The following is a 70,827-nucleotide window of genomic DNA, read 5'->3' as shown; positions in this document are numbered from 1 at the left end:
TTTTCTGCTCTGCTTCCAAGTGTGGACAGTAGGATAATGTGCATCAGAAACCAGGACCCGCATAAAATGCAGCTGTGAGCCAGTCTGCACCAGCTCTTTCATGGATCATGGAGGGCTTTCCAGCACAAATAGCAAAGCCAGTGTAAAATGACTGGGCCTCCATCGCTGTGAACGAGCAGAGCGTTGTGACTCTGAGTGAAGCAAAGGTCTGAAAATACCACCAAGTATGTGGTATCCATGTCAAAGGTGGCAGTGCTGTCTGGTGAGAGTCAAGAATCATGCCAGAGCCATAGATGGAGCCTGGCCTGCATTTGTTCTTACTTTTCTCTAAAGTTGAGGAAATGCCAGAATAATATTACAGATTTTTTGTTGTACAAATCAGGAATCGTATAAAGGCTTGAGAAGATGAATAATTGTTCTTTAGTGAAATATTTGACAAGGAAATAAAAATGCTTTCACTGGAGGGCCTGAGAGGTCCCCACTTGAAAGCTCTCCCTATCTTTTGCCATGTGCCTTAAACCTAGAATAAAAGTACCATATCAAAGGGATTGTGAGGAAGCAAAGTAATATTGATCACAATGACTGTCAGCAGCCTCATGCCAGCGGCCTGTCTTCAAGTTTGTGTTGCAGAAAAAAACTGGAAGGACAACTATCAGGCAGCTTTGTAGATGCTTGTAAATACCTCCTCCCAACATCAAGGACAGCACAGGGAAAACACAGTTTTAGCTGCATGAATGATGGAGCTGACAGTAAAAGAGAATGAGGGAAAAAATAGATAAGTTGGAGATGAATCTAGAAAGTAAACAGCAGATGTGATAGAGACATGCTGGAGGAGTGCAGGTAATGGATAAGTTGGTCAGTAGGCTATAGTAAATTAATCTTCTACATGGTTGTAGTGGATCATGATGGAATTTTTCAAGGTGAGAAGATATTATGCTATAGTAAATAAAATGAAGGTGATGGCAGCCTTTATCTGTGTGCTTTATCTGTAGTGCTGAAAGGCTAGAGATAGCTGACCTTCGAGTAGTTCGTAAGTACAGTCAATAAGATGTAGCTCAGATGTGAAGATGTAGAAGGACACTCAAAATAAGAGATCTGCATTGCATACCCAGTGAAGAGACTGCTTCTGTAATTTGTTGCTATAAAGCAAGGTATAGTATAGAACCTAGGACTGGCCAGACTCACCTAGAACTGATATCCAGACTTCTATGCGATATCAAAGCAAGGGAGATACTAGTTTGGACAGAAGGAGGAAGGTCTGAATAAAGTAACTGAAAGATCAGCACAGAATTACCAATAGATTGGATGAAAAGATGGGAATGAGGAAACAGGTCTTTAAAGGAATGAGTATAGGTATGATGACCACCCTCTGCATGTAAAAGTAAAGAAGGTTTTAGTGAGAGGAAAACCAGGAGAGAGATGTAAGGGAAGGGAGAAGATTTCTGGTACATAGCAGAGCTGGCAGAGATAATGGCTGATGTGCAAAGAAGGATAAGGGTGGAATCTGAATTTCATGCTTTTGCTAAGACCAATAGAAGTTTTGTTTAAAGAAATTGCAGAGGATGCAAGGTGAAAGCTGGACTGGAAACAGGTTCAGAGTATAGGTGGACAAGAGAAACTCCCTTCAGGAGTGGGTAGCTATTGCAGCTAGAGTATTTAATGAGTTTAAAGATAAAAGAAGGTGATAGAATTGACTGGGGACCAACACAATCTATGGGAACATCTGGGCAAAATGGCATCACAGCAGAGCAGGAGCAGGGAGGGTTGGATATGGATGCAGGATTTGTGCTGGTGGGAGGCTGAAGAGAGGGAGAAGATCTTGAGGAAGCAGAGGGAGAAAATCTGCATGACAAAGACAGTAGTACAGGAGGCAGCAAGGCATTAAAAAAAGCAAGTGCTGGGAGATGACTGACTGGTCTAGCTTCTGTTTAAACCCTACAGATTTACCTTTGAAACCTATCCCACTGACAGGGTAAAGCTTCAGTGCTTCATTCTCCACTAGACAGTGAAGATCTGCAAGACTGAGCCAGCTTTAACCCAGCAGTGATCGTGCTGTCCTTTCAGCTAGGCCAGGTTAGATGAATGTCCTGTTGCACAGAGGAGGGAAAGCTCTTTTAACTGAAGAACATTAGTGGGAGGGACTTTGTCAAGGTAATTAAAAGGTTTCTACATTGTACCCAACAAATAGATGCAATGTGAAAAGACATTTGGCTTCCCATGAAATTTGTGAAGGCTTCCTAGATGTTTGCAAGAAATCAGGTCCTGTACTGCTGGGCTTCTGGATAGAGAGAGATCCCTCCAGGTGACCTTACCGGTGCTATGGGAAGAACAACCTTTTAAAGGGGAACATGGCAGAGGCTTAAAAAGATGGTGCAGCACAGTTAATTAAGCATTGGCTGGGCAAATTCCATTACTGAGACAATAACTGAAGTGAAAGAATAGAAATATTTAATTTGGCAGAGGAAGAGAATGCATTAATAAAACCACTTTTAACAGATTTAAATAAGGGGGGAAATGCTTTCGGTTAGTCCTTTTGCCTGTCTTTCCTCTAGTGTCTGTTCATGCTGCTTCTTGCTGCTTTGGTGTTTTGAACATCAGAATTATTGCCATATTCTTGAAGCTTGAAAGCAAATGGGAAATCAGCAGTCCCAGCCCTAACCTTATTTCCTGTGCTACAATACAGAGACAACCCAAGGGACCTTTAAGGTCAGTAAGAAAGACATGCCTTTTGAGTATTTTTTTTACTTTCCTTACTTGCTCAGCCTCAATGTTGGCAGCTAGCACTTTATGTATTTTATGATCTTTATCTCTGGCCTTACCCTATGTGAATGGTCAGCTCCATATCTTCTGTCCTCATCCGGTGCACTGAGGTCTGTAGTTAAAGGCAATTTAGCTGTTGTTAAATTTAAAAAAAAAAAAAAAAAAAAATTTAAAAAAAACCCAGAAAATCTTGCCTAGAGTAAAGCATCGGTGTTTCTGCAGGAGTGCCCAGATATAACAGCAGGAGAAACTGCTGAATGGCCTCCTTCCTCCCTCCCTGTCCCATCTTGCTCTCTCCTGAGCCGAATGAATCCCTGCATTGCCCCCCAGTTGTGCTGATGATCCAATGCTGGCAAAGCCTAGCTCAGGACCTTGTGTTTCTCTGGCCCTGTGTCCAGCTACACAGTGTGCATCAGTGACTGTACGCAGAAGGCGTGATGCAGGTGCTATAGCCCCTGTCCTGATGGCAGATGTCCTGGGAACAGCACAAAGGGGAGAAGTTGTCTTTTCCACTATGGCCAAAATGTTTCAAGGAGCCAGAATGAGACAAGTATTGACAGTCATGGAGTTTTTAAATAAACAAATCTCCTTAGCTATGTTTCTGCTGGAAAGAAAAATGTGACACGAAGAGGTCTTTGATTCTGTACCACAGCCACCCTAGAACAGCGTACAGCTGTTGTGTTTACTGCTAGTAAAATCAATTGATGGATGAGGTAGGAAGATGTTATTACTATACGCTTTTCTACTGAACTTCAGATTTAGGCCAGAGGCCTTCAAAGGTGATGGAAAAGTGACTACTGGTTTAATTGAATAAGCTCTTTATTTTCCTCACTGGTACGATTTTGTGCTCTGTTTAAGCAGAACAGGAGATCTTCAGCACATGCTATCTTCACGGAGCGCACGTTTATGATCAGGTCTCTTGAATTCAAACTTTCCAGTTGTAGTTAAGTGGAACTCTAAAATTTGATGAGGGAGCTACCCCTAACTTTTCTATAGGAACTTTTAACTGTAGCAAATGCACGTTATACTGTTTTATTCAGAAAATTATATACTTTCACCAAGTATACCTAATTGATTTCCTATGAGACCTTCTCTGCAAGTCCTCTGAAGCAATTTGTGCAGAACTTAATCATCGTATTTTAAATGTTGCACTGACTTAATTGAATTATTATTTGTAGTTTGGATAATTATCTGAAATATCATCTATCTGGAATGAATAAGTAGCATTAGTAATTTGATAAAGGTTGTATGGCCTCTTTTGAAATGGTAAATCTTTACTATTACTTTCAAAGTATCTCTGGTAACAGTCAAACAAATATACAATTTAGAGCCACTTTTTAAAGCTATGTTAATCTACTGGCCAGCTTCAGACTTTAAAAATGTCTGGTAGCACTGGACAAACATACCTATTTAGCAAATTGTCAACTTTCTTCTGGGTTAATGCTCATAAAAATATTTTTAGTGAAGATTAAACAATAACAGTTTGTGTTCCATTGAGTATCATAAAACAATCATAACATGAAACCTGGTACATTCTGCTAAGAAATATAGGCCCAATTAGTTAATTTGTTTTTGTCAACTCTTTGTCCAGGTCTGCATTTACAGTCTTTGATGGTTTCAGATTTATTTTTATTAATTCAGTTTTAACTATGAAGACTGGAACAACGTAGTATACAATCTATCACTCCAGTAATATTTTTTCAAAGATGAAGTAAGACCAAGTAATCTCTGGTATTATATATCTGTTTCTTTTTAAAGAAATGGCAATTATATATTTGCCTGAATTTGACTAATTGAACATTTCTAGGTTGTTACATTTCTGGACTGAACAAATAGTTCTGCACTGTGGATCCTCAGCTGAACATTGTTTTCTTATAACAAATGATGTTTTAAGCAAGTAGAGTTTCAATGTGATGTTAACCAGAATATTATCTGTTTGGGTTATGGGATTTTCTTACATAATACTCCTTGCTGTTACTTCCAGAGTTCGGCAGCTGTTAAACAAATATTGCCCCAGAGTGCCTGCAGATTTCAGTGTTTAATTTCCCCTGGGCTATTGTTTGTCATTCAACAAAATATAAGTATGTAAGGTTGGTCAATAGGAAAAGAAGACAGCTTCATTAAATGGTGTCCTGGAAAAAGCTGCGCTTTTGTAATTGATGTTTTCTCTAGCTTTTGCTCCAAAAGAGGCAATGTAGGAAGCAATAGTTATTTTTAAGGTAGAAATTACTTTTTTACTTGATGGCATACTAAAAATATCAGGAGGTTCATGGACAGGCCAGCTTGGTAATAGTGTCTGTGCTGCTCTGTGAGGAGCCCAGAATAGACTCTCAGTGATGGCTTTTTCCTAGTGAAAATTTGGAGTTCCTGTGCCCAAGGTATGATTTTCTTTTTTCTTAATACTATTTCCTTAATATTGTTTCCTAGTTAAGTAATTACTTTTGCGTGAATCATATCTACTTTGTCCCAAAGTAATAGAGACCGCTTTGTGCAGTAAGAGTTTAAAAGTGGAATTAGCATATGAAAATTGTAGCAGGAAAAGCCGCTATGAAGTATAGACAAGAGCCATTAGGCAGACTGAGGAGAGTGAATCCTCGCTGCTAGAAATCTTTGATAATTCCTTTTAGTTGGAGAAATGTGTTTACAAGCTCATTACGGACATTTGCCAACTCGAACTTCACCTAAAAGGCAAAACTCCCACTGCCTTTGGGATTTAAACCTTAAACACACAAATGAAGACAGCTGCCTGTGAGCTGTAAGGCAGGTGTCTAACAGTGACTGTCAGCATTTTGCAAGTGTGAGGGGAAAAAAGTACAAGGAACAGAAATGTAGAGTAACACTCCCTAAATGTGTAAAAAAAAAAAAAAAAATAAAAAAAAACCCCAAAACCCACTGAAGATGAAACTGTGCTCTGGTCAGAATGAGCCTTGAACACAAGATTGTCAAGCGGTGTTCCTAACCCTACTGCTGCACATGGCTTTTATTGAACACATAAACAAATAGGTATATTTTAATAGAAGTTCTAATACAAACTATGCCTTGAAATAATTAGAAAAATTTTCCAAGTATTTTTTCTTTTTTTTTTTTCCTCATAACTCCACAGTGAGAGATGCTATGGAAGGGAGAGGAAATGAGACTGTTGAATCAAGGATTTTAGAAAGAGTATAAATAAAATGTGCAGGCTGTTAGTTAAACTGCTTTCCAAATGAACAATCTAATCTCTTGTCTGTGTAATTTCATTATTGGCAATTTGAAAGGGCTCAAATATTTTTCCTGTAGTGTTTTAAGAGCAGATGTGGACTAGACTAAGTGTATTAATTGAGAGAGATTGTTGTTCTGGTTGCCAAGAAACAGTTTTCTTAGGACACAGTGTTGTGCTTACCGTCGCAGTGTTCCCCTGTTCTCCTGGAGGGTTTAGGAAGTAGATGTTCGGGTAACTAAGTTACCCTTGACAGCAGTGGCATGAGCTCAGCTCCACTGATGGATGGAGAGTACCAGTAGGCAATAGGTGGTGTTCAAACATGTTGGACATTAAAAGAGAAGCTTTTTTGTTCTGCCAATGACTTTATACCTTCAGGAAAGGGAATTAGATTCTTCATGATGAAGAGAAGATGTATATTTAAGTGAAGATTGTTTTTTTTAAAAAAAAAAGGTTTAATAGACTAATAATAAACCCATTCCAAGCTGGCTGCCAGCTACTGTGAACCAATTATTTGCTCATGTTGTGAGTGTTGTGGTTGCACTCAAACTTTGCTGCCTGATGCCAGTGATCCTGATGTATTGTTCCTGTCCTATTATTGACATCAGAAAGTGGGCCAGGAAATCCTTAATTCATAAGATTAATGAGCCAAGAATTATGATTAGCTTTGAGTTAAGAATGTTTAATGGAATGGGTGATGGATGCTTGATAACCTTTTCTGATGTGGTGTGCTTTTTATGGTATTTTCTTTTTTCCAATTATAATTATTCCACTTCATACCTGAGGTTTATTTCTTAAATTGCAGTCATCATTTTTGTCAATCTTTCATGCCTCCTTGTATTCCCAGCTGCTTGTTTCCATCCCAATCTTCCCACCTTCCCATTTCCAGTGTACCAGCTTGCTGCTTATGACGCTTCCGCTCTGTAAGTCTCTTCCACGTTCTCTCTACCATGGCCTTGAGGGCTGAACAGGGGAATGTTTCTTCTTGAGGTGCCCATTTCTCAGCTTAATGTGGACCCTCTGCTCCCCCAACAGTCTTGGTGTCAGCTGGTGCTAAGGAATGAGAGATCTGCTTGTGTGTGCTGAGCAAGCAACCTTTTCCTGTCTCTTCTTCCTCATCCCAGACCTGCCTCATCCCCAAAGAGGTGCCTGATGCCCTGGGCTGGGGGCTGCCCATGGGCTGACCTGCTCAGGTACAGTGGGACAGGCTCTGCGAGCCATGTTACTGCTCCGGGGGGAGCAGCTGGCCCCTGCAGCAGCTGGTGCTGGTGCCCCCTGGGCTGCATGCCTGGAGAGTGGGAGAGGCTCGGCTTGCCTGCTGGCTTGTGGCACGTCTCTGGGCTCTGTTGCTACCTGGATTTCAGCATCGATGGCACGAGAAGTTTCCATTGGAAGTGTTTAGTTTGAAAAGGTTTACAATCTGCTTTAGCAATCCGTTCTGGTTGGCCTAGTGGAAAATGTGCCAACCTCCTCCTCTCCATGTCCCTTCATGCCTTTTGGAGAGGCTGGGCTTCCTGACTGAATGGTATCTGTGTTTCTTTTTGTGATGTGTACACAGTCATCTGTAGAATTACCCTTAGAACAAGACGATTTGCCTTTCAGTAAACTTTCTTCTGAATGATCTGGAGAATCAGTACAACAGAATTTGTATTAAAGAATATCAGGCCAGTTTCAACAAAGGATCTAGAGGGCTAAAGTGCAAATTAAGGGAGAATGTAGCCACCTACATCTGAGAGCAGCCTCCAAGAGCTCTGTTCAACCACTTACACACCCAGGCATCTGTGGGTATCCATGCTTTTGCCAGACAAGCTATGTAGACTCCTGGAGTTGTGCTCAGCCTGGTCAGAGCCACTGCAATTTCTGCATCTTGTCCCCTCGTAAAGCTACCTGAGATTCCTCACGCAGAGCCAGCCTGTGGTGCTGATTTGCAAAGTGTGATGTGAGCATAAGTAAGATGTGGTGATTAAAGGGAGGTCAGCAAAAAGCACAGAACTTGCAGCCATTGTCATTGAAAATTACAGTAGGTTGCAGGAGGGAGCATCATTATAGAATAGCCTGGACGACTTGCTGGAAGGTGAGAAATGAGCTCAGCACCATTTGCAGCCAAAAGGTAGGTAGGTCATACTTGCCCCTGGACAGGAAACCTTAAACTCTGTAGCTTTTCTGCTGAGGGGGCACCACTTCACCCTTCTGTGTGAAGACCAGCCACAGTGTACCAACAAGATATGCAGGGGACCAGGAGTGAGCCTGGCACTGTGGTCTCACCATAAGAGATGTTTCCTCCAGGGGGCACATGAAGATCTTGTTTCTGGCTGCTCAGGCAGAAGCTGCTTCTACACTTTGCATGAATGCTGAGAAAGCAGGCATTCACCCCAGTGTTTGTGCAAAGTAAGACCCAGTGTCCATCTATTGTGCCCTGCGTTGCTGTTGTGTTATCAGGTGTAAGTTTGTTCTTTCTCGAGGAATTATGTAGGCATTTCACTCCAAAACAAATTTGGACTATAGATGTGGTCTATAATTTGGTCTTTGGATGGTGCTAAAATGTGGAGAAGCTTTTCAGGCATTCTTCATGTGGATGTTGTGAATGGTAACCACAGGCATTGAAGCCTTTCACTGCACAGGGAATGTAAGCACTTAGTTCAGGCTTGCAAATTCCATTCCTGTAGCTGAGCATCACCTGTACCATCAAACGGAGCACCCATCCTACAAGCCTCAGCATAATCTAACCAAGGCTGTCATCATAATGCTCAAATAAATTGTGATGAGTTAGGGCTGTAACACAGTAGGCCCTGGAGATGATGTGATTTGCCAGAGATAATGTAGTTACTCGCTATGCAGTGGAAGAGCATTCTTGGCATTCTGTAGAGATAAACATTGCAACTTGGCATTTCTGTGTGCAACAAATTTGTGCCCCCAAGTGTCATTACACCTTTTTATCAATACTTCATTGCAATTTGGGGCTGTCTGTAAGCTGTATCTCTTCTTTCAATTACAAGCTACTGGACAACTCAGCTGAAATTCCTTTCCCTTCTCTGTATCATCAGACCACAAATTCACTCTTCAAAAAGCAAATATTTTTATATTCTGGTTAAACTACAAGGTTAAATTCTCATGTTTTCTGTCCCCCAGAAAATCTGGTAGCCAGAATTAGGTGAAGAGAGAAATATGCCCTTTGTATTGGTAATAGTGCTTGCTGTTTACCATCCAACCAAAGTAATGTTTAAGCAGCCTGCTGTGGGTCTGGGTTCAAAGTATCCATTATTGAGAATCAGAAATATTTGACTTGAATGTACAGTAGCTAAATATAAAATGTGTAATATTCTTTGCTCCTTCACAACTCTGGGAAAAACTCCAAAGGCCTGGGTCGAAGAAAAGAGATGTAATGTCCATACATGGGGGTAAAAATAGCATGAGAGACTGATTGGAAATAATACATTCAGCCTACAGCCATTAAAGGGAAACAGTAAGTTGAAGTGAATGCCTTTTGATGCTTTGCTTATGAGACTTCTCAGAAGTGCTTGTTCTTACTTGGTAACTATCTTGAGGCTGAGGTTATTCTCCCAGGCAAGGGAGCAGTACTTAATGCATCCCTGTCCCTCTTTCTCTTGATGTCTGCCTGCACTTGCCATGAGTACCCCAAAAATGTAGCTTGCTTAGCAAAGCACTGTTTATAAAATTAAAGCATCTTGAAGACCTGTCTTGTTTCTATTAGCTACATAGTACGGAGTTGCACCTTGTTACAACAAAAAACATCAGTCACACCATTCCTGCATGTATCCCTTCTGTCCCTGTTGTTTTCTCTCTCCAGCTGGCACTTGGCTCTAGCAGCTCATTGCTGGCTCCTGTGCATCATCTATGCAGCTGTATCCTGCAGCTACAGCAAAGCCCTTCAGGGGAAGAGCATTAGCATTTTGATCTTCTGAGAAAACTTTTATTATTACTGTCATCTCCCTGGCATTTCTTCCTTTACTGTGCTTAAGATAAGTAAAATTGCATTTTCTTCAAGTTTTAATACATCCATAAACTGAGAGAGTACCAGGCGATGAAACTGTGAAAGATACCCTGCTGTTAGCTTGTTTGGTGGTTTGTTTTTTTTTTTTAAGGCCATAATGTTTCAGTTACTACTTTTCATGCAGCTACCCCTCCTCCAAGGTGTGATACAGGCAGCTGTAATATGTTTGTGGCATGAGTTTTCTCTGCAATCAGCATGCACACAGCAAGCTGGGTTTGGTGGTGGTTCTGCAGTGGGATACAGCTGCAGAGCACACCTCAGCAAGGTGATATGTAGGAAACTTCTCACCTGTTTCATAACAATGCCTGGAATTACAGGATCCTGATCCTTTTCAAACTTTAAACAAATGACCTTGAGCTTCTTAAGAAGGAATTTTTGGGGTTTGTTATTTTTAGTTATGTCTGAAGGGAACCACATGCTGCAATCTCGAGCCTAAATTAACAAGCTGTAAAAAAAGTTGCACAACTGTGTGCGAATAGACAGCTGTTAAAGCCACCCAACCAACAGAGAGCCAAATCTGATAGAAATAAAATAGCAGAAACTATGTTCATACTTACTCAAACTTCAAATGACAAAGGATATTTTTTCACTTATTCCCCTTCTTCCACCCTAGGTTGAACTGATTTAGATGCTTTCTTGGAGGAGGCAGAAAGTCCCGAGAACAGTCTAGTCTATGAAGAGGTAAGAGCTCTGAAAAATAGAAAAGCCAGGCTAGTGCTATTCTGTTCAAGATTTGTTTGCAATTGTCTTTGTGTGCATGTGTGTAAGTGTGTGTCCATGAACCTTTGAGGATTGTTGCTATTTTGAGTCTTAGCTTTGCCCCAGATGGTGATTATTCAGAAACAAGTGTGGGACACTGAGCCTGTCAATGAATTTACCGTATTCCACCATTCTAAGGCTAATGTTGGCCTTGCACAGGATGCATTGGGTACACAACACGCCTTCCTTAGAGTCAATCTCATCATGACACTGGATGAATATTGTGACATCCATTTTAGCTGCCCTTTTCTGAAATGCCTTTATTTGCTTTACAGAGAAAAACCATTAGGAATATTGTCCTTTCATGAGCAAAAAGAGGTTGAAGAAACAATGAGCTCTTGCATTCACTAGCACTATAATTGACTGAAAGGCACAGAGCCACACTGCTCCCTATGGCTCTGCACATTCGCTAGCTCAGAGCACAGTAGCTGGAGTTTGGATCTGCTGGCATCCACCATGTACTTCCATTAACCAAAACTGTGCATGTGACTATATACCTTCACTTTCTGTGCCTGTGATACCTCATCACTTGTTTTACTGAAGTGATATGGAAGAAGAATTGAAACCAGATCTCCTGAAGCCAGGCTGCAGACTGAAGAATAGTTTCACTTGTGGTCTCACTGCTTTTCCTCTCTAACCCATCTCTCAAAATCAGAGGACATTGATCCTCAAGCTTTCACAAGCATTTCTGGAAACCCTGCCTTGGTTTGCCCAAGCACATTGCTTTTTGCAGAAAAAGGAAAACAGTTTCTGGTATTTTAATGCTGATGCTTTCATATAAATATCTACCAATATTTATAACATCTTTGGGGAAGGAAAAAAAATGCATCTACAAGCACCCAAAATTGTGTCTCCAGAACAAAATATTCATCTGAAAAAGTGTCATAGTGGCTTATAGAGACTATAAGGTAGAGCCACTGGTGTTTGCGTGGCTTCCATTGGTGCTGATTTTTTTTCTTCCATGCATGCAAAATATATAGGAGATATTCTATGCCATCTTTTCACAGATATTACTACAGCCATTTTTTTAGGAGTAGCTGAGTTGGATAATTAAAGCACTGAATAGCACAGTTTTTCATGCCTTGCATCCTTCACACTCTGGTCTAAAGCACAGCCACAATCACAGCAGGACTTTGTTGAGAAGAAATTGAAGTGGGAGGGTAACATAGCTGGAATTTCTCCTTCAAGTCTCCCACTACTTTAAATCTTATTCCATTCAAATGCTTACTTCAAGTAACCACAGAATGTTTCACTCAAAATTTTACTGGACACATCAACTGCACATTAATGGCTCTTGCATAGCTGATGTATTTGTAGATCTAGGGGAAGGGAAAGCAAGGCCACTTTGATATCAGTTTATGTAACACAAAATTTGTTTCTTGGAAGGCTCGAGGCCATTAAGAGTAGAAACTACATTGGAATACGTTCCATATGGCAGTTTCTCAGGTACTGTGATAGCTAATCCAAGTTAATAATTAAAATCCATTTCTATCACTCTTTCCTTCTGGATGCAAGAAAGGGCTGGAGTTTTCCTTGTGATACCAGGTCATCTTTTTCTGAGCACGTGATGCTGTCATCATTACTACAGCATACTTAATTTTTTTATTGTGTAATATTTCATCTGCATAAACAATCAAAGGGGAGGAGGGTTGGTTTGTTCTTTAAGACATTTTTGTATAAAATGAGCCCACGGTGATATTAGTGATTGATGGAGCACTAATAGCACTGGCAGCTTTAAGATTCCTTTTCCAGAGTAATACTGGAAAATGTCCTCCGCTCCCTTCCTCCTAGCTGCACGTTTTGATGTGCTGTGATCTTGGTTTGGGCAGCCACAGAGCGTGCTGTCCTTGTGCTCAGCAGCATCAGCAGCCACTGCACTAAGCAGGAGCTATTTTGGGATTTGTACATGTCAGAGGGACTTTCAGAGGTTGAAGGTATAAGAGTAGCACAATAGGGAGATTAAGCTCAAAACTCTGGTTTGATGCTCTTAAGTTCTTGGGGACATTTCATCTCTTCAGTTATAAAACATGAGGTTTTTATCTGTCTGCCTGGCAGGATGCTGTGATCTCATGATCACTGGATGGTGCATCCTCTATATTAAGCCTGTAAAGGAACCATCACCATTACAAATAAACGAACTAAGTGTAAATATTCAGAAATCTGAACTTTAAAAATTAATGTACTTCAGGTTTGTTTGTTGGGGTTTTTCCCCTGCCAAAACAGTTCTGCTGGGAAAAGAAGTCCATGCATAAAATAGAGAATATTCCAGTGTCCTTCCTCAGAATAGCGGGATAGAACCTCGATGTCCTATCACCAAACCAGAGGAAAAGGTTCGGGTGAGTTACATAAAATGTGAAAGAAAATGAAAGCAACTCCCTCCCACTTCAGACTCTCCTCATAGGGTCAGATAGAGCTGTGGAGGTTTGCTTGTGACAGAGCTGCAATTTAGTGACTCCTGGATGTCAACACCAGCTGATGTTCATAGAGACCCTGCAATCTCAACTGTTTGCCTTTGGCGTTCAAATGTCAAACGCTCTTTTTTACTGATTTCCAAAGAGCTCTTGTAGGAGCTGTTGAAAATTCAGGAATCTCTCTGTTTGCAGATGCTTTCACACATCATTGGGAGTGGCGTCCATCCTGCTGTCTGGCATGTCAGCTGATTGTCTTGCCCTGTGCCAAAGATTTTCATGTTCTGTGCTTTTTCTACTGCATGACTGTGAGCTTTAGAGTTCATGGTGGGAGCAATCAGACCTAGTGCAGCTGTGCCTGCTGCTCCAACAGCTACTTTATATCCCAGGCAGGTCACAGCATAGGGCAAAACACAGCTGTGCTGCCAGTCTGTGAGTCAGAAAGCATCTTCCACCTGGGAAGAAAACTTATGCCAATAGATTACATACCTCAATTCTCCAAAGTTACTAGGAAGATGCTGATAAGTTCATTTCCACTTAGTATTGTAAACCGTGTGACTAGAACTACCTCATAATGCTTTTAAAATGGGCAATACCTTTGAATTAATAGCTTTTATTTCTATGTTTTCACTTTTTTACTAACATGAGAATAAGGAGCTAAGTTATTAAATATCTTTGCTAATGAGTGTGCATCTGACTTCAGCTTCAGCAATTTATTCCTGAAGCTTTACCAATGACACAACTTAATAATGAGAATAGCTACTTAAGGAAAAGTGAAAGTTAATGTTTTTTCTAAAATAGTGCTGGTTGCTGACAGTGTTTTGGCTTGTGATAAAAAAAACCCAAATTGCTGAGCTCTGAACATCACTGTCTGGAATTAATTTTCAGATATTAAAACTCAATTGCTTTCACCCTTCAAAGCCTTGAGCGTTTCTGGCCAGGAACCCAGGTTTGCTGACACCTGGGACCAGAGCTACTCCTCCTTGGTGACGATGGGGGGCAGCCAGTGCCAGAACCACTGTCCCAGCCACAGCCCCATGGGTACAAACCAAGGTGAGGGGCACTGGTTTGAGATTTATCTAGCGCCTGGGAGACTTGCCAGATTGCTGCCCATATCCAGTGCCTCTTTGATCAAGGGAGTGGATGCTGCAACATTCTCAAAGGGACTTAAGTTGCTGAATTTTCTCCTTCCTCTTGATTAAATGCTTTATTGGAAAATAGATTCTGAATCTGTACAACTGACAGGTTTGGTAGTCATCAAATAGCTTAAAATTAGCAGAAGCAAGCACACATGTCATTCTTTCTGGGGAACAAATGTATCTACAGGAATTTGGCCCATTGCATTTATTTAGCAGATGTGGATGAAATAACTTACATTTGATTTTTAATTGCTTTAATTCTCATATTTCTTAGAAAAGTAATGGCAGAAATCAAGTCACCTGGTACATTTTACATCTGTTAAAACCAGTCCTAATGAAGTGCTGTCAGGTATGGCAGCTTGCTACTTCTAGTTAGGAACAGCACTGCTGCTCCAGTAGCAGTTCACCATTTTCATGATGTTTGGACTTCTAATAAAGGTTTATCTCTTGTCAGGAGACAGTACTAATATATCAATTTCCTAGAGACACCACACCTTCACCAGGATTCCTATGGCTTTTTTGTAAGCTCCAGGTCATGGGCTAATCTGAATGACTTCAGTGATTTTGCTCTGAAGCTGCCTTATGCTGTGAGGAGTAAGCCCAGAGTCTTTTTGCCCCTGCTTGTTGCAAGAGCGAAGCTCACGCATGCCCAAGGCCAAGTGCTCTTTGCCAAAATCTTTCTGGAGCACTAGCATGCGTAATGTCACTTGGAAGCTGGTAGGGACAGCCCCTGCAGCCGCTGGAGCAGGGCAGAATGCTCTCTCCAGAGCTAACTATTTGGAAATGCTGAATTTCTTAAAATCCCATACATATAGCAAACTCATGCAGTCAAGGAAGAGTAGGAGAGTCAAGAATCTAGCTGTATTTAATATATTCTTGTAAAAATTATTTGATAGTATATTATTTTTGTGATGTTTAGTAGAGCGGCATGCTGTCATTCACCTCCCTCTCTAATCCATTTCCTACGTGTTAGCCAAGGGTGAAAAATACTTGGGTACTGCACTACAGCCATGGTGGCTTTATATGAAGACAAATTCCTGAGGCTGGCATATTGTGACTGGTCAAAAAATGTTGTGCATTCTTTTTTCTTCATTTAAATAGAAGTGGCATGGAAAGTTTGCAAGGATGGGGGTGGAAAAAATGTTTGTTCTCCAGAAGTGGGTGAGAGGTTGGAATACAGTTGAAATCAGATTGTTCAGATGGTCCTTGCTGGTACAGATTAAGCCTGTTTGGATGGAGTTTTTAACTACTTTATTTGAATTGTCTTAATCATAGGTTTTGAAACCTCATACAGTCTACTTAGGGGTGAATAGGAGCTCAGCTGGAAGCCCACACTGTCAAAAGCTCAGTATTTAATTTTCCAGCAAGCAGTAAGCTCAGTTGTTGGATGTGTTCACAGTGTAACTGCTATCAAAGCATTGGGTTTCAAGAACTGATATATTAGGATACACATTCATGTGCAAAAGACTTGTAAGTGGCTGCAGTTTGGATGTTGTGGAAAAGTCCTTTATATTTAGAGCAATTTATTTCCTTTTCTAATTGACTTCTGAAGTGGCAATACTTTATCAGTACTTTGCTAGTGAGAGTACCAGGACCTTTTGTGAAGCAAACCAGCTCTCACCTGGCAGGAGAGGATGAGGAGGGTGGTTTGGGCTCTGGCGCCGCAGCTGTGACTGGCACAGGTCCTCAGCGCTGGGCTGACTCTGCTGCCTTTGAAGTCAGACAGAAAACAGGAGCTGATTCAAAGTGGTTTTTTGGAACCACCCCTCTTTGTCAGAGTGTGCTGATTCCCTAAACACCATCAGCGTGTTGGAAATAAACATGAACTCCTCCACTCTGCTTTTACTAATTGCTAATGTGCTTTGTGAAAACCAGCTACAGGGTGTTACCCGCTTGCGGCTTTGCCAAGGCAGTAAGGTGGAGTTGCATGTGGGAATGAAGCCTTGTTTAATCAGGTTTTATAATTACTTTGATACAATTTTAGCTAAAGCATGTTGGGTCAAGCAGTCCCTGGTTTAATACACTTACTGTTTAGTTTTAAGTTGAAGATTTATGAATTTACCAAATACCTATTCAATAACCATTTTTTACTGTTGCTCATTGATCATCTACAAATATGCATATAGTAACTGTATGTTGTATTTTTATTTGTTTTTACTTAAGTATCTAGCTTTATATGTCACATCTCCCCTGGAGTCTACTACATTTTTGGATAGGTTTTAAAGATGAGAGAAATCAGTCCTCAACTTGAACTCCTAATAAAGGCAGGTGAACACAACAGTAGCAGAGCTTTTCCCTCTCTCGTATCACAGGTGTGGTTTAGTTTTACAGTGTTTTCTGCACTGGCCCATTAGATCTAGAAGAGAGGAATCTCCTCCGCGGTGAGGTGTAGCCTAGCAGATAGGGCTGTTTCGATGCAGAAGCACCTAAGGAGCGCTCGCGGGTGAGCTCTCTGGGGTGGGGAGGACCGGGTATAACACTGCGCAGCAGCCTGGAAACTTCACAGCAGTGATAACTGCTATCGGGATGCACCACACCTACCTGGGTATTCATACAGAAGATATAAAGTGTTTGTAGCAATGAAAGGTTGTTATTTATAGGCAATGGGAAAGTATATGCTTTGTGTTTGCAACTGTAGGTGAGCAAATAATCTGCAAAACTGTATATTCCCTTATCCTCTTTGTTCAGTTGTTAAACCACCAGGTTTCTTCCCCAAGAAGCATACCTGTTACTTTTGATTTCTTGATTTAACATCTCTAACCAAGACATCTGTCAGTTCCTCCAAAAGAGAGTTTAGAGACCTGCTTTTTGGTTTTGTTATAATTTTTTTTTTTAAAAAATAACTCGAAGGTGTTTCTGAGGACAAATAAATCCTCTTTTTTATTTTTCTGAGAAAGGAACATCTTATAATTAGGAATAACAAGAAATTCATGTTTGTAACAAGTGAATTAGAGCCTACAAAGTGGCTTGAACTTTTTCAGCTGAAAGCTGCTTTGGAAGCTTAAAATGGGATTAATATTTGAAGTACGCCTGGACTATCAAGAAGTTAATCGATGGAGCGTGAGCTATACCCACTTAAAAGGCATAGACATGGAAATCAGTGCATTCTCCACAAGAGGCTCTTAATGATTTCCTTTCAGAGGCTGTGCACACTATCTTAATTACACAGGAGCCTACGTAAAGGTACCATTGGACTGGATCCAATGAAAGCTAAAGCAAACAATATGACAATGAAAAGGGCACTTGCGTCATTTCACTTTAGCATTTATAATACAAACAATAACTGGCAAATAAAAAGCTTCTCGCTTATGGTGTGCTCAGTAGTGCCAGGATAATTATGCCTTCACATGTAATCATTAAAACAAAGAATGCCATAACTGAAAATCCTGGGATGGTCTTTCTTCCTTCATTATTTTTCTGCATAAAAGCAAGACCACCTTTCAGCAAGGAAGCACATTTCCAGTGGTGCTCTGCTGGCTTCATGAGGTTAATCACCCCTACATCTCACAGATAAGTCAGTGTGATCTTCTACGTGCGCGAGTGAATGCCTCCACTGAAAAAAATGCATCAGAAAGGATGGGTGATAAAGCTGGCAGTGAGATCAAGGTGCTGGAGCTCTCTGAGATGCCCAGTAATGGTTATTAAAATTATGAGTTTTCCTGCATGGTAAGCCTGGCACTCTGATCAAATCCACCTTGTGAAACTAAAGCTTCTGGATCCATGAGATCCCAAGCTATTGTTCTGGAGACCTCAACTTTAACATGTGATTTTGGCTGTGGCAGTGCACTGTTAACGTGCTTTCTCTAAGGACTGAGGGGAAAAATGTGCAGACCTTTGCACGCTATTCTCTAAAAGGGTACTGACGTGGCTTCAAATGTCAGGCCACTCCGACATTTCGCTGCATCTTTGGTTGTTTTAGGTATATTTTGTTGATAGGCAACACCATTCAAGTGTTTCTCAACATTGCCACAAAAAAGTTATCACAATGTTACTTAGCACCATGGTAGCGCCAAACCATATGGATGGTGTCAGGGGACTACAGAGGGTGGTAGGTAGAGGAAGGGGTTCTCCCTTATCCCTTATCAGCCTTTCTTACCTTCCTCTGACCACTCTGGAGGCAGTTCCTATCCCTTGGGAACTTCAGCCCTTTGTGGAGGCTGCGGAGTGCCATGATGGGCTCCAGAGCTGCCTCCTTCCACTTCTGGGGAAGAAGACCCCAGCACAGCCTCCTACGCCCCATTCAAGGGACACGCAGACCTACACTTGTTGCGCAGGTGGCACTTTGCTGTGCCCCAGTGTGTTCTGAGGAGTGATGAGCGCCATTTTCTGCAGGAAGACGGGAGGATGCACAGCCCTCCTCAAGCTTTGCACAAGTCAAAAGCTCTGAAAGGGGCATGCACAAGACAGGACAGGTACAGAGGACCTCACAGGATTGATAGCTGTCAGCATGGCAGCAGTGACACTCAATACATGTTAGAGATTAGTGTGCAATGCCTCTGGTCCCTACAGCCACCAGAGTGTGGGACAGAGGAAGGAAGGACCACAAATGGCATGTTTCTAAGTACAAAACAACTGCTTCCATTCATGGAAGGGTCAACATAGTTTTAAACATTAATAATGACTTTTTTTTAAACATAGTTCATGTTTTCCAATGCTAGTAAAGCCTAACTGATATATGAGCAGTGTTTGAAAACCAAATTCTTGCTGGTTTTGGGAAGCCCTAATTGAAGGCACACTGACCTATCCTTTCCCACAGTGAGGCTAGACGCCTGTTGAAAAGAGGGACATGCACCAAATACACCATCACAGGCCAGTGCATCCTGCTCTAACAGCAATGATAGAAGCCTTGGTAAAAGTATGTCATGTTATCCTCCAGGTGCTGTGTTCTGTAGTATCTCCCCTAATCAAACTAACTCCTAACTTATTTGCACAAAAGGCAGAGTCCTTATCTTTAGCAGGGCAGTTTTTTCTCACCCTTCCATATCTACTGCTCTCAATTTTCTACCTGTGATAATCGAACTGTTCCTGTAGTAAGTGACTGTGTACTTGGAGAGAGGCATAGATGCCAGGGTAGGTGTGAGAGCGCTGGCTCGCTGCAGGGAAGTGGGGAATAGGAACTGCAGAAAGAGCGAGCTCTGGGGGTTTAACCAGCCTCGTGGGGAACATGCAGACATCGACCCTTCCCGGTGTATGGCAAAAAAGCAAACTTTTCCTCTGGTTGACAGCTAATTTTAAGGAGATTAGTTTGTATTTTTGGACACTGCACTTGATCTTCTAGTTAATATTTTAATCTATTAAATGGATGGGGAAAATCATTGGCAGAGTTCAGGGCTTGGAACCATGGGAGTTTGAATTAATTAATGCTCCCAAAGGCAGTATTAATTTAACATCTAAAGGGAACTGAACAGATAAAGCCCTCTGATAATTTAGCACCAGAAGGCTTGAACTTCCATGTAATGGAATAATTTCTCTGGGCAGCACAGGTTCTGTTCCACTTATTTTTGGCATCACGTTTACCACTACCAGTCCCTGCTATGCTCTTTAAGGAGACTTCTGTGCACAAAGGGTTTGCCAGCCTGGACCATAGACAGCAATGAGGTACCAAATTAGTACAAAAGGTGACACTTTTGTGACTTGGCCTTCTGCCCAGTGGGAGCTACTTCTGTTGAGCACATCAAATGAATTCACATAAGTCACCAAAGAATTGCAGGCCAGGAATGGCTGTTGGTTGCTACTGGATCAGACCAGCTTCTGACCAGTCAGCTAGAGAAATATCCTGTACTCTAAACACTGGAGTATCCATTTATAAACATTTAAAAATACATATGACAAGTTGGAGTTGTTAGACTGGAAAATCCTCTTTAGCATGATACCATCTGACCATTAATGTCTATGGAAAAGGGTTGAAATAGCATAGTGACTCATCAAGAAGCTATTGAACCATGTAAATAAATCTTTCTTTAGAATTTATTGATCAGTGTGGAAGAGCTCATGAAGTCAAATGTGCCTTTTTGTCCTCAAGCAGATTCACGCAGGAAGTCTGGCCTTTACACTATTCTTTGACTACCCCGAAGATCAGAAGTAGTTACGTTATGTATAGTGGAAGAGAAAAATATTATTTTCTTCCTTTTATTCCAGCTTCATTTTAATTGGATTATAAACTGACTTTTTAAACACAGATATAATTTTCTTTTGTTTCCTGCTACAATGTTCTTTAATTGACAGCCTGTTGTTGGCCAAGTGTTAGCTCAAAGGAGCTGTAATGCCTGGATCACCTCCCTCTGTGCAGGCTCTCCCTCCCATTCATCCACCCACCTACCTCCTCTGCTCCCACTGCCAAGGACTGGGTTGATACCAACGCCTTTCTGAGCTGTATTGTTTGAATTGATGTTTCAGCACTGAGTGAATGAGATTTATAGTGAATAACGTGAATATGCCAAGACTGTCTAGCCCATCTTAGCTGTGGTTTTGCTTGAGAACTTTTTACAGTTTTCTCTTTATAATTTTCTCCTGATGTTTTTTGTCCTACTGCTGGTCACGGCTATAGGATAAATTGGTCAACGCCTTAAAGTCAATAGTATTATCAGTCTGGAATTTCTTGTGCTTCCAAAGGAAAGGAAATGCATTAATTTTAGAGCTAAGTCAAGCCCACAAATGAACTGGCATGTTGGGTAAATATCTGACAGCACGTTTTTGTAACTAGCTAGTCACGCACGCTGAGCTGTTCAGTTCCAGATAACAAGTGAGGGACGTGTCTTCTGGGCTTGCTTATACACAGCCTTTGTATGGACTTTGTGATGAGGAATGATTCTCAAGCTCATATTTGGTGTTGGGTTTTTTTAAACTTTATTTCTTAAGAAAGCAGAGGTTATATAGATTATCTTCCTCTACTCTTCTTGTTGTAATTTCTGATTCTAGAGAGGGAAGAGGACTTGATGATATTAGTTTCAGTATGTTTCACAAAATTGATAGCTAGACAGCTGAGTAGCAAAGGCTGCACCGTGAAATTACTTGTTATCGGACAATAGGCAAACCTCAGAAGAGAGACACATTATAAAGCTCTAATGATGGAAGACTTAGTGGAAGCAAAAATATTCAACTACAAAACCTAAATCCACAGGAAACTTGACTGCCTTCATTTTGATGAAATATTATTTCACCTGTTCATTCCAAAAAAATCCATCCAGTGAGTTTTCTAAATGGATTTGGATGGAAATGTATGGTACGTCGGCCAGACCTGGATGTGCTAGGTTCTCTTGTTTTGTCTTCCTGCAGATCACTGTTTGGCAGTGGACAATGTAACAGCTACTCCATACCTTAATGCATGTTAAAAAGCTTAATTACTCTAAATGCACACAGTTTTATCAGCAATCCCAGTGAGAGAAGAAACAGGACCCAAAATATTAGCAGAGTGCTTTCGAATGTGAAGGATAAAATAGAATAGAATATTCTAACTGTAAAAATAGAGCACAGAATCTTGTAGTAAAGTACACAGATGTGTAAACAGACACGGTCCCAGCACCACAGTCTTGTAAGGGTGGTGTTCAGGAAGGGAATGAACACAGTTGCTAAAATTAAAGAAAGACAGCACTGAATGAGAAAATTCACAGAATCAGCTTCAAAATTAAAATGAACCACAACCTTAATTTCCTGCATCTGTGGATTTATTTCCTTAGCCTGCTCTGTTGGCAAAGATATTAACATCTTCAAAAATTACAACTACCCACTGACATAATTCAGTGGCATGAAGTGCATTTACGTCTTGGAAGATTTAAAGCCGCTTTTACTCTCTCTTCTTCTTCATGGTGTTTGTTTTCATACATTTATGTATACTTGGCCTCAGTTCCCTCCATCTGATTCGGTGGTGCAGCTGTAATCCACTTCAGTACAGATATCCGGCTCTTCCTTTAGAAACTTCCTCTTGCTATACTATAGTTCTTGTAAACGCCCTGACGGAAGTGGGTCTTTTCCTCCTTCCTCCTGCTGCAAGAGGTCCCAGAAATACAAGTCACTTTATAAAATGGACCATGTTTGGTTTGAAAAGAGCCTAAAGTGCTCTACTATTACAAAAAGAAGTATTTTTGCATTAATTTTAATGCATTTGTTTCTTACCTTATAGAAACATCATGCATATCACTCATGTATAAACAAAATGACTGGCAAAGCCATAGAGGCTGTCCTAACATTTTAATTTATTAGAGTAAAACTGCCAGGTTATTTTCCATCCTTTCTACTCCATATATTTGAGAGAGAACATCTGTCTGGTAACAGTGATGGTTCCAAGTCAAGTATATGATTTTCTTCTTTATGGAGAAAGATATTTGAATGACACTCCAGATGTGATTACCTTTGACTTGCAATGTTTCACTTCAAATATGTAATTTTAAACAGGAAAACTCAGAAAGAATATGAAATGCATAATATTATTGTTTCATGGCATTATTTTTATTATCTTATGGCATATATATTTCATAGGATACAAGGAGACATTCTGTTCTGCCTTACCAATATAGTATTCCAGTTACTAAATTTGGTTCCTTCAAGCTGTGATGATATGAAACAAGTGAGCCTTCCTTCAAGTATGTTAAGAAAATCTTCAGATGTCTAAAATGGCAGATATTCTTGGCATGGTCAGTTTCAGCACTGAGAGAGACAAGGCTCCAAAAGGCCTTAACAAGAGATAATGGCCTACAAGACCCCTCAAAAAGAAATATGAGGCATTTCCACTAGCAGAGAGGAGAAGCCTACAGATGCTCTGTGGGAGAAAGATGTGCTGGTCAGTCTCCTGCCATCACTAGAACAGAAGGACCAGGGAGGTGAGAGACATTTGGAGAAGCTGGGAAGTTGCCACCGCAACCCGAAGAAGAGCCAGCAACACCTTTCCAACCACCATCACATCGGAGGAGCTCTGCAAAGAGTGACCTCCAGCCTTTTGCTTTTGTTTGCAGATGCAGGATGTGTTATGGAGTCAGGAAACCAAGACACCCATCCCTGCAGTGGGCAATCTGAACTAAAATATCGCAAAAGGCAGCAGCAGGCCCTCTGCCTTGACATGGAATAGATACTACCTGTGTCTGGCCAGGTTGTCTTTTTCATTTATAGTATAACAGAGGCCTCAGTAGACTTTTTTTTTTTTTAAATAATCTTGGCTCAGAAAGAAATTGCTTAATTTAACAAAGTGCATTTACTAAAACAGATCTGTGGAAACTAAAGATGTACATGACACTAGGTTGCGTGTTTCCTCACGCATTCTCCTGCTCTTAAACACAGACCCTGCCAAAGCAAATAACTGCACAGTATTTATCATAGCTTTGTTACTATGCAGGACTATTTTTTGTTAAATGCTTGCTAAGGTGAACTATTTGTTAGCTCCTCCTCTCTTCTGTCTGGAAAAAGCCAACAACATGGAAATCCAGTTGTGGTCGTGAAATGTCACTGACCTGGAGCTGCCTGTCCCAGGATCAGACCTACATTAGGCAGCAGCGTGAAGTTTCTGCTCTTGTCAAGAACCAGTTCTCGCTGCCACATGAAAGTCCAACAGAAGGCTTTTGTCTTACTGCACCGCTTCTGTAAATGCTACAGCCTTTAAAATTACTCCCATTTCTTCTGTCAGAAGAAGGCACTAAGCACATAGAGAATTTTTCTTGTGTTTTTTTTTTCTTTTTTTTTTTTTTATTTCGGGGTGTTAAACCTATTTGTAATTACCCTGTCTAGAAGCTTCTGTATGTTTTATCCACTCGCGTGGTCATAGTGTCCTCTCCATGGCGAGATCTGTGCAGTGGGGCTTTGGCAGCTGGTTGACAGCGTGTTGACCTGCTGCAGATGGTTGTCCTGGCAGGGTGGGCTTAGCCCTCTGCTGAGCTGGAAAACAGAGGAAACAGCTGCCAAATCTGGCCAGCCCAGATCTCACCAGCGCTTCTTAATCCCATTTGCTCCCATCCTCTTCCAGCACTGGATGTCTGTATCTCCTGGGGAGTCTTCTAGTGGAGGCAGCAAAGGAAGAAGTGCAGGCTCTGACCATGCTACTGAGGGCCCAGCTACGCAGCCTGTAAATCATAGAATCATAGAATGTTAGGGGTTGGAAGGGACCTCTGGAGATCATCAAGTCCAACCCCCTGCCAAAGCAGGACCAATCTAGGGCAGGTAACACAAGAACGCATCCAGACTGGTCTTGAAAGTCTCCAGAGAAGGAGACTCCACAACCTCTCTGGGGAGCCTGTTCCAGTGCTCTGTAGCCCTTACAGTAAAGAAGTTCTTCCTCATGTTGAGGTTGAACTTCCTGTGCTCTAGCTTGCATCCATTGCCCCTTGTCCTATCGCAGAGCACAAGTGAAAAGAGGTTGTGCCTTTCCTCTTGACACCCAGCCCTCATATATTTATACACATTAATCAGATCCCCTCTCAGTCTTCTCTTCTCCTGACTAAAAAGCCCCAGGTCTCTCAACCTTTCCTCATAAGGTAGGTGTTCCAGTCCTTTAATCATCCTCGTAGCCCTCCATTGGACTCTCTCCAGTAGATCTCTGTCCCTCTTGGACTGGGGAGCCCAGAACTGAACGCAATACTCCAGGTGAGGTCTCACCAGGGTAGAGATATTTCTTTGGTTCCCAGAGGTTTATCCCTATCCCTCCATACTCTTTGGAGGAGGGATACAGATAAATTGTATAATTCTTCCTGAACAGTGAAGGCTCTCTAGATGAACAGATCTAGCAGGGAAATGATCTGCCCAAAAGCATGGGGAAGGCTAGCCCTAGTGCAGCAGGAAAGTGCTACTCACAGTGCACTCAGACATGGGAACAAGTCCCTAAGGCAATTGGTGGAAGCACCTCATTTATGTCTTTTTGAATTATGTAGGAATGTATTTTTTTAGACAATCCTGTATCTGAAAGAATCCTCTGCAGGCAAAAACTGAAATAAGTCCTCTTCAAAGGACCTTTAAAGGTTTTTGCTCTTTTGAGAACAAAAGACAGTGACTTAGTGGCATTCCCTGAGCTAATTTGTATCTGTGTGTGTCTTTATTTATATGCACATTTATATATTCAAGGCCAACACCCAGATGACAAATGTGAGAGTACTTTCATTATTATTCTTAAAATGCGTGTGTGTGTTTTACTGCGATGCCTGGTAGTAGTGTTAATGGTGCTGTGGTTATAAATCTTCCCTTAGGAATTTATAACGTAGCGTAAATCACAGTTTCTCCCTTATCTGATTACTGCCTATGCATTTTTTATTAGAATAGTTTCAAAAATAATTTGGGAAAAAAGAAGCTGGTCTGATTTAAGTGACAAGATGACTTGATAGGATTTATTTCTTTTAAGTATGACTAACAGATTATATTCTGAAGGAAGAGAAGCTTTTATTACAGAATGAAACCACTTTTTGGTTACAAGTATTAAAAGAAATAACAAGCTAGATATTTTCCTTAGAAAAAAGTTCTACTTAATATAGGAACTGAGTGTGCAATCTTTATTCATATAGAGTCAAAGGGAGCTTGCTGGGATGGTATGAAGGTGCAAGTGAGAGTCCAGTGCTGTACACAGCAGGACTTCATTGCAAAAAGCTACTGGCTGCTGTTTACATTTCAAACATTCTCTGAATAAGTGTTGTCACAACAGACAAGCAATTATAGACAATAATGTCAGTAATTTGTGGATTAAGAACTCCTTAAGGACGTATTGGCACAGGCAGACAGTAGCTGCTTTTAGCTTGCAACTGTTCACCCTTAGCTGTGCCAATGAAACTGTTACTTCCCAGGAGCTATTGTGATCCCTCCAAGGCAGCAAAACAATGGCAGGGGTTAAATTTCTCCCAGTCCTCCCTCCTGCCCCCCAGGCCTCTCCAACAGCTCTCACCCAGACAGCTTAACCTCACAGTCATTTTTAATAGACACATCTATTTATGCATATGCACAAAATAGAAATATTGGCCATTATGTCAAAGTAATGTCGTGCTAGGCTCTTGCCAACAAACCCAGAAAAAACAGATTTTAAGATTGCAGTACTATAAACACACCTGTGAGGAACTTCAGCTGAAGGCCAGGCCCCAGGACTCGGTGGCGGAGGGTGTGGGACACATGCTGACCCTCTGACTCACCCCTCGGGACACCCGTGGCTCAGGACACGCTCTGTGTTAGCTTATGCAAGAACATGTAGTGTGTGAAACACGCCATGCTGAGAAAGTGTTGATCGTTTTGAGGATCAGCAAGAAAGATTCAAGTGTTGTTTGGTCTTTTTTAAAAAATACTGGCATTTCAACATACAATCCCGAAGCATGTATGGCAATGAACACTTCCAGGGACAAATTAAATACAAATACACTTTCTTTGTGCTACTGTTCCTCTGTTTTAATTTCAGTACAATGAATTCAGAAAATTAGAGTGTGTTTAGGAAAATGGCTCATGTGATAAAGTGAAATTAATCTTAGGAAGGCTATATATATGCAAAGTAGCAGATAGGTTGGAGGGGTTAGGAAAAAGAAGAAATGTTTTGTTCTCATTAAGTCAATTTTTTTTTTTGTAGGGGAAAAAGGTCACAAACTCCTTGGAAGGTTTTAACTATAAAACTAGAAAATGAAAGGATATTTATTGAGCACTATTAACCTGGTTCTTTCATAGGCATGTTTGCCTTTGAACAAAAGGTATCTCATGTGCCTCCCTGTCAACGCCAGCTAAACCTCCAGGGGACGCTGGTCCTTTTTGCCGTTTGTGCTCAGTAATTCAGCATCTTTTCCAGAAGATGATGCTGTAAAAGACCTTTTTAAAAACTTACTTTTCCCAGGGGCCACAGCTGCCATCGAGCTCGCTGGGCGTGCAGGGTTCATTCAGCAGCGGCAGGGAGGGGACAGTTGGACCCCACGTGGGGAAGCGGTGGGGTCCTGCTCCCCGGGCAAGCACAGACTGGCCTGTTACACCCGCAGAGGCTGACTTGGCCACTGTCAGGTCAGGTGCAGCCAAGGCAGGGTGCCTGGCCAGGGCTCTCGCTGCAGAGACCTTGGCCAGCATCTCAATGAGCAAGCAGGAGACAGTGGGTGAGAAGCAGCTCTCCGTCTCTGAGAGTCAAAGTGGCCTTTTGTGTGTCACCTCCTTCCCAGGCACAGGGACTCATCTTTTGCTGGGTTTTCAGCTGATTCTAGTTGCTTGAGTACACCCTGAAGCAGATGATAAAAGCTTCAAGTGCATCTAAGATGTTAACTGGCCTTGTCTGGTACTGCTGGTGTCCCTGCAGACGTCTGCCTGTGCCTGAGCAGAGGTTTATCTGATTTCACACCCCTGGAAACGAGACAGAAAGTTGTGTGTGTCCAGCCAAGCTACTTGTCTTCTTGTGCCTTCCCTCTTCCCAGCACTCCCGTTCCCCGAGGAAATGGGGTCACAACTACTCTTCTGGTTTGGAAACACCCTTTGCGCGCCCGCGGCTGGGCGCAGGCCGAGGTGCGCCATCGAGCCGTGCCAGGCCCAGCCTTTACCCCAGCGCGGGTGGCACAGGGTGCCCCCCCTGGGGACCGCAGCCCTCCCGCCCCTTCCCGGGCCGCGCTGCTCCAGCACCGGCCAGCCGCAACCCCGACCCCCGCATGCCGGTCCCGGGGCGGCTCGGCCGCGGGCCAGCCCCGGCGGTGCGGGCGGCCCGGCAGGAGGCGAGCTGCCGCCGGCCCCGTTGCCGTCACGTGGCCGCCGAGTTTTCTCCCCGCAGCGGTATGAGGAAGTCACAGCCGCCGCCGCCGCCGCCGTCCGCAGCCCGGGCGGGTGCAGCTTCCGCAGCCGCCTCCCCGCGGCGCGATATGTGAGTACCCGCGGGCAGCGGCGCCGGGCCGGGCCGACCCCAGCCCAGCCCCCTGCCCTCCCGCTGCGTCCCGAGCGGTGGCGGGAGCCGGGCGGGCCCCGCGGGCTGCCGGCGACGGGGCCAGGGTCGGCACCTGCGGGGCCGCGAGCAGCCGTCCGAGGGAAGCCGGGGGGCGGCGGTGAGTGGGTCTGGGGGCGGGTCGGGGTGTGATGGCGGGTGGGTGCGTGTGTGAGCGTGTGGGGCGGCGGCGCTCCCGCGGGGGCTGCGCGGGCGAAGGCCCCGCGCCCCCCGGCGGCCCGTCCGCGGTGGCGGCCCCCGGACGGACGGCACGGCACGGCTCCGCTTCCCTTCCCTTCCCCCCGCAGGCTGGCTCTCTCCAGCACTCGCCTCCCGGCGTGAAGCCCCCGCCGTCCCGATGGAGGAGCCCCCGGCGGCGGAGGAGTGGCAAGGGGCGACCCAGAAGAGGAAGGCCTGGGCCAAGAGCCGGGACTCCTGGCAGGCGTCGGAAGCGGAGGACTTCTCGGCAGCGGCGGCGGCGCTGACCCGCGGGGAGGAGGAGGAGGAGGAAGAAGAGGAGGAAGAGGAGGAGGAGGATCGCGCCGGCGGAGAGCTGCCACTGGCCGCAGAAGCAGGTCAGTGCCGAGGGGTGGCAGGGCCGGGGCCGCAGCCCGCGGGCCCCTGGGACCGCCAGGACCCCCGCGGGCCGGCAGAGGGGGGGCCGCCCCTGACGGCCGGGCTGTTGCTGACTGTCGGCTTTTCTCTCCCGCTCTGCCCTTAAGGCCACAGCGTTCCCAACGAGAAGATCGCGATATGGCTGAAGGACTGCAGGTGGGTGCTCCCGCCGAGCCTGCCCTGCCGCCCCGCTCCGGCTGCCGCCGGCGGGTCGCTGCGGGTGCGGGGCCGGAGCCCGCGGCCCCCCCGGTGCCCACGCGGGGCGGCGGACCGGGCAGTTTCCGCGCCGCGGAGGGGAGGAAATCTCGGCGGCGTCCCCTCCCGTGGGTTAGCGTGGGCATCTCTGCGCTCTGAGCCGTGTTTGTCGTCGGCACTGCCACGAGCCGCCCTGGAGCATAAGTACCCTTCGGTCTCTTACGGGTTATAGGTTCAGTTGGGGTTACGAGGGGAGCAGTAGTGTACGTACTTACGGCTGGAGAAGAGCTGTCTTTTGGCACCTTTTCTCTCCTTGGTGTCACATGCAGTGAGGCTGAAGACTGTCAGCCACTGGGGAAGAACTCAGTTTAGGGTAGTGAAGGCAGGGTTATTTTGGAAAATGCTCCGTCTCTCACCAAGGGGCTCCAGTTTAAAGCCTCCTGTTGTCTGGCCTGGTTTTTGCTGCAGATTTGAAGAAACAGAGCTTACATGGCAACGGCCTCTCTGCTTAGGGGTCTTAGAGAGGGGTGGCAAGTAGACTAACTTGATTTATCCAAGTCTCTCTCCATGTCTGCCATATGGAGTGACATCTTTAACCTGTGACATATATATTCTATGTTTCTGTTACTACTACAAAATACTCCTTGATGTTTGGAACGGGCTGATGGCATTACTTTTTCTTCATTCTCGATCACATAGAAGTGTAAATGCTACATCCAGCAGCAGCTGCTTTTGTCCCATCTTTTTCTCCATTCAATCCTAGCAGCCCTTGGAGCCAGAGTTGTTGGGGAGAAGCTAACAATTAGCTTTCCAGTAGTTAACAATGACATTTCAAGACCTCCCCTCCTTCATATTTCTGTTTTCCTTCTCCTTTTTGAGAGCAGCTACATTAAGATGAAAATTTACCGCTGAGGTTAGCTGTGCCTTTGCAGTCTTTTGATCCAGTAAGTGGCTGAGCTGAGCTTACGCCTGTAACTGAAGTGCGGGTTGCTTTATAGCTACAGCATCTTCGGTATAGTTTTCTTCGGATATCTGCAGGCTGTGCCTTGGAGGGGGTCTTGGCAGCTAGAGGCTTGAAATCGTACTGTATCCCTAAAATATGGTGTTCAGACCTGACAGGCCATTCTTCTAGAATGCCAGAATGGGAGAAGATTTTTTTGGCTTTACCTGCAGTCTGGTGTCCTGTTGGTCTAGTGAAGTATATCCTTAAAAATAAGTGTTATGAATTCAGTGCCTTATTAGAAGTATTTTTTTGGGCAGGGAGGGCAAAAAATGGAGGAGTGGAGGGGGAAGACGCCCCTGAGGGAGAAATTCTTCCAAATGCTGCAGTGCCACTTCTCTCTGTATCTGCAGGCTTTCTATCTGGAACCTTCCCTAGCTCTGTGATCCTTACTGTTTCCATACAGAATTCAAGGAATAGCACAGAATTGCAAACTGACAACGTGCTCTGGTAACTATCTGTTGTTAAAACTGGCACCAAACGCTTTTATGGAATGTGTTTGCATCTCTGACAGTTGATTCCTAAAATATGGGAATCTTGTTTTACACTGTATTTCCATATTTTACACATAAGGAAATAAAGCACAAGTTTACCCTTTTGCTAATACAGAGATGCAAATTTAGTTAACGCATGTTTGTGAAACCCATTGTGGCCCTTCCACAGAAGTCTTTTAGAGTATAGCTATTTACTGTGGTAAATCTTTTCAGAAGAATCTTGTGTTCTCCTCAGAAAGATAAAATTTGCAGAGTTAGCCTCTGACTTTGTAACGTGCAGAGTGCGTGCATATACAGTTCATATCTGGAAGGTGCGATCCCAGATGCCTGCAGTAGAGCACAGGCTCTCGTGTTTTAAAACTGCAGAATGGTTTCATTTTTTTGTATCTAATATACATGTGAGCGGTAGCTAGCATGTGCAGTAAAATGACTATTCAACTTGCACTGTTATAAAGTGACTGTATGTATAGAAACCCTGACCTGATTGTTTCTTGATAACAATGTATATAGGAAAAGAGGACAGCGTAACAGATGACAGAATAGCTCTACAGATACTATAGTGTGTTGATTAAGAAAGAATACTTAAAAACAACAATTGTTGTGAAATTTACAATTGTCGTCCTTGAAAATTCTTATTTGTTTAATAACACTGTTCTTGCTGTGGAGCTTTGATCGCTACAAAGTGTGGGCAACACTCACAGACTGAGCTTCTGTTTCTGGTCTGTCGCACAACCTAATTCGTACAAGTTAGTTCTGTTGCAAAAATATAACCACTACTACAAGTGAACCTTCAGTTACTAAAATAAAATATTTTCTCTGTTACATATTTTCTAAAAGCAGTCCTTCTGATTTTTTCTGAGTTTCTGTGAGCTTTTGTGAAACGTACATCAGAAGAAAATTGGCACTTTTAAATCTCATTTTCTGGTTTGAGTTGGCAGCAGCACAAAAAAACTTAATATCAACACATTGCATAAATAGATCTGCTTATAAGATTTATTCCTTTGTTTGTTTCTAAAAGCTTTGACAGTGTTATAATATGGCTAAAAAGAATTACTAGCTGTCCCTTGATATTCATGTTGGCGGTTTGGGGCTCTTATTACTTGGCATCTCTGTTTCACATCTGCTTTGGAGGAAAGAGGAGAGTTCCTAATATCCCATGCTATTTAACTTGGTAGACACATGTTTTGTTTTTTTTTTAAAAAAAAAAACAACGAACAGCAAAACCGAAAAAAAAAAAGCAAGTATGTATCACACTGTGATAAGAATTATGGAGGCTTAAGAAATGTCAGATATTACACAAAGTTTCTGGTTCGTTCATGTTTTGGGAATCGCATGCCTTTGAGAAGGGCATCCTTTGCTCTCTCCCTGGGACTTTGAAAAGGCTTTTTGAAGTAATAAGAAAGCTTACAGAGGTTTTTAGTATTAAGTCTTGTAAAGCTAAGACAGGAAACACAAGTGTTTGTATGATACTGATAGAAAAGAAGAAATTTTTGTCAACTCTGTGGTGATGTGTATTGTTTTGATTGAGTATATTTAAACCCTGCCAGTAATACAGGGGATGCGGGAGGTATTCAGGAGCCATCTCCTGTAGATATGCAGGAAGTGAGTTCTTGAAATGCCTCAGAAAGAAGAGATTTTTTGCTTCAAGTTTAAAATAAACATGGCTCCTGTCCAATTAAGGCTTTAAAAGCTGAGGTTTAAACACTTCTACAGCACACTGCAAAACCTCGTCCTGCTCCTGAAGACCATCCTACCACAACTGGCAGCTGAGCAAACCGGCCTCTGGAACGAGAGGAAGCCTTGAGGCTGCATGTGGTCCTTGTACCTGCTCCGTACCCATGTCCCATGGCAAAGTGGGCAGCGAGAGTTCATTCAGGTCTCTGGTAGACCGATACTGAGATAAGTTATTGCTGTATATGTTAAAATACGATAATGAATGAGTAGATGCAAATGGAAAACCATGGGATCCCTTGATGCAGGCACAGGCCCGCTGACTTGCTCTTTGCTCTGGCTGCCCTTCGGTTGCTGTTGGCTTCCCCGCTGCTCCCTGGCCACCACGTGAAGGCTGCCGGGACGTGCTGGGGCCCTGCCGTGATGCACCGCTGGCGGGAGACCTCATCCCAAAGGCCCAGCAAGGGGAAGGGTCCCCCAGCCCTGACCTTCCCGAGTGCATGGAGCTGCTCGGGGACAGCGCCGGCCAAGCTGGCCCGTGGGCCTCGCTGGTGAAAAACAGCCTGGCACTGAGAGGCAGAGCTGTCCGTGCTGTTGTCCAAGAAGATTTTTGTGTGGATACTTGTCCCTTGTTTAAACTTGTGTCTAGTTCTTAAATGCAAGTTTTTTAAAGGCAGGGAGTATAAGGCAGCCGTGCCTGTGTGCAGCAGGGCAGCAGACGGGTGGTTGACAGGGATGCTTTGACAGGGCTGCTTTTCTGGTAGCTGCTAACATGCTGTAGTGGTGACTGACTTAATTTCTGAAAGCAAGTGCCAGCTTCGGTGGTTGCTTTTACCGTTTTCTGCCAGCTGGTGCGTGCAGCACTGACCTTGGCTGTCAAAGTCACTGCCAGCAAGTTTCTGCATCGAGAAGGTAGAGACGTGGAGTAGCTACAGTGGAAGGAGAGGGGGAAGGATGGGAGCGCACCCATCAAAGCCAGAGAGTAAACAGCCAGCATGGTTATTACCTCAGAACGTAAGGCTTGTTGTAGCGTGACAGGTTTAGACAATAGGTCCTAAGTTTTCTCAAACCCTGACAGGACAGACACGCAGAAACCCGCGAGATCTGAGCCTCAGCAGAGTCTGGCTTGTCACCGAAACACGCTGGTGCACCTGGATGCTCTGGCTGTTTGCCTTCATGTCTCACTGCGGCGGGGCTTGGCTTTGCTTTGCAAAAGCCACATTGAAGTGAACTTGCTCCCTATCAGCAGGCCACACGTGGAAAGAGAGAACTCTTGAGAAGAGGCGGGGGGGCGGGAAATAAGGTTGTGAAGTGTAAGGCCTGTTAGAAAGCAGATGCAAACTTTCCTTGCTTAATTTGGCCATGGCACCAAAACAACTGATGTATCAGAGCGCTGTTTACTTTCAGGTCTTTGGGCAGGTTTATCTGTTTGTCTAATTAAAAACCCAAATGAAACATACATAATATAGGCACATAAATCATCTGCTTTCCCCTTCTTTGTAAGTATTACATTTCTGAATTTGTTTTGGGCTTTGAGAGTTAATGCTCTGCTACTTAATAGTGTCAGGCCTTTCGTTAAACATAACTCAGAGACAAGATGTGGAAGCGTCCAGGTAGTGTAAACAACAGTAGCGTGAACCCAGAGAGGGACTGGACCTGCCATTTGTACAGTTGCTGCTGCTCCTTTTGGGCACCATGAGGTTCAGCAAATCCCCTGCCCTTCAGAGAGCAGCAATAGGAGAGATCATTCAAATAAGAGCCAACGTGAAGAGTCTATAAAGTATCAGAACTGGCAAGTGACAGCTAAAATAGCTGTCAAGATTTTTATCTTGTTCCTGATCACCCAATACAGCTTTTCACCCCTCTCTCCAAGAAGTTGTAAATGTGTAGAAAAAAGGCAACAGTTTTTGTCATATAAATGAGATAGAATTAGTCCATTCAAAACCCATGATCATTTTTTCTGGGTGTTTTGCTGAGAAGCCCATGATTTTCTTTGAGAGAGGGCTGTTGACCCTGAAGCTTTGCCACTGACTGGTGTCTTGAGCGTTGCAGTTATTATTAACCTGTTTTGTTGTTTTTCCCTACAAGGCATATTTGTTCAGAGGGCTGGGGATTGTTTAGGAAGTTATTGCCAGTCCTGAGATGTTTGTGCTTTCTGGGGGCGGAGGGAGGGACAACTGCTGCTATCACAAGCTTGTTACACACTGTAAGGAAGGACATGAAGCAGCAAGTTTTTAAAGTAGTATTAATCTCTTCTGTGGTTTCAGAACGCCTCTGGGAGCCTCCCTGGATGAGCAAAGCAATCCTCTGTTGAAGGGTAAGGAAAGGCTTTACCTACTGAAATCTCTTTTCCTGGGAACTGTGCTTCCGTGGATGTTTACCTGAGACCTCAGCTCTTTAGCAGCAGCACAAACCACAGCCTAGTTGGTGTTGCTGAGTTATTCTCACTGTGAAGCAGTTGTGCCAGAGAAACTGGAGAAGGGGGAAAAGATCCTGAATAAGTCTTTCTGGAGCATTTAGTAAGCCCTAAAAAAAAACCCAAAATGTGCAGAACAGGGAGGTTGTAATTTTCTCTCCGAGCTGGCAAGCATTAGGCAGTCTCTGCCTCTAATAACTCTGGTTGCCACACCTGAAAATTTTACTATCTGAGCAGGTCCGAATATTAAAGTTCAAAGTACAGCGAGAATGTGCAGGTAGTGACAGGGTGCAGAGGAATTACTTGCTGTGCCTGGAGTCTTCGCTTCAACTCTTTAATCTGGTACAGGGAGAGAGAGGGGAATGCCTAAGCTGGACTCAGACTCTGGATCCCCCTGGTAAGATATCTGAAGGATAGATAATGTAGCAGCAGAAGTCATGGATGTATTGGGTGGTACCTCCAGGTTCCCACTGGCGATTAATTTGCTTGCAGGTTGACTCAGGGATATTTCTGAGCACAGAACTAAAGCAGTGTTGTAGTCATTCTCTTTCAAAATAATTTTTCTGTGTTCTCAAATGTAACTTCTCACTTCTTAGTGTGTTTTTAGTGTATGAGTAATGCAGGGATTATAAATATAGTCTGGTTATATCCTGTTGTATCAACTGAAGTGTCTTGCTAATATCTTTAGTTAAGCTGTTGGAAAGAAAACACTGCAGCATTCTAGCTGTTGAACTGCTAACTGTACATTTTCAGGCATGCTGGTGAGAAATGGAGGAAGTTTTGAAGATGACTTATCCCTGGGAGCCGAAGGTGGGTGTGGCAGGATTATGACTCTCTTTTTCTAGAAAAAAAAAATTATGTTCAGTCATCTGATTTTTATTTTGAAAGACAGCATTTCCCTTCTGGTCATAGGCAGTTGATAAAGCTAGCTAGAAAACCAGCATGAAGCATATAGAAAAATGCAGGAAGATTTGCTTTTTGAGGTTATTAGACTATCGCTGGTGTTAAACATTCTGGTCTAACCCAAAGGTCAGAGGCAGCCCTGGATTCTGCCTTCTCATTTTAATGCCCACAGTGGCAGCACAGCCTGGAGCGCTCACTGAGGCTGTGAGAAAGTGGTTTCTCCTACTTGCTCTTCTTGTCCATGGGTTACTCTTGGCAGCCATGCATGCCCCACTTCCACTGAATCCCTCGGGGGTGGCGTGTGCAGGCTTTTGAAAGGAGAGATAAAATTCTGTCAGCCAAGAGGCAAACCCATTAAGGGCTAAATGCTTTTAAAAATGAAAAGCACCAAAGCTGAGTAAGTATTTTGGATCAGCCACGATATACACTGTGCTGTCACTAGCTGCTTGCCTTTTCTTTCTCTTCCCTTTTTTAAGGGGAAGGAGATGTGGCTGTTCATGATGGACTTTGTTAAAAAAGACTTTTAGCCTCTCTGTTGATCCTGGGTTAGGGGTGTCCATAACTAACAAACAAAACAAACAACTGTGGATCCTGTTCTAACAGCAGCATCCTGAAATAAAATAGCAAAAACCAGTGTGACAAACCAGGTCCTGGGGTTGTCTGCAGGATAGGGAATGTAAGACAATATCTGTTTTCAGTATGAACAAAAAGGCAAAAACCACTCCCCCCTTTAGCTTTTAATATGTTTGAACTACAGCTTTTGCAAAGTATCAGAACATGTATGATATAAAGCCCTTTTTTTCCACAGCAGTCTTGCCAATGGTGTCACAGTAGTGGGACAGGGCCTGGAGGAAGGAAGTATCTTTAATTTTTAAAGATTCAAGACTTTTAAGGAAAACAGTTGATCTGATAATGACCTTGATCTGATAATGATGGAGAAGCAGTAAATGAGCCCCTTACTGCAATAGATTAAATAGGATTAAATTTCTTTCTGACAGTCTTTTCCGCTTGTTAAAATGCCTGCAGTACAAAGATTACATAGGAAAAGTTTCTGTGTAATGATAATCCAAGCTCTGAGCATATGGCCAATAATACAAGAGTCAGTACATTTTAAAACATCATGTCACTTTTTTCTTTTCAATTTTTTCCCTGTATCATTCCCAAGGATTTCTGTTTTTTATGAGCCTTTAGCATGATTTAGGCAGAAGGTCATTTCCCTCCTTTTCAGATGACAAAGGTCCCAATACTAGAATCGCTGGTTGATTTTCCTGGGTAAGGACGCGGGTGTTTCTGCAGGGCTTTGTTCCCCATCTGAGAACAAGGGGACAACAGAGCTGCTTGGAGCAGCGCTGCGTGCCCTGCCGGACAGACAGCCCCTTTGAGGCTGGTATGAATGGCCTGCCCTTGTGCATCCGTGGCTGCCTGAATCCAGATACAAGCCAGAGCCCTGTGTGAATGGTACAGAGGACATCGGGCAGGGTGCTGTAACCCCAGACCCTTAGTGAGCTGTTAAAACCCATGGTTTAGCTGTTCGCACTAGTCACCAGCTAATCCATATGGATGAGCTTACCTTCATGTTATAGGCAAGAATATTAAAAAAAAAAAAAAAGAAATATGGCATCTGCGTTTTGTATACATTTAAGTTTCTTTGTGATGCCTCTGAAAAGAAGAGAAAGGCAGTGCGGTTTCCATGTTTGCTCTCTGTTGCTGACTGTACCCCACTGGCACAGCAAGCCGAGGTGCAGGGTTTTCCTGGCAGCGTGTCTGGCATCACTTTGCTCTTTTCGTAGCTGATTCTGAGGGCTGCTATGGCATATGTATGCTCTGCCTCTGTCTCCTGAGGCAAGTTTGTTAATGTTGAGTTTCTTCTTTGGGGAACCCATAACTGAAGGCTGGCGCTCAACTCTTTGGCTTGACAGGGTGTTGATTTTCTGAAAGAATAATGCTGCCCGGGATGTTCCCGTGTGGAGCTGGGCTGATCCGGGTGCAGAAAGTGCCGACTTCCTTGTTGGAGGCTGGTGACCAGGTGCTTGGTGCCTGTCAGCCAGCCTCCCTCCAGAGCCCTCTTGACTCTGACTGTGGCCACTGGTCCCATCAGCAGCCCTTGCCCCATTTCGAGAGCTGACCGTGCTGCTGTAATGACTAATGAATATAGTCTCAGTACCTGGCTGTGGGGCCAGCTGCCTTCCTTACGTTCTGTACTTTCTCTACCGGAGCAATCCTCGCGTGCCCGCTTCTCTTCGTCCCCTGCCCGCCTGGGAACAGCCCTGCAGCTGGTAATCGCATCTTCAGTTGCAAAGCAATAAATGGCTTATATAACAATTACTAGCGTACCACACATAAAATTTCAAGTTGATACGATTAATGACAGTATGTAAACATTTGTCCATGTGAGTTTTTATTTTAAACAGAACTTGAATAAACCAGGTTCATCTTTATATCAGCCATATAATAGGAACACTTGACGATCACATTTATATGGGAAGAGAAAAACTTGGCTTACGTTGGAATATTGGTAAATGTGCTCGCTGCCTGCTTCTTCATTCTGGTTGTGGAAGTGTAATTCTGAAAGGCCTGTGTGTAACTTCTTCTTGTTTCTCTACAGCTAATCATCTACGGAGTGATACCAATGGAAACATGGTAAACATCTTTTTTTTTGTTGTTGTTGTTTACTTCAGAGAAATATTTATACTGGAGGACAGGAGGGAGAGGGGGCAGTGGAAGTCGTGGAGGCTACCTCAGAGCTAAAGCTCTTCTGGTCATGTCAGCTTACGTGACAGGGAAAGAGAAGATCCAGATAGCACAGAAATGGTCATTATGAAATGCGGGAAAAAAAAGCAGATTTTTATTCTTCCAGCAGAAGGGTAGCAGGGGGGTTAGCGGAAGGAAAACAGAAAAATGCTGGATCTTCTAAGTAACTTAGTATGATTTACCTTCTTTGTCTCACTGATCCCTTGCCATTCAGAAATTTCAAGTGAAAAATTAGTTTTACCTTCAGAGCAGATATCCTTTGAGTGTGGGGAAAAAAAGACTTTGAGAGAGCCTGCTTGATAGGGAGAGCTTCTAAATAAAATGTGCTGTGACTAAAACCCCTGTTGAGCTGCAGCAAATACGTGCACAGCCTGTGTGGGCAGCATCCTCACTACTCCTCCTGAGCTGGGCTCCATAAATGCGCTCTTAGGTGAATCCTTTGTCTTCTTTGGTTTCTCAGTGGTTGTTCTGTGTTGTGTGTGTTAGGATTTGTACAGTAAAATCACCTTCGGAAGGTTTGTCCCCTAGAGAGACTGTCAGTAACAGTACGTTTGAGACTGAGGTACCACCTAATGCTGAGGCGGCTTCTCCAGATGCAGGGAGGAAATAGTTTGGGATTGGGAAAGAAACTGGACAGCAGTCTTGGTTGGAGCTCATCTTGCTCCATTTCCTCCAGCCTGGAGCCTCTTCAGCTTCCCCGGCTGCTGCCCGGGTGGCTCACAGCCTTGCGTGAGTGGCAGCCAAGGGTGAGGGGGAGCCAGGTGCCCAAGGTATGGGGAGGTGGCCCTGCCATGGAGAGGTGGTCCTGCTGGAGGAGGCAGCCGCACAGGGAAGGGCATGGAAAGGCAGGACAGGGCAGCTCACCCAAGGCCGGGCTTCCTTGCGGAGGAGGGTGGGATCAGGGAGGGTGGGGCAGCAAGGGGAGATCAGGGATTTGTTTATTCAGCTTGCATTTGCCTTCAAACTCTTACCGTCTATGTACATTTTTACTGAGGCGTCCCAGGGTTCGCTTTTGTTATTGTATTTCAATAATGACATGGCTAATATTAAACCAGATAACACTGAAGGGGGAAAAGAGAAATTCAGCAGCGCCAGAGGCTTAGCTCTCCTCCGAGACAGAGAATCAAGTCCCTGAACGAAAGGGATTTATCACAGGGGTCTTCTCCGTTTGTGTTGACAGCAATGGTGTGCTGGCGAAGGAGAGGAGGCTGCAGTTCCACCAGAAGGGGAGAAGTATGAACTCCACAGGTCTGGAAAAAAGCAGTGCGACTGTTTCAAGGTAAAAGAGTACTATGCTTTGAAGGGTCATGGCACAGTTCAGTGGAATTTGGCTGCGTTTTGCTGGCAAACTACTACTTCTGTTCCTCAGTTAAATGGACTTGGCTTGATTATGTGCATTGTTGCATTTAGTAGCCGAGAAGGGAATTTCATTGGTTGCTTGAAAAACTGCTATTTGGTTTTAGTTGTGGTTTGCAGTAAATACTAACAAATGGGCCCAAACGTTAGGAACATCTGAAATTTTTAATGACATCTTAAAATCTGAGCTCTGCAGAATAAGGTCTGACTTTATAAATTACAGATTGATCTGAGATGTGTCTGGGCCGATGTCTCTGGTGATGCGAACCAAAACTTCAGATGCCAAGATCTCCACAATTATTTCCTAAGTAGACTGAGCTATAGGAGTCAAAAGGTTCAATACACCAAGCTGGCTACTGGGCTGAATTAGCAGTTGGACAGACGGGACTGGGTCTTAAGAAGAGAGAAGTAGATAGTAAACATCTTTTCATTTGTCTAGTGTTTCTGAATTACTGGAGCTTTATGAGGAAGATCCTGAAGAAGTGCTCTATAACCTCGGATTTGGAAGAGATGAACCAGATATTGCTTCAAAAATTCCAGCAAGATTTTTCAATTCATCATCATTTGCCAGAGGGATAGATATCAAAGTGTTTTTGAATGCCCAAATACAGCGCATGGAAGTGGAAAATCCAAATTTTGCTTTAACAAGTAAGTATGTTTTTGAAGAAAAGTTTATTTTTAAGTTTTTGAACTGTGTAAACAACCCCAAAAGAAGGTGTATATCTAGTGTTCTGGCAAAAACCCTTTACAGTATAAAGGCCAAATTCCATCTAGAATCCACAATAAAACTCTGGCTTGGTCTTAAATAGGGCAAGAGGTGACCATCAGTGTTGTACACCTTGGGGTGAGTGGAAAGGATTTATAGTGGGGGAAGGAAATGAAAGGCGTTCCGTCAGATATATCGCCTTCTGGTTTGTATTTTTCCTGCTTCTTGCTCCTAAGCTTGTCTTCTCTTGTAACTTAAAGCACTGAAACAAATAGCAATATTCGTCTTTTTCTTGTGTTCTTCAGTGTCCGGGTGGGATTTTTGAAATCTGTCTGCAGCGACCTACTTCTGTAGTTGTTGAAATCTGGGCCAGTATTTCTATTGACTTGGACAGGAGCTTTGTTAAGTCACTAATGAGCGTTGCTGAAATGAGGGCATAGCTGAAATGTCCTCTTGTAGTTGTAGATGGAGAGAACAGTGTGAGTAACCCTTTTCTTCCTAGCACTTTGTAAATTAACTTGCACTCATGTACCTGTGTCCCTTTTTTACTTTGTGAAAGCTTCCCTTGCTGTTCTCCTTGCGTGCTTACCAAACACTCTTGCAAAGGTTTTTCCATTTCCTCATACTGTGTGGTATCACTCATGTTAGAGGACTAAGCAGGGTTCAGTCAACCTTTGTGACCCTTGATATAAGTAGGAGGAGATTTTGGGGGTGGGGGTGGGCAGGGGTTATGATGAAAATTCCTTCTTCAGGTACGAAGAAAGAGCTGTCTCTGAGAATTCAAACCATCGTGTAGCGATGCATCGACAGGTCTGGGATGTGATGTCAGCAAACGTCCTCGTAAACTCTGCCTTATGTTTTGTTCATGTGCAGGTCGTTTTCGTCAGATTGAAGTGCTTACTACTGTGGCCAATGCTTTTTCTTCTTTGTATTCTCAAGTCTCTGGGACTCCTTTGCAGAAAATTGGTAGTATGAATTCAGTGTCTTCCAGCAAAGAGGCATCCAGCCCTCCCCCTTTAAATCGCAGCAATACAGCTAGTCGGTTAATGAAGACCTTGTCTAAGCTCAATCTGTGCGGCACACAGCAAGCTGATGGTAGCAGCTGCTCAACTCCTTCACCTGTTGAAAAAGGGAAAAGTCCAGCTGAACCAGGGAGCGAGGAAAATGATGTTAAAAATGAATCTAAATTACCAAAATACTCTAAAAAGAAAGACTCTCCCTCTTTTTTGGCTACTGTAAAAGAGGAGATAGCCAGTAGTCAGACAAATGCTGCGGACACATGTAAACCTGCAAATCTTCCTGCTGGGACTGAGGATAAGCAAGAAGGTACTGTGCCTCCAGCAGATGTGCAAAGCAGCAGGTTGGCAAGTGCCCAGGATACACCGTATGAAGAATCGGGTCTTTTGGACTTGCCAAGCTTCAGCAGCAGTTCCAACACATCCAGCAGCAGCACCTCGACGCAAAGGCTGCCCACGGCATCGCCAGGTAGAGACCCCTGCGCTCCCCTCGCAAACCCGTCCATAATGAACCTAATGCTGCAGCAGAAGGACTCTTTTGAGATGGAAGAGGTAGGTGGAGATAGATGACTTTGTTTTTGCATACAGTTTACATAACGTGCAGGCTGCCAGCAGAGGAATGTTTCCTCCTGTGTAGTTGACAATGTTTTCTCCAGCAATACTTTAAATTCTCCGAGTGATAGGACAGTTGTCACTTGCTCTCGGTAGGCTGCTCTAATTGATCCTCTTAATGAAATCTCGGTGCTGCTGCTGTTGTTGTTCCTGAGAGTCAGCAGGAAAGTCCTCATTCTTTTTTTCATCGAGCTCAGGTAATTGCAGTCACAGGCAAAACTGCTAGGAACTTATCCTGCGGAAACAGGTCTAGGTTAGGCTTTATATGTATAAAAGCCTTTGGTTTTAAATTTTTGATTTGCTTAAATTGCTAACTGGAAGTCATTATTTTTGTTGCCTAAAAGTAAATTCAGTTTATCAGTTGTTATTGATTAAGGATAAATTGTGGATGGAGCAAGAGTGTTGTGTGAACGGGAAAGGGGCTATCATGTAGGGTGAGGTGCTTTTCTTGTGCAACTTTCGGTTTTGATGACAATCTACTGTATGTTGATTTGTTTGTTCTCTGGAAATTAGCACACTGAAAGTCACTGTTTGACATGCATTTGGCGACGGCTCAGTTACAAATTCTGTGCTAGCTGACTTTTAATATCTTCATAAATGCATGTATCGATTTTTTGATTGATAATTGTCCCAAAGGGATTTTAATTCCCAGGTTCCTAAAAGTGCTTTGGTTATTAGGCTAGTAAATGCAGAGCCTGCAAATTCAAGAATGCATTTTTTTGCATAGTCTCACACCTTGAATTGTAAGATCTGTCTTAAATTAGTAGATGTTTTTGTAGACACGTTTTGAAGTGGCTCTTGTTAACAGTTCAGCAGTTAACTTTTTTGTCTATGTGAAATAGATAAGTAAAATGAAGGATCATGTTTTCATTGGTGAAATGAGTGAAGAAAGCAAGTGAATAGAAAACCCCCAGAGTTTTACAGTGACTGATGAAGTGATGATTTAGTAGATACTGTGTCCAGTGTCATATTGTCATTACAGGCTCTTCTAGATCAACTAATGTTGTTGCTGAAGGCACTCATTAAGTAGAAAAAGGTAATCCAGCCTCCTGTAGTTCCTGCCACTTGTTTGTGCCTGTGTGTCATCACCCACATGTTGTGTGACCATCTACTGAACCAGAACAAAGGACTGATCCAGTTGAGAGGGGAAAAGAAACCCAGTGTATTTTGATTTTTTTATTTTTCCTGGCTTAGTTTTCAGCCAGATAATTTTCATGATCCAGTTTATTGTGTAGCTGCACAGATGTTTGCCTTGGCACACTGAGAGGGGTCTGAGTGGCAGTGCATTTTGCTACGTTCTCGATAGCTGGACTGGTTCCACATATCCCAGAGGAGAAATCCATTTTTTTTTGGTACTCTTGGGCAAAGCTGAAACAACTAATTAAAAAAAAAAAAAAAAAGGAATGGAATTTTCCTTCAGAGTAAGTTGGACTGTAAAGGGTTATGACATGAAGAAGACTTGCCGAATTCTGCACAAGCCAAACGCGATGTGTTTGCAAAGTTTTGGTTGACACACTTTGCAATGATGCCAGTGCATAAACACAGCTGTTTTGGCAAGATGACATGCGATGTGGGATGGGATTGTGGTGAATTTTTGTTTACGTAATATAACATATACATATCAACTGCCTTCACATCCCTGGGAGGGAGCGATTTGGTTTTGTTGAAGAAACTTTAGAACAATACCTGGCAGCGTGATTTTATTTTTTGTGTGTCTCTAAGCAGGGTATAATGAACAATAAACTATATTAGAAACAGTGAAAATAACTCCTCCCCCCATTTTCTCAGCCTTGCTTGGAGCGCATTCATACGCGTAAGAAAGATGACAGATATATCAAGGAAGCTCTTTCCATGCTTATGAATGCCTTGGAGGTTTGAGTGCCCTTCGGAAGTCTGTGGCTGTGAAGATAGCTAGTGCGGGAGTGAGTCAGGGCAGGATTTCCCCCGAACACCCGCTCCTGAGGTGGCCAGTTACAGTCCTGAAGGTTGTTTACCAGCATCAATATTGGCTGAAGGGATGGGGAAGGAGAGGGGAGTGCTTCTGTGCGCTCGTCAAGCTGTGCTGTGCTGCGGATGCGGCCAGGATGCTGTCCCCCAGCCAAGCATGGGAGGTGGAAGGTATTTAGATGAGAAGAGGCTTGGCTGTTGGGAGGCTGCAAATTTAGCCATCGGAAACTGGGAGATTTAACAGAATCAAGACACCTTTCCTGGGAGGCCAGTCTGACCAAAGGGCCTGTAAGATTACTTGCTGCTTCTTTTTTTTTTTTCTTTAATTATTTTTTTTATTTTTTAAAAAGGTACTTTTCTTAAACTTCAATGGTAAGCCCCTTCTATGCTCCCCAGCATTTGGACAAAATAAGCATTTACCCCTTTGGTATAGCCTGCATCTCATAAAAGAATAGAAGTCTCTTGATTTATTGTGCAAGAGTAATGCTGTTCACTTATTAATGGTGAAAAGTTCAGACCAAGTACTTCTCAAAACCCTTGTAATTGAGAAAATGCACTCTTGTGGCTGCTGTACACATGGTATCAGTGCAAATATAGGTGCTTCTTTAGCCAAATGCTAATTTGGGCTTAAACCCATCAGTATTGTGGTTTTGCATTTTTAAGTTGATCAGAAATGGAGATGAAAATTTCATTGCCTGGTAATTTTGAAATTAGGCAGACAGCTTGTTAGAAGGGAAGAGTTGGGGGTAAGTTGGATTGGGGGTTTTGTGCATGTGAACCAATAGGATTTTTTTTATAGCACACAAAAGAGAAAACATGTTCTAGCTTTTGAACAAAACAAAGGCCTCCCTGTTGAGATTTTAGGCATGTTCTTTTCATTGTTTGAGCGGTTGTCTGAGAACTACTTTCTTAATAAGGCTGTTTTTCACATAGTGATTAAGCAATAGGATTAGTTTTCATGTAGTTTTAAGTTTCCCAGTTGAAATCTGCATGGCTCTGAATACATTATCTTCCTTTTTTGTACTGGAAGACATAAGAAGTGTTTCTACGAGTAGTAGCATGGTGAAGTCTGAGTAGGTTTTGGCAGGGTCTGAGTTGTTCTGGAGGATTGGTGGCTTGTGTGAAATAGCTGGTAGGGCCAGCAGATGACAATCTGTATGTGCTCACCTCTTGATGTATTTTTCTAAATGTATTTGCTTGTTCTTTATATGCCAAATGAGGGGCCAAGAGTGCTGAAGAGAAAAGACAGTAGTGTAAAGGTGTTTTCACACAATTATTTCAGTCTTTCGTCAAAGAGGAACTGAGAACTCTCAGTAGTGTCACAGGGTGTGATTTCCCGGTCTTCTTGCACGATGAATGTAACCGGAGGGGAGCCCTGCGCTGTGAGTGAGAGGTGCTGTCCTAAGGATCACTGTTGTCCTACAGGAGCATCGCTGAGTACCTTATGAAATAATACTTTGGTTCAAGGAGATACGATTTGTTCCCTCAATCATTATACGCTGTTGGACTGGAGGAAAAAAAAAACAACAAAAAAAAACCCCTGCATGTACTGTGTATATAGCTTGGGCATTCTTGAGCACAGGAACGTATTACAGTTGGCCTGACAAAATATTCATCTCCTCTTCTTGATAGATCCAGAGTACAGAGGGGGATCTACCACACATTCCAGCTTCTCACCAGCTGGCAGTGACCAAATCAAGGAAAGGTGAGTAGACTTCAACTCCCAGGAGACAGCAGTCTGCTGAGTGTCCTTCCCTGTCTGAAATGCTGATTCAGATGTTTAAACTCCTGAAGTTTATTTTCTCTTTTAGAAATAAAAAAGATCTGAGTTTCTTTTTCAGCCTAAATCGCAGAACATTACTGCAATGTGACGGCCAGATTTCAGGCCAAGACAACCAGCCCTATAAAACCCTCACTGGCTGTTTTCATTTCTGTACAATTGATGATAGCTCAGAGAAACTGAAATGTTAATTCAGATCGTATGGGATCTTTTTTCCCCTGGCAGATCCTGTAATATAAGATACCCATTTAAACTAAAATTATGTTGTTTTAAACCTAAAGTGCATGGTACAACCAGCTTTTTCCTTTGTGCTACTGCTCTGTCTGCAAGCTGGCTGCACAGGAGACTAGTGTCTCTACACCCACATGGAAATTGTACTCCTTCACGTGGCAAACTCTGTGCGCTCGCTCTTGTGGCTCACTTAATTTGTGCTTTCATCTCAAATTCTTATTTATATATTTTATGGCTTGGGAGAGGGACAAGGCTGAATTTTAAGTTCATTTGTGATTGTTAGTTTGCCCAACGTTGGCAAGTGAAATCTGTTCTCTAGCTGTTATGTGTAAGTAAAGAAGAAATAGAGCTTGTTGCATTTTGTGAGATGCTTAGCTGCAATGCAGCTTCTTGGTGAAACATGACTAGCATCTCTATATGCTAAAGAGAGGCAGAAAAACCTGTCTTAAGAAACAGAGGTCATCTTATTTGCCTTTTCACAAATGAACTGACAGTCTTGTGAACAGTCAGCTGAGTTGCATTAACATGGTTGAGAATGCTCTGGAGGAAGTGCTGAAGGCTGGTTATTAGGGGTAGCTTGTGCTACCACTTCAGCAGAGTTTGCACAACGCAACATTCCACCCGCTAGTCTTCCTCTGTTACAAACGTAGGCCACCAAGAAGGACCACCAGAAAATGCATCTCTAACTGTTCCCAGCATTTCTCCCTTGGCTGTATTTTAAAGCTCATGATTACTCGCTTTACCTGATTACATGTAAAGAGAGGCACTCTTTACAGGTCAGGTCTCTTGTTTGCCTGGCCTTGGCAGTTTCAGAAAGAGCTTTTCAGAGCAAGGTGACTTAAGAAACTGTAGTTAAGTGTGTAGTTAAGGTGACTTAAGCTGTAGTCAGGAAGGAGAAAAATACATTTTTTCATCTTCTGAAATGCTAATTTTGTGGGTTTTGTTCCCAGTAGCTGTGTTACTCTCTTCCTCTATGCAAGGAAAAAAAAAAGTCAGGTGATCCTGTGTGTACGTGCTGAAAGGTGCTGGCAGTTCTAGCAACGGGTCTTCAGTATGGCAGGAGCAGGGCATACTGGCTCATGGTTCCCAGCTAGTATATCCCACCCGCTTCTGAATACACTTGGCATTCTGTGTCAATTAGCAGGGGTAGTGCTGTTCAGTGCAGAATGTTATAAACCTTGCAATGTCATTTTACTTCTACACAGAGGGCTGTGGATGCTTTCTCTGACATTTACAACAGTTTGGAAGGCATTTTAAGAGGCTCTATAATAAGATGTGAAGTATTTGAATTTAAAAAAAAAAATATTCTCTACTGAAATAGTCTGGAGACTCTTAAGATATATTTGAACAGCACTGAGTCTACTACTGCTTAAGACTCCCCATTAGAGCATGTTTCTCATTTCAGATTAGCTTTGTTTATAAGTGGTAAGCTTAGATTTTCAAAGTGGCTTGCAAATGATTGCTTTGCTGTAGTACTGTCTTTGTTAAACACTTTATAGAGGATACAAAGCATTCTGTATTGTATTGACTAGCTTGATGTAGTTTTTAGGTTATGTCTTCCAAATGGTACTGAACTGAACTAGTTTATCCATGATGCCCCAAACTGGCATTCTGTTCTTTGTTGTTGCAAACCTCAAATGTAGATGTATTTTTGTGCATGGGTTTGTTTTTTTTTTTAGGAACGCAGTAGAGAAGAATGAAAAGCTTCAGTTGCTTTGCACTGTAAACATACAGTGCTGCTAAATGTCCACTATAAAAAAAAACTTATTGCGAAGTTATCTGGAAGGAAGGTTTGTTAGTTGGAAAACAAAATTCTTCCTGACATATTTATACAGCAGCACCTTCCATTCCAAAAATGCCCAGCAAACAGGACAAATATAGGTACAACGGGTAGAGAACAAAGTATTCTCAAGGCGTCGTAATTTGTGTCTGGTTGATGACACCAGTGACTCTGTGAAGTTTTGAATAGCCACAAACCTGTTTCTTTTAAGGCATCTGACATTGGTAGTCAGCAGCAGTGATTAATTTTGAAAATTTACTCCTTAAAAGTGAAGAAAGCACATCATCAGCACTTCCTGTCCTTAATATATTATTGTATTTATAGCTCTCTGTGAGTGCAGCTCTACAGGAGATTGGAGATGGGGGAGTGAGAAGAAAACATTTGGAACAGATTTTCTATTTGTGGGAGTCTGTGCCTTTCTGTCCAGAAGCTAGGAAATCCCCAGGGACTCTGGAGTTTCTGCAGCAGGACTCCCTGCTGGGCTGGTTTTGACAGTGCTGGAGTGCAGGGTGTGATCAATATGGGAGAAAGGGGCAGCAGATGTTTAATCCGAAGTGGAGTACTTTATAGCTAAATTGGGAATGTCGATTTATTAATAATCTCATGAAATACAAAGTGCATTAGAGCTTTGTCAGTACAGGTACAAGAAACATGTTACTAAAGCTTCACAACAGTTTCCATTTATTTCTCCTCCTCTTCTATGTGAGCAGTCGAGTGACATGGAAAGTGTAAGACAGGTACCTGATGGGACTGTTTGGATTGGTAAGACTTGACAGTCCATTGGTAGCTGAATATTATTTTACAATAGATGAATTATTCCATTATTTGATAGTGATTCACTGATAAATCTGTGCTCATGTTTCATAAACTGCAGACTTGTTTCTTCATCATCTGTTCTTGTTTAGGACTTTGTCAGCTTATTTTATATATTTCTGAATACCCACATTTCTCTGGCATGTATTCAGTGCCTAAATATATTTTGATTTTTTTATACACAGCTTAAAACAATAATCCAAGGGTCATTTTCATTTGTGCTCTGTTTAGCTGGGACGTGAGTTTGATTGTTCCTTCTGATTTTGTTCATCTTGGCTGGTTCCTTTTCCCACACTTCCCTTATTATGCTGCCTCTGGCCTTCTCCTGGTAGTTCGGAAGATTTCCTCTCCATAGTGTTGGTAAGAGCTTTGGGCTGCAGAGTCGGCATCGTGCAGTGACCGTTTTGCAGAAGGTACAGTTGCCTTAGTGGGGGTGTGCAGGGCGAGGGATGATCCCAGGTTAGCCCCTACAGCCCAGCTTTTGGTGCTGAGTTTTCCACATTCAAGGTGAAGAAAGGGGAACCATATCTCATCACAACCTCCTTTTCTTAAGACTCTCCATTGCCAGGAGGCATTTTAATCAAGATCTGAATGTAACTCTTTAGCTTTTTATAAAAAATGTTTTCATGTTTTCCCCTTGTCTGCTTGAATCTGAGAGACATCCAGCTGCCATAGGGCAGGTTGTACATCTGGATCAGTAGTTGTCAAGGAGAGTGGATACCACTATGTATTGGTATATCCCAATGTATTAGTTGGTGTTTCCAGTCTTTACAGAGCCAAACCTTGTAATTTCACTACTGAAGTAGTAGAGATTCCTGTTCTTTAAAAGTTTTTGCTGCATTTACATGATAGTGGAGGACTCTGAGAACTTGCAAGAGACAAGGGTAAGCTGTCGTAGAGGAAGACTTACAAAAAATGTCTTCTCTGATTTACTTTAAAATGTTAAAAAAAAAATCCTAGCAGCTCTGCAACACAAAAAGCAAGGGATGACTGTATTAAGGGGATGTCTCCTTAGGTAGAACCAAAGCAGTTTGAGTCTGTTCATTCTGTGCTGGTCTCTTGCCATGGATAAAGATGATGAGGCAGATATGAATGCCTCTGCTCTAGACTGACAACTGGCAGTATTTGTCATGTAAGGCATGTGTGTGAATAACAAATGCTGTAGGAAATGATATAAACCACTGATTTTTACTTCAGTACTGTGTCTCTGAGGAGACCAAGAATAGATTTGAGGAGACATATATATATCTATAGATATATGTAATATTTTTTTTTATAGCTGAAAAGGAAATATTGACTGACAAGGAAATAGAAGGGCAGGTCAATATTTTTCTTGAGCAGTAATAAACTTCATGCCCATGAAACCAGATACCAGCACATGCACTGGTGAATTGCTTTATCTGAACTAGTTGGAATCTCTCCCCTGTGGCTAGGTCTTTCACCAGTAGTGCTTTTTCCTTTTAAATTAAAATTCACCAAATAGGAAATGAGACAGAGAGGAGGCCAAAGTAGGTCACTATTCACCTTGGAGGAGGTGGCAGTTTCCCACCAGCCTCAGCATGAGGCAACCTGTTCATGGCACGCTCTTTCAGCCGTATTAATTATATTGGGCAGTTAATAAGAGTTAGTCCAGTTTGCAGGGAAGTAATTTCCATTGTCTTTACTGGGAGCTGGGTGGGGATGTCTGTCTTGAGGTAGAAAAGTTGTTTATCATCGCAGGATATTGTGGCTACCATGATAACAGAACAGCAGCACAATTTGAAAGGCACTCCCTAAAAGCTGTGTGAAATGGCTGATATGGAAGTTTAATGGGCAGTTTGCCTCTCCTGGTGTTCACAGACTTCTGGGCCTGTGCAGGCTTTCATTTCTGCATTAGTGAAATGTTCATCAAAATTAATACTGAAAAAAATTTGTTCCGAATATCCAACAGTTTCAAAACAGTTTTCATAATGCATTCCAATGCATTGAGCTGTGAACTGGGATTAATTATATGATGACAGTTCAGTGGTTGAAGGAATGTAGGGCAAAATTCTGCATTGAGCCTCTGAGAAGACAGCAGCGAGCTCTCGCCCCAGGGTGACGAGGAGGCGGCAGGGGGTTGGGGGCTAGAGGCTGCTGTGGTCTCATCCCACCTCCAAGCTTTTCCACTTCTGCTGAGAACTAGAGGTGAGATATGGTTGCTGCCCAGGCTGCCATCTGGCTAAGCAAAATGTTTATGGTGCTGTATGGTAAACCCCATACCTGGTGAGTGCCTCCTGTATGTAGTAGGGAGCAACATAAATGCACTACTGTGCTGCAGAGCTCCTGAGATCTCCTTGGAAAGCTGCTTTGTGGCTATAGTGTTTGCACCAGAGGAAACCACTCCTGGATAGCACTGAGGATTTTAGAGTCTCTTTAGGCTATTTTAACACTTACCTAATGTAAGTAGAAAGGAACAAGCAGGAGGATCTTATCTTTTGTGTATAAAATGAGTGCTGGGAATGTGCTTTGGCAGATTGCCCGTTGATGTGTCAGAGATGTTTTGTATTTGTCCGCCGAACCAGTGGAGGACAGTCTCTAGCAGCTCTCCCAAGTCCTGCACATCGCTCTCTCTGCGCATGTGATGCTGTTCCTCTGGGTGTATGGGGTGGTGTAGGCTGGCAGGAGACGAGTGATCTCCTGTATCTCCATGATCAGGAGGGGTGGCGAATCTGTACCTGTCAATACAAAAGCAACTGTTCCACTGCCTGCATGTGAATTAACCAGTGATTTGGTTTTGTGGAAGGAAAACTCCAGCAGTGGCAACGTCTGCAGAGTGGTTTTTTTTTTCCGCAGTACAGGAAAGAAAAATGTAAAAATGATTCCTCTTCCACTGCTGCTTGAAGTTTCATAAGAAGGGCTTTGCATGAGAAGAGGTTTTGCTTGAAACAAACAAGCTGTTTCTCGGTATTGTTCAAAGTGGAACTTGAAAAGGAATTGTGTTATCCACTTAATGTTACTTTGATGTAAAAGGAAAGTGTGTATTCAATGTGATTGGACTTGAAAGGTTGTGATTTGTAAAGTAATTACGGTTGGGTTTTGCTTGTTTTAAACAGATCAGCTGTTACGGACTGCGAGTCAGCACTCTGACAGCAGTGGCTTCGCTGAGGACTCCTCCACAGATTGTTCTCCATTTAATCAGCTTCAGGTAAGGTTCCCATACTGTGAATGAAATATTATCGACTATTGTGGGACAGTAGAGACCTAGGGAGGGCAGGAGGGATGTTGATGTTTGACTGCTATCGTGACTGTCAGTCTAGATCCTATAAAACTACTACTCATTTTCAGAGCTGGACTTGCTGAGTCTCATACAGAACTGTGTTTAAAATTGAAAGCCTTTCTGGTGGGATAATCTGGGTATACTTGGGCCTGAAGTAAGCTCGAAGTTCGGTGTGTCCTGTTTGCTGTTTCTAGTGTATCTTTTCTCACCGACTGAGGCTTCAGAATGGCCGTCCATTCTTTTCATGACTGCAGTGCATAGAGATTAAGGTTATGAAAGATTATAGCTTTTTTTCTGATCATTTAATTTCTTGTACCATTTTTGCCTTCCCACTCTTTTATTTTTGCATATTTTTCTATTTTTTTTTTAGTTAGCAGCTGACAGAAAGTGAAAACAATTTCATACTAACTTTACTGTGAAGGTATACTAATGTTTAGCTGATCTTGAGCTCCCATGCGCTTTCTTGTTCCAGTTCCTTTGATCTCGGTCCCAGAACTTGCCGTGACACTGACCAGAGACCACAAGTCTTAGGGAAGGCTTTTGTTCCAGCATGGTGTTTAGGTGTCTGCCCAATACACACGTTTGCTCAGCGTTGTACCTGATATTTAGGAGGGGTGTTCTCTTGCCTCTCCTAAAACATGCGTGCAGTAATAGCCATGATTTGATTGGCCTGTCAATCAGCCAGAGAACACTCTGGATCCTGGCCTCAAGGCCATCGGTTAGCTGTCTGGGACCTGAACCACAGTCTGGAGGAATACAAAGGTGGGATTCTGGGTATCACCAGTAGTTTCATTTCTGTGGCTTGCAGCTGCTGAACTTTTTTTTATGCTACCGTATGTTTTTTCCTTTGTGGCACACCAAACATTTTAAAAGCTGTTTGACACTTACTAGGAAGCGATTCCCACCCTCCGCATCCATCAACATGGCTTTTCCGTTTTGGTACTGGTATTCTGTTATTTCCAGTTTAGTAGCTTTTCAACTGAGTACCAAAATGAAAGCCAAGATAGTGCTAGTCTTTGTGTCTCCCTTAAACAACAGCTTACACTTTCCAAGAACAAGAGAGTGAATAAGGGAAGGAAATCATGAGCCTCAGTCTCTGTAACGAGCATAATAGTCTGAGATACTGGTTCTGCTCTCTACTAAACTGGGACTGCACTGAAGTTGACAGGCATGTTAGAAGGTGACTCAGATTAGAGTTGCTCACTCCTGATCTTTATATTGGTTGAAACCTGATTAAGAGTCCACTAAAAGCATGTTGCAACTAAGTGCCCCTTCACTGGAAGACTGGTGGAGTTTGTTTGTGTTGGCTGTAAAGGGATGAGATTTTTCTGCTTTCTATTTTGCTGGTTTGAAAAGATGTATTGAGACCGCACGAGGTTTGTGCCATGGAGTTGCTAGGCTCTCTTCTGCCACCTTCACTGCTTTATTCAGACCAAGTGCTGAGCTGAATTCAGAAAATACGGGTGAATGATGAGACCAGGGAAAATGAGAACTTGGCAGCTAGTGAAGAGAACTTGTGAAAAGATGAAGGGGATACAGAGGGGTGTATATTTCTTAAAAGTATGGTAAGTTAGTGCCATCTACTGTTAAATAATTGACTCTAGCAGCCATAGCATTCCTCTGAAACAGGAGAGAACTCAAAAACTGGAACTGTATTTCCTCTCATCCCTGACATCCAAAATAAAGATTTCTAAGGGAGATTTTGACATTGAGATAGGATATTCTGCAGGGGAGTTTCATGTTACCAAAGAAACTAGAAGAATTCTCCATCCAAGTTCTTGAAGTTTTGCTTGCCTGACTTGTAAGTGAACAATGTGGTGGAGGATTAGGGACACAGATGTGCACACATGTAGCACTCCTGATTTCACCTAGACATTACAGTCTTCTGTTCTTTTAATACCTTTGACTTGAACTGCATCTGAACCTGCACAGTCTTTCATACTAATTTGTGGCTGTGCCAGTGACTGCAATGTACGTACTTACGAAGATGACCTTCATGAATGAAGTCGTCTTCTAGATGATTAGAGAAGGAACTATTGCCTGACATACACCATAAGTAACGTCTCTAGGAGGAACTAATAGTCAGTATCCTAACAGCAGTGAGAGCTGCAGAAATTGGAGATGGGAAAAGCTTCTCTAAATTTCTAGTTCATGCGTCAACTATGGTAAACTTCCAAGACTGTACTTTATACCACATATTCTTATGAAAATGTCTTGTCCTCCTGTAAATATACCAGTCAATCAGGCCAGTCTAAGGAATATGCTTTCCAATCCATAATATCTTTTTTTTCCCCTTTCTCATAGATGCTTTTCCTGTCATTTGTTACCTTTTAAATTCGCATCTCCCTCATACATGTGCTCTGCTTTAAACTGTGATTTAGAATGAAAAGGGAAAGGAGTATTAGGAGAAAGGAAGGAAAGATGGGGGTAATAGTACTGGATGCAGTCTTCAATAGAGACTACCAGCCTAATGTGATATTCTCAGTCTCAAACAATTCTGTAACTTAAAACAGGCTGAGTGTATAGGCAGACTGGTTTTCCCATTCTTAGTCTTGTCCTGTGACACTAGTTTGACTAAGGTCTGCAGTTCTCCTCACTTCTCTATATGCATTCCCTAATACCACCCTTCCTTTCAGTGCTGACTGTGAACCTTTATATAATATATGGGAGATGCCATGTACCTCTACCCTGCTATCCCTTTGTCATCACTACCTAAAATACTAGCTTTTTACTCTTTTACTCTGCTGCCACTTCTATTCTTCTGGCAATAAAGAGTTTATTGACAAATCAAAGAAATGCATGAATATTTTGCTTGTTTGTTTTGTTTTTCTTAAAACATCTCCTTATGGTGCCATACTTCAATCTGCTTCTGTCTGATACTATGGTTTCTTTGTTCTCCTTCACTGTTTTTCTTGCACACTACCTGCATTATTCTTTCTGCTCCCCACCACAATGCCCAATGAATATGGACTTGGACTCTTAGGCCAACTCCTGAGAAGGCAGTAGTTGAGTCTCCAGTATGTTCACCCCTTTGCTGGCTTGTATCTTTCCTAGGTTCAGGAGTCTTTGCAGGGCATGGGAAGCAGTGCTGACAGCTGTGACAGTGAGACAACCGTGACATCGCATAGTGAGGAACAGAAGACACCGATAGCCAAGGAACTGCCCTGTTTCAATAAGTTTGAGGAGGAGGAGGAAGATGATGATGATGAGAGTGATGACGATGATGAAGAGGATATTATCTCTCAAGTAGAGAGACGAAAGGTAGAGGCACCTTCTGAGAACAGAAGGAGCGAAGATAGAAACATTATTGACTATGAAAGTGAACAAAATCAAGGAGGAGAAAGCAAGTCATCTCATATATCAGAGACAGCCCAAGGAGAGGTCAGCTCTAAAGAGGAAGACATTTCCAGTGAGCGAAAAGAATTGGAGCTGCTGGAGGAAGGCAGTGTATTTGAGTTTCCTCAGTACCACACGCACCATATCCTCAAGTCAATGGATTCTCTGGAAGGTGGTGGCTCTTCCCCATCGTCTGTGGACAGGGTTCACATTGCCTTGCAAAGAGCCGAGATGAGGATCTTCAGCACATCCGATTCCAGGGCTGGACGCACTCTGCTTAAGTCAAAAGATCTCCTGAGGAAGCAGAGACTCTGGTTTGCTGAATCGGGCTATCCGCTAAGGCGGTCTCAGTCTCTCCCAACTGCATTGCTGAATCCAGTGAAAGTGGTGTCCTCTGTGAATGTCCAGTTAACTCCAGGAAAAGAGACTCTGTGCAGTCCTCCTTCTTTCACCTACAAGTACACACGTATGGAGGAAGATGAGAAAGCGACATCTGAGAATGACAAAAGTGAGGATGAGGCAGCTGCCAGCCAGCCGGTGTGCAAATCCACCCTGTTTATTGCACCTTCGTCCTCCAAAAAAGAAGTGCCCCAGACTGGGCCCAACAGGCTGTCCGAGGAGCCCAGTCCCACCAGGGTACCAAGCTGCCCGCTGCACACGCCAGCACGCATGTCCCAGTCTACGTGCTCCCTCCACTCCCTCCCCACCGAGTGGCAGGACAGACCACTCTGCGAGCACATGAGGACGCTGAGCACCCACAGCATCCCAAGCATCTCCGGCTCTTCCTTCAGCGCCTTGTTTTCCCCCTTCAGCTGTCCCTTCTCTCCAAGGCATGCTGGATTTCCTCATCGACCTCATGCCGTCAACCCGCCCTCCACTGTGGAGATGCAGCTGCGCAGGGTCCTACATGACATCAGAAACTCTCTGCAGAACCTTTCACAGGTAAGAGGAAGCCAAATTTTTATGTTGGGCAAAGGGGCTTCTTATTTTATCCTTACAAAACAAAAATGTTTATCTGAATATTCGTTTGCATAGTGCAGCAGATCAGGGAAAAATGACATTTTGTGCAAGTTTGATTTGCTACTGTTGTTTGCTCCTTGTAAGGAGCTTCTGTTCAAAGTGGCAAATGAACATCTCTCCAGTGCTCACTAGTTTTGTATCTAATTTTTTCGTGTTGTAGTTGACTCAGATTGATTTTTGATTTTTGATTTTTTTTTTTTTTTTTTTTTTTTTTAACTTTTATGGATATTCTTGAGTAGGGAGGAACAGTGTACTCGCTATCAGCTATCATCTTAAGGTGACAGTCATTAGCTTTAGATTTGAAAATACATGTTGACAATCCTTTAACCTCTCTCTTGTTGTTGACATACTTCCCATTCAACTGATGGAAATTTATTTTTTTCATTGCAAGTCCTATGGCTTCACTACTGATGTCAGTGATGATATCTGTTCCATGTACATTTCTGTGCTGTTTCATGCCATCATTTTGCATGTTCAGCTCTGGAGCCACTCAACATGGTCCTGAAGTCATCTGTCTTTTATTAAGAACCGGTTTTGTCACAGTGTGTGAAATTTTGGCCATCTCCTCGCTCGGAGAAGAAATGCTTTGAAATGCAAGCGCATTTTTTTTACCAGTTTCTGCCACACCTTCTCCTATTTCCCTCCTAATTGCCAGGTGTCCCTCCTCTGCCATCCCTGTACTACTGCTCTCTTAGATGCTGATCAAACTTAGGAGCCTGCAAGCTGCTGCAGGAGGCTACGTGGGCAGAGCAGACTCTGCTTGTTTACATATGAGTACATGAACACTATGCAGTTGCAGAGCTTCAACAATTTCTGTGGGTTTTACCCAGGAACAAACATGCGCCTGGCTGTGCCATATTGCAGGTGGTAGGCTGTAGTGGGCTTTTTTAGACGCCTGTTGTTTTGTTTTATTTTGCCAGTTGTCAAAAGTTAGAGGCTAGTGCAGCCTGACTTTGGTTATATCAGCTGGTCTTGCTTCTCAGAGCAAGCTTGGGTACTGGGACAGAGCTCTGCAGTGGAAAGCTGTGATCAACTGTGTTTTAAGTGAGCCATTGCTCCAGGTAGTGGACAGTGTGCCTGGGAGTAAGTGTTTGCAGAATTTAACCTTCTTTGTAGAATTTCCTTTTGGGAACCAATTGCAGCCTTGATATGCGTAAGGTTACAGTGTGCTACAGCACTTCTATCACTTATACTGTGCTACCTAAACCTGCTGAAGAAGTTGTCTCTGTGTTACGTCCGGAACTCATGCTCAAGCTGGTTCAATTAGAAAAACAAAATTAGTATCAGAGGGGATAATAATATATCCTAGTCCACTTGTTCTATGTCCAGGGCAATTTGTCTAGACTAGTTCCATCTTGGGGGCTTGGTCCTTCTCGTTATGGAAGTTTGTATGAAAACATTTTGCTTATGCTACACAGTTCCCTGGTGCTGCTTTTTCCTACAAGTTTGGCACGCAGCATACTCAACTGCTAATGAAAAAGTTGAGATGTTTTAAACATATGATTCTGGTTTTAGGAAGGAATAAAGAGGAGTAGATAAATTCCTGATAGAACAGGGAACAGAGAAAACTGGGAGAGGAAAAAAAAAAACATCCCCTTGATGTGGTCATGTTTGAGCAAAACTCTTCTGGATTAATGGATGTGCTTCAAATTTTCCATGGCGTGTCAATAGTCCTTTGAATTCTTTCAGAATTATGTTGGACAAGCTACCTTTTCACGTTTGAAAACATGAATGTGTTTGCTGTTTTTGTTGTGCCATGTCTCCCCATGTAACAGCCCCTGAATTTTATCTGGTTGCTCCATGTGTTGATGCAACATGCAAATAGAAATTCTTCAACAGTCTTATTTTCATGAGAGATCATTAGCATGCAGGGGTCTTTGAATGTAGGCAATGTAGTGAGATTAAAAACCAAAATCAACAAAAAAAACAAGCTAAGAACTGAGCAAAACCCTACAACAAATGTGATTTTAATCATGATTTGAAAATGGGACACTGTTTAATTTGCTTAGTTCTGTTTTCTGAGTTATTCTTTTTATCATTAGCTAAGACAATTGAGACTACTGAGTTTTCAGGCATAAAATGCCTGGGGGCTAAAAACTGAGCTTTTATTCCTGCTTACTGCGTTAGACAGCATTAATTTGTTTTTTCACCTGCAGCACATTTGCATTACAGAGCTTTGGTCCACATGCTTCAGGTAAGAGCTGGCATGGCCATTTTGTAAGGTTTCCTTTTCCTCTTTCAATATTTACACAGCAGAAATCGCAGTGCCTGCAAGGTTGTGTTTTAACAGCAGCTGCTTTTGGAGTATCTGCGCATTTGAGAAGGTGAGCTCATAAAGGGGATTGCTGACATTCCCATTTCAAATTGTTTGTTTCTTCCTTAGTACCCAGTGATGAGGGGTCAAGATCTTTCAGCGGCCACTGGTTACACTACTCAGAGATCATCCATTCTACCTCTCTATGAAGTAAGTGACCCTGTTCACACAGTGGTTCTTAGTCAAAATAAAATACAAAGAAACATCCTAAATATGCCACAGATTGTGCTAACTTTGGGCAGTTCCCTATCTTTGCTCTCAAGAGATAAACACATGACTCCATCCTGCAAATAATGTTAAAAAGGAATTAATCTAAATACATGGAAATACTTTCATGTGTTTGCTTGCATGATACATCTGAAAATGTTGTTTTCTTGAATTATTGTGAGTTCACAACATGCAGCCTCTGTAGTATACTGAAGTTGCTGAGGTTCTGCTTGACTCAAAGGCATATCTGAGCAAATGTGCTTATAGGATCCAGACTTATTTTAATTCAATTTTTCCATGTGATTTTTCTTTTTCTTTTTTTTTCTCTTTTCTTTTTAGAATACTTTCCAGGAGCTACAAGTGGTAAGGAGAAATCTGAACTTATTCAGAACCCAAATGATGGATTTGGAATTGACTATGTTACGTCAACAGACAACAGTTTATCAGCACATGACAGAAGAGGAAAGGTAAAATGGTCTTTAAAAAAAAAGAGAGAAAATGCTCTGGAAATACTTCAGCAAATGTGTTACTGCTACTGAAATCAAAGCAAAAAAATCTATTAGTTTCAATTTGAACAGGGTTGGAGCTGAGTTTTTGCGACGACCTTATTTATTCTCCTCTTTACACTTCTTCATTATAGAGTTTTTTCATCTTTGTTTCTTCTAATCTCTATTTCTCATTAATTGATTATTTTTTTTTTCATCCTTTCTCCAAAGTGATTTTACAGCTGTGGATTTTAAGGATTTTTATCATAGGGTTCTTGAACATAGGATATTGGGGGGGGAAATCTTAAAGATTTTCAGCTTTGATTTCCACCCCCCCCCCGGCCTCGTCCTCATAGATGTAAATAAAAAATGAACATTGTAGCATTCACATGCTTTTCCAACTTATAGGGGCCACTCAGCAGGCTACGGATAACATTTATGTTCTGGTTCTGAGTGTTTGTGCCCACCATAAGTTGCAGCAGCAGTTGATCCGGAACAATTTTCAGAACTGCTTATATATTTACTTTAGTTGAATTAGCTCTTGACTAATCGCTTTAAAAGTAGACATCTTTGAAACCAGTTGGCCTTCTTAAACAATGGCATCCTGGCCAAAATGTAGCTGCGACTGCTTGGGAATCTAGAAGCATGCAGGAGAAGTAATATGCGATTACAATATTGCTCTGTGATTTTTATTGTTACTGGTTTTAAATTGGATTTGATTAGAGATATTTATATAAATGCCCATTTCTTCTGCTTGCCTATATTTAAGCATTTAAAACTAAAATTTTTGGAGAATATTCTGTGATACACAATGTTGTTTATTTTTCTCCATGAAGTGATATGTATTGTCTATAAATGGAGAAAGACTTCTGTTCCATCTAGGAGTTAAGCTAATTTTTCACTGAAAGAGGAATTTTCTGTGTTCCACTTTGAATTCCTTTGCATGGAGTCCTATACTCATGGGACTGTCCTGCTCAGTCCCCCCTTTGTGGTATGCAGCTGAGTGCAGTGAATACCCTTTCTTGTTCTTTTTGTGACGGACTTGGTATAGATATGAAGCTGATCAGCTACAGAGCTTGAGAAAGTCTGTCCGCATGGAGCTACAGGAGTTAGAGATGCAGTTAGAAGAACGTCTACTTGCTTTGGAAGACCAGCTGAGAAGTCTGCACATGTCTTTACCTTACAGACCTCAGACACATGTAGTAAGTATTACTTTTGCAACAGCATTATGTATTTTCTCAGTGTAATGTTGTTAACTCATAACTGTTAAAGCTCTTACAATGGGATGATATCTGGGGAAGCTAATGTTGCTGTGTGTTGTATTATCAGGGGTCATATTTTATTTTTTTCATTCAGTTTTTCATCTTGGGAAAAAGGTGTGTGAATAGAGGGATTTTCTTGGTGTTAATATGTACCAATACACATCTTCTGGGGTTTTGGGTCTGAGATTTCAAACCTCTCCTGTCAGCGCTTTCTTCTCTTTCCTCTTCATGACCCTGAAATCTCACAGGTTTGGTAGGTAGTGCTCATGTCTGAAACCCTTGGCGATGGGGATGGTCTTTCTGGAGTTGCCCTACACTGATTTTTTTGCTTATGAAACGAGGGCAAAGAGATGAGAAATGCACAGTGTATCTCTCCCAAGAGATAGGATGTGCTTCCCCTGCAGCTCTACCCATCCATGGAACAAAAAAACAGGAAAATCCAGTTGTCATCTTCAGTTTTTTCCTCCACTGCCTTTTGTAGCTCCTTCAGATGAACACGTGGCTCCCTGCCACACAGTGGGAGAAGCTCTGCTTCCACAGATACTCCCAAGAAGCACAAGAGGGGGGATAAAAAAGACACTTGCATATGTTTTGGTGGTGTGGCGAAATACTTTCTATTCTTTTTCACTCAACAGGAGACTGTTCCTCTTTTTTCTGCTGCAACTCTGTCATCAGCCAAACAAAAGAAGCACAGACGAAGAGTATCATATGTCCTTCCTGGGTTTCATTCCTGTTTCTTAGCCAATCCTCTTCTGTAGAAGCAGCACAGGCCACATCTTCCTCTTCAGTATTTTGTCATGGGAAAAAAATTGAAACCCAAGAGCAGGAAAATATGGTATTACTGTGATCCCAAGCCAAACTTGCATTCTTTGAACCATATAAATATCTTTTTATTTGTAAATCCTTTTGCAGAAGAGAGCCAGCTTTAAAAATGACTGAAATAAACTTTCTCCAACCAGCTTTGCTTCCTGTTTCCAAGTTTCTGCTTTTACAGAAAGTTGTCCGAGACATAGCATGTTTATATATTAGCTTCTGAGAGTGCTAAAAAAATCCTCAATGCATTAACTTGACTTAATTTTTCAGGGTATGTATGGAAGCAGAAGTGCTGACAATCTATCATGCCCTTCTCCATTGAATGTCATTGAACCAGTAAGTAGTTGTTGTGTGCTGTATGTTTTACTAAGAAAAGGAACCCAGGAAGGGATTTCTTAAAAAAGGTTGCAGGAGATTCATTTGACACATAATCTTGGAAATACTTTACTCACTTGAGTCGTTCTGTAGAGAACAGCTGCATTTTCCCTTAAGCAAAGTTAACGATAGATGTAAGCAGCTGTGAAGCCGTGTTTGTTTTTAAGAGGAATACGTAGAAGTGAGATGTTGTTTGCATTTAGTTGATACAATGACTGTGGTGAGTTTTGTAGGGAAAACTCTATGTTATTTTTCCGTGCATTTTATGCTAAGAGTCCTATGTAAGCTCCTGAACTACTGAAAACAAGTAGTTCAAAGCCTGCAGAAAGAAAAAAACAAACTTGAATTGTTTTAGCAAATTAAAACAAAATCAAGTCTTTCCGTGTGCCTCTGTCAATGGCTCTGGCAGGACGCGTCCGTATTGCAAAAGTCAGTGGCTTGGGGAACTGCCACTATTCGTATTTGTGTTGGCTTTCAAAAATGCCCATTCCTTTTTATGATCCTCTTTGTTGCAATCATAAAGGCAAAGCATATATTTATTTTATAGCTGTATTTGTTACATGGAGGGAATGAGTAAGTGATTGAACAACTAAAAAGCAAGCATAGTTGTGTCCATATGTGACTTTTTAATATGCTTATTCAGGACTGTTTCTTTTCTGAATCCCTAGGTCTCTGAACTTATTCGAGAGCAGTCATTTCTGAAGTCTGAACTGGGTTTAGGACTGGGAGATCTTGGACTGGAAACTCTCCCAGCAGAGGGTACAGAGTCCGTATTCTCCCATGGACACTCTGATTCCTCTTCAGTGTGCTCTGGTCACGCAGGTAGAAAAGCTGGTGTTGGATCCTCTGAACTAACAGGAAAGTCTAAGAGTCAAAGCAAGAAGTTATACCGAGCCTCCGTTGCCTTAACACCAAGCCCCCCGGTGAGAGCAGGTGCTGGACAGCAGGTGGAAAGCTCTGAGGAGCTTGCAGACTCCAAGCCGGAGGTGGAGCACAAACTTGAAAAAGTCCCTCTCATGCCTTCAGTTGATGAAATCCACAAAAGCGTGGAGCAGGAGGAGCTGCAGCAAGTCATACGGGAGGTGAGAAGGGAGGGGCTGAGATCTAAGATGTTTGAATGGTGTTTACTGAAACCTAAAGACAGGCTATCTGTAACTCTTGGCCACTGGGGTTTTGTCTTCCCTCTCAAGCCAAGGCTCCATACTGTTACTGTCCTATTTCTAAAGGCTCAGAGCTTGCCACTAGATGTTCAAGCCACAGTTGCATTCTTGTGCAAAGCAGTAGACATTTTTTCAGTGATAGTGGTTAGCACATAAATTAATAGCTAGTTGCTACTATGAGTCTGGGAGAGAAATAATTTGCCATCTCTTCTACTTGGTTAAGCAGCAGTATTTCGGATTCCCAAGTGAAAATTTCTCTGTCATGTTTGCTTGCTGAAGTGCCAGGTTGGAGTTAATTTGATTGATGAAATACTGTTTCTGAAACAACTCTGTAGTGAATGTTAAAAATACTTTCCCAGTCCCTCTACCCCAAGCCACTAAGGGCTGTAGGAGTGTAAGTGAAGGAAGCTGAAGTCAGATGGGAGGTTATTTCAGACTGTAAGACTGATGTTGGACTGATGCTGTTGGACTAGTTTTATTGGCAGACAATGAAAGTGAAGGGTGCTTGATTATTTTTCCTGCAGGCCACGTTAAAAAACAGGACTAAAACTGCATGTTTTGTTTGTCAGTGGCATGACCGAAAGCCTTATGGCAACTAGTATAAATGGGAAAAGGAAGCAAAAGAAACTTTTTGTTCTCAAAAGCAGTGCCTGTGAGAAAGTGGAGTGAGCTTTCTGCTGTGAGTACACAGCAGAGGGGGATTGAGAACCTGAGGGTTTTATTCGCTCCCGTTCACTGGAGAGGGACCACTTAGCCTTTAGCCGAGGGTCACTGTCCCTTAGCCTGTATCTCGTCCCTTGAAGCTTTGGTACGGCTCTGCTATAGACCCCTCAAAAGGCCAGAAGAGGTGTCATGCTTGGGAATGTACAACAGGCCAGGCTGTAACAAACACTGCAGTACCATGCAGGTCTGCTTGCTTTGAGGCTGCGAATAACTGGAACCAGCTTTGCCTTAGCTTTGTTTTTAAAACAGATGAGAGGCAGTCCACTCATCTCATGATAAAACATCAGCTGTGATCCCAGAGAGATCTTTTGCCACACCTTCACCCCTCTTCTCTCAGCGCAGGAAGAGGCAGAGTATACTGGACCATAAGGTATCCTTTTACTTGTTGTCAGACCACAAAATGCTGCTGTGTCTGTCTCTGCAAAGCAGAGATGTTTTCTTGACTGACTCACTGTGGGCTTTGCTACATGTCGGCACTTCACACTTTCATGGTGAGATTTGTGAAGCGGTAGAGCATTACTAAGGAGTGTTCTGATAGATGGTGATGGCTGGAAGCATATGAAGATATTTACTTTGTTTAGGTTTGGTTAACTATAAATAACCAGAGCTGAGAGTGCAAAGAGCAATACATAGCCATAAGCATTAACAGTGGGTGAACTGCCAGTGTTAGAGGGGGATGCAGTTTGGCAGTGAGGTGAAATGGAGACCAGCTTTCAATACGTAGCCTCACGATGCTGAATAGTGCTTCGCCCCATCAGTAGCCCCATTAGAGTCAGTGAGATGAGTTATGGAAAGTGGCATTATCCTGTGGGAGGAAGGGTACCGCAGTCAGCTCATAGTGAGGTACCACCAGCGCGACAATCTCATTGTTACTGTGCTCAGCATTAGGAACCGAACTGGCCATCACTGGTCCTTACAGTGGAGGTTGTGATGCTACAACCTTTTACACCTCTACTTCAAAAGCAAAGGAATGAATGAGACAGGGTGGCAAGCATTCAATTTTTAAATGTCTCCCCCTCCGCCACCCTCCTGCTGCCATCTTCTCTAAAGTAGCTGGAGTAAAGTTGGAAGGAGACTTGAGAAAGGCCTTGTTTTGGAGGTGTCATGAAATACTCCCAGACATCCCAAATTCTCTCTGGTCCATTTTTTTCCTTTCATCCCTTTTAAAGAGGTTGCTTGCCTAATGCTCAGAGAAGACTTGCACATGAGATATTTATCATGCCTTGCACTTTGTTGCTGATTCTGAAGTGAAGCCAGGATATTGCATTTGTATCGTGTCCAGCCGTTCTGTAAAAACCTGCGTGTCAGAGGAGTGGTGTTGTGGTGGGGGGTTGCTAAAGGAGAAACAGAGAGGAAGGCGAGGGCTCTAATTCAAATGTACTGTAAAGGCAGTGGAGACAATAAAGGGAGCTGGAGTCAAAGTACAGAGTTATTTCAGTCAATATTTTCTCTGAGGTTAGCCTATGTGAAAGTTCCTCTTTAACTTCATTAATTGATAGCAAATAAAGATGTGTACTCTTTGCACAGAGATTGTTCTTTGGGTTGTGTGGCACTGAGGACATTGTAATGCTGAAAGAATCTGCACTGAACTGAGAGGCTACTATTCAGAGATGAGTAGTCAGCAAACAACTGAGCTTGACTCACTTCGTAAATGTTTGAGCACACAGAGAGATTGTCCCTCAGTTTAACTTAATTGGCAGCCTGTTTCGGGTCGGCTCTGATTCTCAGCATGAGGAGTTTTGCAGGTCAGAATGAAAATGCGTTGGCTTGAAGTGCCTGGTAGTTTTTGCAGAACCAGGGTATGCTGTTAAGTACTGGTCAGGAAAATCTTTTGTGTTTCATAAGAGCTAAAACAGCATAAATTGAAATGTGTCTTCCTTAAGTAGCCCTGTTGTTAACAAAGGAATTGCAGTCTCGTTGTCAAAAGAAATAAATCTGGTAGGATGCATTCTTGATGTATGCACTCACAGTTGTTAAACCCGTGCTTGTTCCTTCCATTCTCTGTATCTGCGTGACCTCGTGTTGGGGAAAGAAAAGTCAGGCAGTGTTTCAGAATATGCCTGGGTGGGTTGTAATGCATGTGAGCTTTGACCTGTAACTATTTGCTGGCATAAAAAAACCCCGTGGTGTTAACTTTTGTCGTTAATGGACTAACTCCCACAGAAAAGCATTCAACAATGTGAAATGTTAAAACACTGAACAGCGGCCCTCTTGTTTCAATGAAAATACAACCTGACCTCCACTGGAGTATCACATGAAGCACTTATTGCTCGACTCGTAGGTGACAGTATCGCTAGGCGTGCCACCGGGCCCCCTCATTCTGCTCTTCTGCAGTTTAAAAGATGTGACAGTTTAAAAAGCTTTCTGCTTGAGAGCAATGTGGGTTTTGTTCTTGCTAACAGTTCTCCATTGTAAGTGACATTTAATGAAGTTATACTTTAAAGAAATGTATGATTTTCCTGTCAACATCTGTTTTAAGAGGCTGTAATGGGTCTTTATGGGACAGAGAGATGATTGAATAGAGAATCTTCCCTTTTCCGTTTTCCACTGAAATCCGTGTTACTCAGCATTGATCAAAAATGTATGTTGGTTTTTCATACTTCCCTTGTGCAGGCGTTGGGTTCCTCATCTTACTATCTTGAGTATAAAAACTCACCAGCTTCTGCCATGAAGAAGTGGCACAAGAAAAAAAAAACAGGATGTAATTCTATATTAAAAAAATATAAAATATTTTAAAGAAAATAATTCTTTTAATTATAGAAAATGTACCTCAGCTCAGGAGTATGAGGACTGTGAAAGCCTCATGGCCATTTTCCATCAGTAAGTGAAGAACACCCATCTCCAGAATTGCCACTGTGGCACGTTTCACTCTCAATCAGTTCATTATTTAGCAGAAACCTAATATTACAGTAATGGTAATTCTTTCATGGGGAAAAGATCACTGATTTACTGTAGTAAAACTAATCTATGAGTGTGGTACTGTGATATTAATGCAATACTGAATATTAGTGTTGTATCAACGTAGTATATGTACCATAAATGAGTGGGTTCTCTCCTCTTTCAAATGATCAATTTTTCATTCAGCTGCTAAAAATACCAGTGGAGCATTCATTGACTGCATCTGTCTTTTGTACAGAGGAAGCCTTGGCAGTGGGCTGTGCCCTCTGCAGAGTAAATGGAAGATGTACCTTGCCCTGAATCATTTGCAATGAAAAAGGCAAACATTAGCAATTGTCGTGACACACGCATGGGACTGAGTCACCGCAGGAACTGATGCTGTACTTGCCGTGCAGGAATGACCTTGACAGGTCTGGAAAGGAGGGAGGAAGCAGTGGCAGTGAAAAGAAGCAGTGGAGGGTGGCCTTGCTGTCATCCGGGTGAGAGAGTGAGCGGCAGAGGGCTCAAGGGATCCACCAAGGTCAAGCCAGAAGTTGTTGGAAGAGCTGAGAATAGAACAGGAGCCACTTCCCTTCGAGTCTCCACCTCACCTCAAAGCTGACTGTCATACTACGCCATTTACTTGCTAATTTGGGAAGCTTTTATCAGTTTTCTTTGGAAAGTGACATTTATTTTTGTCTATCCGGCAAGGGAAGGGCACAGGATGACTGTTTTGTAGCATACTCGCAGACCCACCCCGTGTGATACTGGAGAAGGAAAGCGGAGAGAGCAGCGCGGCGCTCTCTTATGTCGGTAGCCTGCCAGACAGCCAGGGTGCTGTTTCCCTGTGCCAGCGTTTCTAAATCCCAAAGCCCTTACTGCATTGATAGCTGGCCTAAAGCTTTGTACGTCTGTGTGTCCATCGGCATAGACATCTTCAGGACTTGCGGCCATCAGTAAGCCAGGTCCTGTTACACGCTGGCTTTTATTTTGTCAGCTAATCAGCAAACAGCCCGACCGGAAACCTGCTTCCCGATAATACTATAGTCTCTGAATTTCTGCTTGATGCAAAGTAGTAATGAAACAAGGAACTTTGCCACTAATGGTTTAGGGATCGAATTGCTTGCCAGTGAGAACAAGGGATAAATAACCTGTTGCTAATACTGCTGCCACCCTTCTGACGTTGTTGCTTAATCCTTTTGACGCACCAGGAAAAGGGGAGACTTACAAGAATAATTGCAAGATGGTCACTGAGCTGATGAGAGGGCTACGCAGACGTGGCAAGGCCATTGGGAAGGCTGGGTTTGAGTAAATATTATTCCCGTGGTATTGCTGGGGCATCAGAACATGAAGGGATTTGTTACTGGCAAAACTGGGATTAGAAATTTGGGCTTTTTTTTTCTGGCATCAAGTCTCACATTCATTACTGCTGCTCAGGCACTTGAAAGCTACTTTGAAATGACACTATGAACAGTATTTTCTTTAGTCTAAGATCAGTAATTTGTGCCAGGAAATTACTTGCCCTTTTCAGAAGAAAAAGAAAACTATTGCTTAACCGAGCTGAAGAGTGCTTCTGTGAGTGACCCCGGCAGCTGGGCTCTGGCTCTTACCCCCCTGTACTCTCTCACCATCGTAATCCTCCCCTGTCCTTGGAACCACATCTGACTTGTTAGTGCTTCCCCCAGTGAAGACCATCCAAAAAATGAATTGGTGCCAGAGATTTCTCGTACTTGCAAGCAGCCTGTATTATTTTCTTTTGTCATGCCCTACCCGTTTCTAGCATAATATGCTGTTGTAGAACTGGGTTTTGCCTCCTTTTCTCCTTCCCCTTTGCTGTAGCCGTTAGTGCTCTGTTCTTTCTTTGTTCTGGCCACAACCATACACAGGTGCCTGCTACTAGAAACTCCTGGGTTTGTTTTATGTAAAACTTAATGGGTAAATGCTTTGTCACAGCCCTGTGAAAAATAGTCTTTGCTGGCATAGATCATATCCCAGGGTCCAACTGGTGATGCAAGCAACAGTTGAAGTTCTCTGTTTGTCTTTGCTGCTGAAAGTATGTAATTAGGATTCATCTCCTTTTGATTTGTATGAAAACAGCAGCTCATGTTCATAGACTTGGACCTTTCCTACTGTGTAATCCATTTGTGAGGCAGATCGGTCCTGCCTTCCTTTTCAACAGATAACGACTAATGTCAAAAAGCAGTGTGTTTGGGGTGCTTTTGATGTGTGTATCCTGAAATGCTATTTTCAGAACTTTAGCATAGTTGAAATGTATTTTTTCTTAACATAAACCCAGTAATCCTAAGTGTGAAACACAGATATATTTACCATCTAGAAAAATAAGACTACTTTGGTTTGCATTTATATGATTTGCGAGAACTTTAAAATTACTTACAGTTATTTTTCCAACAGAAACCGTTTTATTTTTTTCCATTTGCATTTTTTTGGAAGTTGACTTTTTGGTGTTATACATTTTCATATGTCAATAATGTCAAAAATATCTGCAATATCATTTAGTTTTATCCGTTGGTTATACAACTTACTGACCTTAAAGCTTTGGCTAATCCCTTTCAGATCAAGGAATCTATTGTTGGTGAAATAAGACGAGAAATAGTAAGTGGATTGTTAGCAGCTGTATCACCCCAAAGCAGATCTGCAACTGCAAAACAAGATACACAGCCATGAAATGGGTACTACAGGTAATCTTTGGCAAACTGCCACAACCAGATTTTATATTTTTTTTTGTCATATGAAATATCATTGTTAACTTAAACCTTGCTTTGTTTGCATTTTCCCCTTGAAATGTAAGTGATCTAAATGGAAGTTTGTTAAATACAGAGGATGCTGATAATCCTGGATAGCTTTGAAAAATCAGTTGGTTTATAGTTTGGTCCATTCTATTGTCAGCTTGCAGTGGTCCTTGATTTTTGGTTTTGGTGTGCTCCATGATGACTTCGCATGTGAATGCATCATGCGAGAGGATTTCTGTAGTTTGCCTGCCTTAGATATGAATATTATCAAAATACATACTTAAACAACAAGGAGACTTCTGAAAGTCTAATTTAGATATTCGTCTTGCTTTTTGTTTTCTGCAAGGTTGGATGTAGTCCGAAATGCTGTGGGATTCTGCTTTGGGCGGCATACACTGGCAAAAGTGTCAAGTTATTGTTGCTTCAGGAGATGTTAAAGCTGCTGAGATAGGCTACTGTATTCGACGCTTGGTTCTATGATGTGTACCTTTCCTTGAGTTCATCTATAAAGACTTAGACACTTTAACTAGTTCATTACTTTCCTTAAAGCATCAACAAAACTGTGGCTCTCTGAAAGGTTTTGTATTTATTTGTATGTCCCTGTTGTAAATTTTTATGTAGCTAATTTCCTTGTTTAATGATGCATCATGAAACTTGAAGATTTCCAGACTTAATCAATTTATAACACACACAAGTTCAGCCTAGCTTTTTTTTTTTTTAAAAAAAAAAAAACACACAACAAAAAACCCCCCCAAAACACTGACCTCTGTGAGGTATTTATTGTGCAATAACTGATCCACTTTAAGAGCTTGAAACAACCAATAATGGTTTCCACTGCTGTTACTTAGTGCCACTTCTAAAGAAGGAAAAAATCCTGATGTAAAAATTGCTGTTAATTCTTGGGGCGGTTACTATTAGCAGAGTGGTAGAATGACATAAGGTTACTTAAAACTACTTAAAGTTCTGACACTGAAAGCCTTATCTTTGTGTAGAAGACAACTTTTAACTAATTTTATTTGCTACCTTACTGTTTGCCCATCCCTCTATAGAAAAGTGCCTTATTTTGAGCACTGTTTTTTGTCTTTGTGTTGACTGCTCTCAGTCATACCAAGAGAAGTTCTTTTCTGCTTCTTATTAACCAAAATGCAATAGAAGTACTGATCTTCTGAAAGCAATTAGGATGTGCAACTTGGAATGGGTGAACGACCTTGCTAGTGTGATAGGGAAAATGGAAAAAATCTCTTTTCCTTTCCCATTCCTCACTGAGTGTATTTTCTCTTAGCCCGAGGAACACGTGTTTGTTCCAATGGAGCAAGTTGGAAGTCATTGGAGGTTTTATGTGGTCAAGTAGACATTTAGTGGATATGTAATATCCCATTTTGCTGTGCTTGGAATCTCTTTACTCCTTTGCCATTTCCATCTACTAAAATTCTTTACACTCTGTCAAGGTCTTTAATCAAAAATAGTTTCAAATATAACAATATTATATGAAAAAGTTTGTAAGATTTTAAATTGTGTTAGGAAGACACTCAAGGGCTGATTTCTTAAAAAAATGTATATTAAACCAATAAAATATTTATTTTGCCTATAATCTGTGTCAATGCTTTTCATTGTGTATGGTTTACTCTTAAGAAAAACAAGTAACATTGATTTCATCAAGTAGTACACAGAACGGAGAACAGCAGGAAAGCTCAGGACTTCGATTTCCAAAAGCTTTCAGATATTCAGGGTCCCTATACGCTTAGGAAATGCGAGATATAAATTTGAGAGAATTGTTGGCACTTAAAACCAAACTCTTAAAGTTGTTGGCTCCTGTAGCGACTCCAAGAATTTGGTTGGTCTTGACCTCTGCTCCGAGTTTGTCCCAATGAGTAGA

General features: G+C 42.5%; 2 protein-coding genes across 3 annotated transcripts; both read left to right on the top strand.

The window, feature by feature from the left end:
• Window positions 1-28,463: 28,463 nt before the first annotated feature.
• Window positions 28,464-38,147, top strand: LOC137667340 (protein ITPRID2-like). The gene is made up of 5 exons (XM_068408058.1): window positions 28,464-28,680; window positions 28,828-28,876; window positions 34,348-34,397; window positions 35,250-35,306; window positions 38,005-38,147. The coding sequence occupies exons 1-5, from the start codon at window positions 28,464-28,466 to the stop codon at window positions 38,145-38,147; spliced, it is 516 nt and encodes a 171-aa protein (XP_068264159.1).
• Window positions 38,148-39,354: 1,207 nt separating this feature from the next.
• Window positions 39,355-70,510, top strand: ITPRID2 (ITPR interacting domain containing 2). 2 transcript variants are annotated; one of them, XM_068407762.1, is made up of 13 exons: window positions 39,356-39,429; window positions 39,946-40,154; window positions 41,086-41,780; window positions 45,420-45,492; window positions 51,466-51,557; window positions 54,684-55,907; window positions 58,369-58,449; window positions 58,846-58,973; window positions 60,043-60,193; window positions 61,337-61,402; window positions 62,110-62,523; window positions 68,776-68,900; window positions 69,298-70,510. In XM_068407762.1, the coding sequence occupies exons 1-12, from the start codon at window positions 39,386-39,388 to the stop codon at window positions 68,884-68,886; spliced, it is 3,288 nt and encodes a 1,095-aa protein (XP_068263863.1). In that variant the 5' UTR covers window positions 39,356-39,385; the 3' UTR covers window positions 68,887-68,900; window positions 69,298-70,510. The 2 variants fall into 2 exon arrangements, with proteins under 2 accessions (XP_068263862.1, XP_068263863.1); XM_068407761.1 differs by lacking the exons at window positions 61,337-61,402; window positions 62,110-62,523; window positions 68,776-68,900; window positions 69,298-70,510 and adding an exon at window positions 60,889-61,125 and having other exon boundaries at window positions 39,355-39,429.
• The last annotated feature ends 317 nt before the right edge of the window (window positions 70,511-70,827 follow it).

The sequence above is a fragment of the Nyctibius grandis genome, chromosome 9 (assembly GCF_013368605.1).
Source record: "Nyctibius grandis isolate bNycGra1 chromosome 9, bNycGra1.pri, whole genome shotgun sequence".
NCBI classification, from domain to species: domain Eukaryota; kingdom Metazoa; phylum Chordata; class Aves; order Nyctibiiformes; family Nyctibiidae; genus Nyctibius; species Nyctibius grandis.
Note: the sequence above shows the minus strand (reverse complement) of the source record. Positions and strands in the feature narration are given on the sequence as shown.

Excerpts from the sequence above, each read along its gene's own strand:
- LOC137667340 (XM_068408058.1), top strand. The coding sequence starts at position 28,464 with ATGGAGGAGCCCCCGGCGGCGGAGGAGTGGCAAGGGGCGACCCAGAAG. Across the intron at positions 28,681-28,827 it reads GCCACTGGCCGCAGAAGCAG|GCCACAGCGTTCCCAACGAG; the intron begins GTCAGTGCCGAG and ends TCTGCCCTTAAG. Across the intron at positions 35,307-38,004 it reads CTTATCCCTGGGAGCCGAAG|CTAATCATCTACGGAGTGAT; the intron begins GTGGGTGTGGCA and ends GTTTCTCTACAG.
- ITPRID2 (XM_068407762.1), top strand. The coding sequence starts at position 39,386 with ATGAACTCCACAGGTCTGGAAAAAAGCAGTGCGACTGTTTCAAG. Across the intron at positions 58,450-58,845 it reads CCATTCTACCTCTCTATGAA|AATACTTTCCAGGAGCTACA; the intron begins GTAAGTGACCCT and ends TTTTCTTTTTAG. Across the intron at positions 62,524-68,775 it reads TGCAGCAAGTCATACGGGAG|ATCAAGGAATCTATTGTTGG; the intron begins GTGAGAAGGGAG and ends AATCCCTTTCAG.